Source organism: Tachypleus tridentatus, chromosome 2, assembly GCF_004210375.1.
Source record: "Tachypleus tridentatus isolate NWPU-2018 chromosome 2, ASM421037v1, whole genome shotgun sequence".
NCBI lineage: Eukaryota > Metazoa > Arthropoda > Merostomata > Xiphosura > Limulidae > Tachypleus > Tachypleus tridentatus.
In genome coordinates this window covers 82898665-82970753 of record NC_134826.1, presented here as the reverse complement: position 1 = coordinate 82970753, position 72089 = coordinate 82898665, and the positions used below count along the sequence as shown (strand labels likewise).

Below are 72089 nucleotides of genomic sequence, written 5' to 3'. Positions count from 1 at the left end.
CAAACCAATGATTATATAATAGCACAGACACACGATGTAGCTGAATGTTAACATAGAAGTAAACATAACTGCTCTGTGTTCATTCTTGCATGTGCTAAGTAGGTAGGGATAATGCAAGTGCCAACCCTACTATCATGTTTACATTGTGTCTGAAAGGTGGATATTAGCCAACCCTACATTCACTTGCGTCTTTTCAAAACTTTTTCTTTGGTTGTTCTTTTAATACAGTGTTTCAACAGACATAAGAAGGTCGTATTTATAACCAGGTTCTAAATATAGTAAGGTTTTAACTGTAATGCTTATTGTTTATTTATTATTGGCTGGTAATTCTTGTTTCACCCTGTAATTAGGGTGTAAGAAACATCAAAGTTTTGTGAGAAAGCTAACTTCAAGGGGTAATGATAACATCGTTTGCACTAGAATTACGATTTTTGTTTGGGGGGGAGAATACTACTAGCTAATAACAATACACCATTTGAAAATACGTTACCTCAATGAAACTGGCTGACATCATTTTTATAGTTTTTAATTTATCATTACTAAAAAAATAAACAGAAGGAAGAATAACAAAAAATTAAAACATATTCTATGATATTTACAAACAATGTACTTGTACTTCTAGACCTGGATCTTACTTCACAGGCCTCGCATGACCAGTTGGTTAAGGCGTTCAACTCGTAATTTGAGGGTCGCAAGTTTGAATCCCCGTCGCACCAAACATGCTCGCCCTTACAGCCGTGGGACTTATAATGTGATGAACAATCCAACTATTCGTTAGTAAAATAGTTGCTCAAGAGTTGGCGATGAGTGTTGAAGACTTCCCTCTAGTCTTACACTGCAAAATTAGGGACGGCTAGCGCAGGTAGCTTTCATGCAGCTTTACGCGAAATTTAAAACAAACCAAACCTTATTTCACAATTACTTCAACACTATCAGGGAAGAGATTCACAACAAAATCTAAAGCAGAATGAATTTCATGCTAGAAATATCAGTGTTTTGTACGAGTCAAAAAATTACTCACTATGACTCAAGAGGAAAGGTGACTTACCATGCTGCCATGAGGAAAACGACTTAATATGATGCAATAAGAAAGATCGCCTAATTCGATGTAGTAAGAAAGACGAGTCAGTGTGATGCAGATTAAAAGCTAGATCGCTATGATGCAATAATAAAAATGGCAAATGTTACAATAAGAAATATGACTCATTGTGATGCAGTTACGTGAGTAAGAACAGCAAATAAATATGATTAAATAAAAAAGGCGAGTCAATGTAATGAAATTAAAATATGGGTCAACATAATTAAATAAGAACGATGTTTCATTATGCTGTAAAAAGAAAGGCAACTTATTATGATGTAATAAGAAAGATAAATCAATATGACGCAGTCACAGTAACAAAATAAGTTACAGCACCATATTGTTCGAAACAATAGTTAGTGTAGAAAACTGGAAAAACAAATCTCACTGTTCATAACGAACGAATCTAACAGTAATTAGTAGAATCAAATCTGATAGAGTGTGTTTTTTTTCTACACTTTGAATTACTCATACGATATTAAATTTAGGCTTAGTAGAAATTGAATGAATGACAATCAACTAAATCGTGTGTTATCAGTGACTAGTGAGCGTGGCCTTGTGACTAGATTACCGGTTTGTGAACCTGGTGATCCGTGGTTTGCGTTTCTTTGTTTCAATAAACACTTTTCGTCCTTATAGGCATTAGGAGCGTTATAAGAGTGACTGCCAATTCCACGGCGAATTCTCTTGACCAGATGTCAGTTTCCTAGTCTAGACCTTAGAATGAATATCACTTACGTAAACTTTTCACAAAGTTTTGAAACAAACAAATAACCACTGGTTTACAAAATTACACTTTTAGGGTTTCTAATATACTTGTCAAAAAATATAAAATTAAACGGCGTCAATTTCTGAATAATATTTTACCGTTACTGCATAAACATTTCGAACCAACTATTGCTTTCTTATGTTAAACCTTAAATAAAGTTAAATTCTCCAGTTTTGGCTAAAACGTCATTCATCTGAAGTTTAGTTTGAAAATAAAGACGCGAATAGGCAATTTTCTGATATTTACTTCCTAAAGCCTCTTTTTAAGTTTTCTTGCTGAATAAGTGAAGACTGAGGCAAGACAAGGAAAAGAAAACTTAACAAGAATGTTTCTGTTTCATCATTGGTACGCAACAGTGTGTCAGGTATTCTATTTAGAACACCAGAACACTTCGATATTCTCGTGCCAAACGTTAAATCTTATAAAAACGCTTTGGTCATGCGTTCTGCTTTCTTTCACCATTATGCGTGCTTTAATATAAAAATACGTTCCCATTCTGTTATACCACAAACGATTCAATCTTTACTGGTACAGTTCTTAATATAAAAAATTCTTAACTATGAGAATTCGTTTTCTTTACTATAGAAGAAAACACTTAGTCCTCCATCGTTTTCTATAGTACAAAATAAATATTGTTTTTACTATCAGAATTATTTCTCTTCTACTACATTAGAAAATATTTTCCTACCAAAATTATTTTTCGTGAACTACACTAGAAAATAATTTTACTATCAGAACTATTTTTCGTATTATACATTAGAAAATATTTTTCTTACTATCAGAATTATTTTTCGTGCACTATACTACTAAATAATATCTTTCTATCATAATTATTTTTCGTGCACTACACTAGAAAGTATTTTTACTATCAGAATTAGTTTTAGTTTACTACACTAGAAAATATGTTTTACTATCAAAATTATTTTTCGTGTACTACACTACAAAACATTTTTTTACTATCAGAATTATTTCTCTTCTACCACATTAGAAAATATTTTCCTACCAAAATTACTTTTAGTGAACTACACTAGAAAATAATTTTACTATCAGAACTATTTTTCGTGTTATACATTAGAAAATATTTTTTCTTTCTATCATAATTATTTTTCGTGCACTACACTAGAAAATATTTTTACTATCAGAATTAGTTTTAGTTTACTACACTAGAAAATATTTTTACTATCAGAATTAGTTTTAGTTTACTACACTAGAAAATATGTTTTACTATCAAAATTATTTTTCGTGTACTACACTACAAAACATTTTTTTGGTATCAGAATTATTTCTCTTGTACAACATTAGAAAATATATTTTCTTACTATCAGAATTATTTTTCGTGCACTACACTACTAAATAATATCTTTCTATCATAATTATTTTTTATGCACTACACTAGAAAATATTTTACTATCAAAATTAGTTCTAGTTTACTACACTAGAAAATATGTTTTTACAATCAAAATTATATTTCGTGTACTACACTATAAAATATTTTTTTTACTATCACAATTATTTTTCGAGTATTGCACTAGGAAATATTCTTACTATCAGAATTATTTTTGGGTACTACACTATAAAATATTTTTTGCTACCAGAATTAGTTCTCTTGAACTACATTAGAAAATATTTTTCTTACTATCAGAATTATTTTCGTACATTACACTACTAAATAATTTATTTATATCAAAATTACTTTTCGTGCACTACACTAGAAAATATTTTACTATCAGAATTATATCTCTTGTACTACAATAGAAAATATTTTTCTTACTATCAGAATTATTTTTCGTGCACTACACTATTAAATTATTTCTTTATATCATAAATATTTTTCATGTACTACACTAGAAAATATTTTTTACTATCAGAATTGTTTTTCGGGTACTACACAATAAAATATTTTTCGCTATCAGAATTATTTCTCTTGTACTACATTAGAAAATATTTTTCTTACTATCAGAATTATTTTTCGTGCACTACACTATTAAATTATTTCTTTATATCATAAATATTTTTCATGTACTACACTAGAAAATATTTTTTACTATCAGAATTGTTTTTCGGGTACTACACAATAAAATATTTTTCGCTATCAGAATTATTTCTCTTGTACTACATTAGAAAATATTTTTCTTACTATCAGAATTATTTTTCGTGCACTACACTAGAAAATATTTTTACTATCATAATTACTTTTGGGCACTACACAATAAAATATTTTTATTATCAGAATTATTTTTCGTGTAATACACTAGAAAATATTTTTACTGTCACAATTATTTTTCGTGTACTACATTGGAAAATATTTTTTCTTACTATCAGAATTATTTTTTGTTCACTACACTATTAAATAATTTCTTTCTATCATAATTATTTTTCATGCACAACACAAGAAAATATTTTTACTATCAGAATTAGTTTTTGTATACTACACTACAATGTATTTTTACTATCAGAACTATTTTCGTGTATTACACTAGAAAATAGTTTTTTCTATCAGAATTATTTTAGAACACTAGAAAATATCTTTTCTATCAGAATTATTTTGCCTGTTCTACACTAGAAAATAATTATTACTATCAGAATTATTTTTCGTGTACTATAGTAGAAAATATTTTTACTATCAGAATTAATTTTCGTTTACTCTACTAGAAAATATTTTTCCTCTACCAGAATTATTTTTCGTGTACGACACTACTAAATAATTTCTTTCTCTCAAAATTATTTTTCATGTACTACACTAGACAATATTTTCTATAATCAGAATTATGTTTCATGTACTACATTAGAGAATAGAAAATATGATAATACTTTTAGAGTTATTAACCACAAACTGCGAAAATAATAAAGCTAAATTTTCCACTTTTGGTTAAAACTTCATTCATCTGAAGTTTAGTCTAAAAATAAAAACACCAATAAGGAAGTTTCTGATATTCACTTCCTAAAGCCTCTTTTCACGTTTTCTTGCTGAATAAGTAAGGACTGCAGCGAGACAAGGAAAAGAAAACTTAACAAGAATATTCCTGTTTCATCATTGAAACGCAACAATGTGTCAGTTATTTTATTTAGAACACCAGAACACTTCGATATTCTCGTGCCAAACGTTAAATCTTATAAAAACGCTTTGGTCACACGTTCTGCTTTCTTTCACCATTATGCGTGCTTTAACATAAAAATATGTTCCCCTTCTGTTATACCACAAACGATTCAATCTTTACTGGTACAGTTCTTAATATAAAAAATTCTTAACTATGAGAATTCGTTTTCTTTACTATAAAAGAAAACACTTAGTCCTCCATCGTTTTCTATAGTACAAAATAAATATTGTTTTTATTATCAGAATTATTTTTCGGGTACTACACTTTAAAATATTTTTTTGCTATCAGAATTATTCTCTTGTACCACATTAGAAAATATTTTTTCTTACTAATAGAAATATTTTTCGTGCACTACACTACTAAATAATGTCTTTCTATCAGATTTATTTTTCATGTACTACACTAAAAAATATTTTTACGATAAAAATTATTTTTCGGGTACAACACTACAAAATATTTTTACTGTCAGAATTATTCTTCGTGTACTACACTAAAAATATTTTTCTTACTATTAAAATTATTTTTCGTGTTCCACCCTAGAAAATATTTTTAGTATCATAATTATTTTTCGTGTACTATACCAGAAAATATTTCTACTATCAGAATTAGTTTTCTTGCACTACGCTACTAAGTAATTTCTTTCTATCAGAATTATTTTTCATGTACTAGACTATAAAATATTTTTACAATCAGAATTATTTTTGGGTACTACACTAGAAAATGTTTTTACTATCATAATTCTCTTTCGTGTAAGGCCCGGCATGGCCAAGCGTGTTAAGGCGTGCAACTCGTAATCTGAGGGTCGCGGGTTCGCATCCCAGTCGCGCCAAACATGCTCGCCCTCCCAGCCGTGGGGGCGTTATAATGTGGCCGTCAATCCCACTATTCGTTGGTAAAAAAGTAGCCCATGATTTGCCTGTGGGTGGTAATGACTAGTCTTACACTGCTAAAGTAGGGACGGCTAGCGAAGATAGTCCTTGTGTAGCTTCGCGTGAAATTCAAAAACGAACTGTCAGATCTATTCAATCAGCAAGTTTAATATGCTTATACGATTTAATCACATGTCTTACTTTCGCTTCTCAAGAACCTTTCGTTTTCAAAGCATTAAGAAGAAAGTCCTTTATTTTACTTTATTACCAAACTACGTGATTAGCCTTGCTCGTTTCTAGCATATAAACACATATATTCTAATTAAACTCTCTTGTTCCCAATGTATAAATAAAAATTTACTTCGATGACTCTCCAAAAAGAATCTTTTTTTTTTCCATTTCAATAAAGTTTCTTTTTCTTGCGATACATTAACCATACTTTTCAATATGCTAGACACAAAACCCTTTTCTTCCGATATGCTGGATTTCTACTCTTTAAGTCTGATTTTAGTCTGTTTCTGGAATGGATAAACTACAATCCATTTTTCCGTTAGATAATGAGAAATAAGGTTGATTGTTTGGCGTCTTATGGAGCAAAGTAACTATGCTATCTGCGCCAGGGAAATACAATTTATTTCATACTACAAGGAGGCCAGAATTCTCTACATAAATAAAAACGAGGATCAATAGCTTAGGGTATTAACAAGCGGTGGAAAGATGATGGCCTTTTTTATGTGTTTAATACGGAATACTGTGCGCTTCATTTTCTAACTATTATACATTTGCAAAACAGGTGTTTCAAATAAAATCATCTAATTTTATTTTTTTCCCAGAAGTTTAGAGTTGTTAACAAAACTTGAGGTCTTCAAGAATTACGACCGATCCTTTCTTTGGAACTCTGAAAACGTAGAACTGTTTTGTTCCTGCGCAGTTTTATTTAAAACGTTCAACCAGATCGTAAATTTTGTTATTTTGCAAGGAAAGATCAAAAATACAGTGGCTCAGAATCAATTCTTAAGGCTTATAATGTTAAAATCCTGGTTTCAATACCTTTGGTTGGCACAGCACAGATAGCTCATTGTGTAGCGTGAAAAACCTAGGAGTCTGTTTCAGCGCAAAGCTATACGTGGGTTACGTAGAGGCTGCAGAGAACCGAGCCTTAGATACAGTGGAGCGCCGTTAAGCCGCAGTATTTGGGGAGTCAACCTGCTTAACCGCGGCTTAAGTGGTCCGCGGCTTAAACCTTTGCAACTGAAAAGCCGAAGTCGCCAACAGCTCCGCCGAGGAGCCTCATCCGGGCCATTGCGTGATCATTATATCGGATTATCGAATTAAAAATAATACTTTAATTATTGATCACTTTTTTCACGGATTTACCGCGGATTAACTTTAATGTATGGAGAGATGTGATTCGGTAACAATGGCGGCCTCCATAAAGCTGACATAGAGAGCGGATAAGGTAGATTAACGGTCAATTTCTATTGTAATATATTTTATTTATTTCCCAAATTAAAGCAAATCCTTTTTAAATATCCCCTTGAAGTTATAAAGTCAGGATTAAATTCGTAAGCTGCGTTTTTACACGTTCTTAAATTAGCGGTGAGCCGCGATAATCCTCGCTCACATCGCTCACAAGACTTGCTATAACGGCTTAAGCGATTTCGAGGTTTACTGGTCCGCGTCTTAATGGCGCTTCACTGTATTAGCGTTCTAAGTCCACTGAGTGATTTCGTTTTCTTATAGCAAAGCCGCATATGGCTATCTTCTGAGTCCACCGAGGAGAATCCAACCCGTGATTTTAGCGTTGTAAATCCGTAGACCTCACTGAGTGAGAGACAAGCTTAACAGCTTCGAGTATTTTGACGTAAAAAAAAAGTATACAATGATAGAAATTATTTACAATACACAGTGTTCTGGTTGTTCGTTTCAAATCTCGCCCAAAGCCACATAAGGAAGCCGTACCTAATTTTGAAACAATAAAATAGAGGGAAGGCAGTTCGACTTATCGCCAGTTCTTGGCCTGCTCTAATCAGATAGTGGAGTTTGGCCGTCACCATTACAACGCATCTACAGTTCCAAATTTTGGAATGTGATTTTGCGACAATGGAACGCGACCTATGGACCCTCCGATTCATAGCACTTCCCGCTGGCTTTTAGGTCAAGTCCAGCTCACATATTCTCGTAAACCTATAACCTATATAAAGGCAGCTGAATCAGTAGAAATCAGTAGAGATAAGATTCAAAACTGATAGGTGAAAGGAAAAAATAACTACCTAACAGCGGGAAGACGTTTCAAACATTGTTTGCAAAGTATATTAACCTGCGTACAGAAACTGCTGTCTTCACTGAAGTTAATAGTTTGGCACTAAGCCTAATCAAACTTTCTAAGAACGATAATTTCCAGACTTTGGAACTAAGTCTTCAATCGCCAGTTTTGGTCATTCTTATGGCCATAATGACCGATTAACGACTGCTACCGCAATGAGCTTCATCTTAGTAAGTTTTCCACAGAAGCTTTATTGCACTTGGGTAAGACCACGTTTAAGCCACCCAGAAGGCCATTAAAGTTGTATCGAGAGGATCACAGATGTCAGATCTAACGAAATTCCGGTGATTTCTGTTTCTTCGGCCATTTTGTCATTAAAACACCAGTGATTTCGAGATGTGGCTCTAAGCTTGTGAATGTCTATTTCCTTGTTAATGACACCAGGATATACGTCCATTTTCAATATATTGTTGTTGTTTTTGGTAAGATTAATTTTCATAACTATAGCTTTTACTTCATGGATGAGGGCGTAGTTTCAGTTTGCCCTGGATGTTGAGGTCCGGCATGACCAGGTGGTTAAGGCACTCGACTCGTAATCTGAGGGTCACGGGTTTCAGTCCTTCTCGCACCAAACATGCTTCACACTTTCAGCCCTGGGGGCGTTATAATGTGACAGTCAATCCCACTATTCGTTGGTATAAGAGTAGCCCAAGAGTTGGTAGTGGGCAGTGATGACTAGCTGCTTTCCCTTTATTCTTACACTGCTAAATTAGGGACGGCTAGCGCAGATATCCCTCGAGTAGCTTTGCGCGAAATTCAAAACAAGCCAAAAGAAAAAAACCACAGGCGGATCTTCAGTAATTAAAATACGTTACATTGTAGTAGTCTAAAACAAAAAACGTACTAACAACATTTATAAAGTTAACTTGTTATAACCCTCGTGCTTTGAGAAGAGGAACTGATATATGCGACTTACGACTGGAAGAGCATAATAGACAGCTCCACATTTATTTCTTCAAAAAGAGGCCGAAGGATGCCTGAAGTGGTCACTTATTTTAACCATTTCCACCATTATACAGTAGTGTGTTGTCTGTCTGTAGGCTCTGAAATGACGACGTATAAGGGACACTTAGCGTTGCAACCTGTACTGCCATGAGGTCAGTACAACGTGCAAATGCCATGGATCGCGAGAAACATTATGCATTATGTAGTCTACAACACAGCCTGGAAAATAAATTTGAAAAACGAGAAATAAACAATATTTGATACTTTCAGTTTTGGCTTTATTTACATCTGAAATAGAACACTTAACCCTGCGGAAGTGTTTGATACTTTCAGTTTTGGCTTTATTTACATCTGAAATAGAACACTTAACCCTGCGGAAGTACATTTAGCTATAGTTGTGTTTTTTTTAATTTTGAGAAACAATATCACATTCTCAACTGTATCTCACATTGAGAATGTTTACATGTTTTAGAGATTTAATGACCCTCCCCTCTAGTGGTTACCCCGCTGGTACAGCGGTTAGTCTACGGACTTACAATCAGAAGTTCGATTCCCCTCAGTAGACTCAGTAGATAGTCATTACCATCCACCGCCAACTCTAAGGATACTCTTTTACCAACAAATAGTGAGATTGACTGTAACATTATAACGACCTCACGGCTGAAAGAGCGAACATGTTTCTTAATATAGGGAGTTGAACCCAAAACCTTCGGATTGCGAGTTAAGCGCTCCCTAACCACCTGACCATGCCGGGTACAACTAGCAGTTGAGAAAGTCTAAGAAAAAGAAGTACAAATATTAACACGTGCTTTTAATTCATATTTTAATGATAACCAGACTTTAAAAGAGAAACGTTATTGTCAAGATATTTTTAAACATTTGTCGAAAACATCGGGGAGTTTTAAGGCGTCAATAGTTTGTAATCATTCAGTATAAGCACCATCGAAAACAAAGTAATTTTTAAAGAACTATTCATTCTAAACAAAATTTACTATTTGTCTTTTAATAGTGACAACAGTTAATTATTTTCTGGTCTTCTTCCACACCAAGGCCCCTCAGTGGCTCAGCGGTATGTCTGCGGACTTACAAGGCTAAAAACCGGGTTTCGCTACCCGTAGTGAACAGATCATACATAGCCCATTGTGTAGCTTTGTGCATATTTCAAAACGCCACCAAAAGATTTTAAACTACCCATACAAGTTTTTTTTTAATAGTGGGATTAACCGTCACATTATAACGCCGAAAGCGAGAGCATGTTTGGCGTGACAGGGATTCGAACACGTGATCCCCAGATTACGAGTCAAACACCTTAACCAACTGGCCATGCCGGACCGCAAAAAAAAAAAAGCGTCCACCCTAATTTCTAATATTTTAGTTTTAACTTGACATTCACACGTCATCAGTCGCACACTTTGTTACCAGACTTCAAGAAACAATTTTTATTAAATAAAAATCCATCCACCTTTCTAAATGAGACTTTGGTTGTGACAATAGCAACAACAAAAACCACGCTTTTAATAAAGTCTTTTTAATCAATTTATCATTTTATATTATTAAAAACAAGGACGCGAAGAGAATGTTCTAAGTATAACAGCGTCCTTAGTTCCGGTTGCTCATTATAGTTTGGTAAAGTAAATCTACCTGGATTTGTGTCTCATTATAGTTTGGTAAAGTAAACCTACCTGGATTTGTGTCTCATTATAGTTTGGTAAAGTAAACCTACCTGGATTTGTGTCTCATTATAGTTTGGTAAAGTAAACCTACCTGGATTTGTGTCTCATTATAGTTTGGTAAAGTAAACCTACCTGGATTTGTAGCTCATTATAGTTTGGTAAAGTAAACCTACCTGGATTTGTAGCTCATTATAGTTTGGTAAAGTAAATCTACCTGGATTTGTAGCTCATTATAGTTTGGTAAAGTAAATCTACCTGGATTTGTAGCTCATTATAGTTTGGTAAAGTAAACCTACCTGGATTTGTAGCTCATTATAGTTTGGTAAAGTAAATCTACCTGGATTTGTGGAGGTAACATTTTCTACTTTAAATTTTTGCAAAGATGATACTACTCTAATAAAACTAATAAAGGGAAATTCCCACATCAGCACATTTCTTGTCAATCAGATATTTTGGAGGAATGTTAAAAGAGATGGGATCCAGGGATGGCCTTGGGAACTGTCCTACTTTTACTGAAAGTAATTTGGCTGGTTTTGATACATTTTTACTTCATTGAAACTAAAGTAAGTATTTATTAAAAGGCGAACGTAATTTAAAAGTAATTTATTTATTGTTTTTAATTAAGCACAAAGTTACTCAGTGGGGAATATAATATCGAAAAACCTATTTCTAGTGTTTAAAGTCCACAGACATAGCGCTGGGACTCTGGGGTCGAGATTAAAAATAATGATAATAAAAATACGTAACTTTTTTGTGTGTGCAATTTTAAAAATTAGTGACCAAACTTTTGTGATAAGCGTTGAGTAAGAGATAAATTGATAAATTATGTTTACTGTTTTTATTGTTTGAGAAACGAGATAGCGCTGTTTAATTGTTGTTGTTATTTCCGTATTTCACAGTGAAACTGTATCGCCTTTTGATTAAAAATTGAAATTTTATTTCAATATCTTTTACTGGTTTTATTATGTAAAATCTTGCTTCGTAACTGAGGGAACGAGGAATGAAAATCTGACATATTGTAGAAACAAAATGTAATTGCTATATATATATATCAAACTTACACAATAAATGTGTCATCTGTTTCTTAAGTTATTAGAATATTTAAATTAAACAATGGATATGAAAAGTAACATGAGCTAATATATGAAAATATTTCCTGTGAAAAGTTAATAAAGGTGTGTGAGTGTCTTCTTATAGCAAAGCCACATTAACACTCCTACGAAAAGTGGGGCCTAATAGGCCCCAGAGCAACTTGGAAGGTTATTAATATTAGGCTAATAAATTTGTATTTAAATGAAATTCCCATTTCATTTGATGAAATGAATCATCATAAGATGTGTCGAAAAAATAAAAATCGAAAAGCTAGAATTTTATATTAAACTAAGGAGAGTTATTGAGAATGTAGATATGAAATGAATTCCACGTTTTCATTGAAAACGATTAGAAGTGATGAAATTGGCACAAGTACGAAGAACATTCCGGTTTTTCACATATCTTAGAGTTTTTTTCTGATTGAGAACTTGTGTTCAAGTCTCACCTAGACAACCCGAAATAGATCATGAAACTAGAACACTTGTGAAGAGTCCTGGAAAGTGTTATATTTCAAGAGTAAATAAAGCCGAAACTAAGAGTAACAATTACTTTCATTTTTTGCTCTTCAAGTTCATATATCATGAGGTATTGGAGCCTAGAGAGAGCATAATTGTTCTCGTGACTCATGGCCTGCGCACGCTTTACTGACGTCACGACGTCACAACAGTATGAATTATAATGTTAAACGTCTCTTGTGTGACTTCAATTTAATGTCTACTGACTGACTGACAGACAATACACTACTGTATAATGGTGTGAGTGGGTAAATCAGATAATACCTTCAGACGGCTTTCGACCCCCCTTTCGGGCAAATTAATACGACTACTTTTAATTACTTCAAGTGTTTAGATTAAGAATTCATGTTTCCATTTCTTCTCGACAAATCAGTGTATATCTGTGTTTTTCAGCTAACAAATTAGAAGTTTCTATATAACACTGTGCAAAATTACTTATATCTGTACATTATTCATTATCGTATTAAAATTCGCATAACGCATTCATAACTATTATGCAAAAAACAAGCTTATCTTACATTCTTTTTATGTATTACGCTCAACACCCGTCGTGTTTTCTTTCGGTGATTTGCGAAAGAAATAACGTAACCATCTCTAAACTCCCTTGACTGCGAGAGTACCAAACGGGCTTCTCAGGTATAACAATTTAAAAGGGTAAGCTAGTCTCGACGAACTACGTTGCGTTGCTGGAGTTGTACCTCTGTCTCGTCAGTGGTCGCTACGGGTTATGACGTTGTCTAGTAAATTAAAGCCGTTTCCTACAAGTAAGTCGAGTCCTGAGACACATTGCCAGACTCAGAGTTGGGTAAGGTATTGTTTATCGCGCGGAAAGCGGACAATGAAAGTATGATGAACATTATTTTCTAGATTACCTCGACATCATTATCATCCTGAAGATGAGGAAAAATTCAAATTATCGTCAAGATAAACAGGTTGAGCTATCGATCAGTTTGTTTGTTTTAAACAGTCGTCACTAAAATGAAACGAATTTTACAGAGAGCAACAAAAAGGCATAACATTAGGTGTAGTGAAACGAACAAAATATAATTCTTTATAATATGCAACTCAGTTGTGGTCGTTTGTAAAGGGTGTTATAAAATACTGAGTACAAATTTAAAACAAGAAAAAAACTGTTTTTGTTTGAACTACAATTGTAAGTTTTCGGCAAAAGAACACTCGGCCTGACATCTGGCGTCAGAGGAATTTGGTGAACATTTCCAAAAGAACTCGAACGAGAGCGTTAACAATATTATGTCTATGTTCGCAAGAAAAGGAACCATGGTTCACCGTAAGGGTAACAGGAGAGCATCCCAGCCTGCCTTGCGTCGGTCCAGTGTGGTCAGTGTTCCTCCATCGCGCCGAAGATCCGTGGCTCTAAGCAGTAATGTTGAACAAAGATCGTATACCCGCAGTCCAGTTAACAGAACTCTAGAATATAGCTCACGTGCTAATTTGACGGCAACAAGCCGGGCCAGCTTCAGTGCGAGGCCCACGCGAGGACCTGGTGTTGCCGTGGCCGCAAAAATATCTTCCCCTTCACGCAAGTCCTCAGCTTCCGGACCTAGACGATCTTTAGATGGAAGAGACGAGAGAAAATTAGAGGGAACTGTGGTGGTAAGTTCTAGAATGTTAGAATGTCACCAAACCTCTAGATCTATTGATCATGTAATATATACGTGATAAAATGTGTTTTGTTTTGTTTTTGTATCAAGATGGGAGCGTGGTGGTGAGTTGTTATGGTGGTCTACGGACATACAGATATAACTTAAGTATTCACGTAGTACAACGACTTTGTAACAAAACCTCATTCACTGAAGTTCACCTAAATAGAGGTCTTTCTATTTAGTTCTGTTTAACAGAGTGTCGAACAACATACCTGTTTCATGTATCATGAATGTTGTATAGAAACTAAAAACAGAGCTACAGGTTAATTTATCCTCATAATCTTATAGCTGTTTCATAGAATAATGTAGTAATGTTGCAGCTTCTTCACAGATGATAAATAGGATAATGTAAAGATATAGTGGCTTCATTATAGCTGTTACATACGATAATATAGAGATATAATGGCTTTCTTAAAGATATTACATATGATAATGTAAGGATATTGTGCTGCTCTTATAGAATAACGCAATGAACTCGTGGTTCCTAACCGTTCCACAGAATAAGGCAATCGTTTTTCGTAGGATAAGGTAGTAATGTTGTGGTTCCTGATTGTTCCATAGGATATTGTAATAACGTTGTGGTCTGTAACTGTTCTGTAGGGTAAAGCAATAATGCTATGGTTTGTAACGTTTCCATAGGATAATGTAGTAACGTTGTGGTTTGTAGCTGTTCCATAGAATAATGTAGTAATGTTATGGTTTGTAACTTTACCATAGGATAAGGTAGCAATGTTGTAGTTTGTAACTGTTCCTTAGGATAAGGTAGTAACGTTGTGGTTTTTAACTGTTCCATAGGGTAAAGTATTAACGTTGTGGTTTCTAACTGTTCCATCGGATAATGTATTAATGTTGTGGTTTGGAACTGTTCTATAGGATAATGTATTAATGTTGTGGTTTGTAACTGTTCCATGGAATAATGTAGTAATACTTTGGTTCATTTTCATTGTATAATCCACTTCCTCATTTCAATATTTGACCTCTTTTTGGTTTCTGCCAAATCATTGGTAATGTCCGCGCGTCGCCTAGTGGTCAAGCTACATATCGAAAGCTTCGATGTTCACGCCGTGATTCCGATATACACGTGCCACACTTTCGCCTGCGAAATCAGAGTGACAATCAATCCCATTAGTCATTTCAAAATATTTATGGCGGTGAGTGCTGCTGATTGAGCTCTTGGCCTCTGATCAGTCTTCCAAATTAGGGACGGCTGCACTTCTATCTTAAGATGTTAAGTCCAGGGAATATCAGACAAACCATTCTAAACTTTTGAAATTCACATACCCCTCTTATTCAAATTCTTATCTTATATTTACCAAGTATTTTAGGTTAATGCCTCCTTCTGACGTGTTCATAAAACACTATCACGTTTTGTTCGGTTGCAGAATTATACACTGTTTCTCGACATTTGATATTCGAATCCTTCCGGAAATTTTCCCAAGGATTTAGAGTACGATAGACTTCCTCTTTCGCCATTACTTTTTTTATTAATTATAAAAGCTGGATTAAGAAAGATTATAACTGATTTTAATGTGTGTATTCTATTAACCCTTAAGCTAGACACGTTAAAGCACTTATACGTGTATTTGTTAACATTATTGATTGCTCGAACTACTTTAATGGACGGATACACTCTACACGTTTCATCGTATTACGGAGCACGATTTGCTCTTCGACCAACGTTAATAAAACAAAAGAAACCTTAAAATAATTTCCGGCGATACCTATGTGCGTTTACTACTGTCATCTCTTCCTGCAGCTAATTACTAATTTAGTAATTTCAACGTTTGTTTATTTGGTAGCACGTGCAAGGATTACCTATTCTAATCGATTTTCAATCTCTGCTTCGCGTCGCTAACTCAGACTCAATGTGCCATCACCACATCAGAGTCTTTTTCACACACACACAACCCCCTCCAGTGGCACAGCGGCATGTTTGCGAACTTAGAACGCTAGAAACCGATTTTTTGACAGCATGGTCAGAGGAGCTTTGTACCTATTTTCAAACACACAAACGAATCGTTACTTTTCTACATGTAATAATACCTAACGAAATCTAGTAATTCGATTTTAGTTTTTTCGTTGGTTTCGAAAGAAAAAATCTACATTTCCATTTGATCCGATCTTATCAAGTTCTAGCTTCAAGGCTAACTTTGACTTGTAATTCGACTGTTTTGTTTTCTCTCCATTAGTTTATTTTTAAAACTTCAGACGGAGCCACTTTTACTACATTACGTTTCTGTCAACGTCAAAACAAAGCTCTTTAATTTACTGCGCAGTCTCACAAATACATTCCAACTGTAGGTAAGCGAAAAATTTATTTTTGAGCATGAATTACACTATACTAGTGGCTAGCTAGCGACTCATATTTGTATCCTTTCGTTAAAAGTGCAAATCAAATATTGTAGGTTTTGTTTTGAATTTCACGCAAAGCTATACGAGGGCTATCTGCGCTAACCGTTCCTAATATAGCAGTGTAAGGCTAAAGGGAAGGCAGATATTCGTCACCACCCACCACCAACTCTTGAGCTGCTTTTTTACCAACGAATAGTGAGATTGACCGTAACATATAACGCCCCCACGGCTGAGAGGGCTACCACGTTTGGTTTGAAGGAGATTCGAACACTGTAGGAGTGATTTCAATTTCCATATTGAAAGTAGTTCGTGAAAGACTCTCGATTAGATTTATTTTATTCCATCATATCCTGCGTATTTGTATCGAAAATATCAGTATTAAATTGTACTAAAGCATTGCTGATTAGCTGTAATTTTTATCTTTTACATATTTCTACAAGTGCGTACTTGTGCAGAAGTAAAACTAGAGAGTAGAACCATTTATCTCACCGTTTACACATTCTACAACCGTGCATGTGTTCGGAAATAAAGTTAGGAAGTAGAACCGTTTTTATCGCAGTTTACACGTTCCACAAGAGTGCATGTGCTCAGAAGTAAAATAAGGAAGTGGAACCATTTTCGCAGTTTACATTATACAAACTTCCATGGATTTGGAAGTAAAGTTAAGAAATGAAGACATTTTTTCACAGTTTACACATTATATAAAAGCTACGTATTCGATAACTAAAGTTAGGAAATAGAGCCATTTTCACAGTTTTCATTATAGAAATATATGTTTTCGGAAGTAAAATTAGGAAATGAATCTTGCATGCTTTAATGTTTATCAAATAAGATCCATTTTGTAATTGTTCCAAATGACGAATATTAAACAACTTTATACGTTGTATGGTAAGATTTCTCCTAGACTTTTGAAGCCTTCCTTTGAAGAGAACAAACTAAAGCAAGTTGCTTTTGTTTCATGGAGATTGTGACGTCTTAGATTCTTAACTCTATGACTTGTTACCAGTACATTGAAAACGTTGTTTCTAAATCTTTATGAATTTTGTAGTTGTACATTTTTAATTTTCAGAATGTCTAAAACTTAATTGGCTTCCTATATATATTTGGTAAATACAAGTTCGGTCAAATTGAGATGGTCTTCCGAAAGTTTTATTTTTGTAAAAGTGACTGCTTCTTCAGCTGCTTAAAGTGTGCGAAAATTGAAAGGATATTTTGGGGAAGAAACTTGAGTACACGTCATCTGAGTCATTTTTTTCAGACAAGAGATCGTTCTTTATTAGGTTTTATACCGTGGACTGGGACATGTGGATGACTTTTACCAACGGCTTATCACTAATATAGTATGGCTTGTTGCAGGTCTCTTTTTAGATGGTCCTGGTACCCTAAGCTGATCCATTGTTTTTCAACACCATTAAGTATGAGTGATATTCCAGTCTTGAAAGTTCTAAATTCCCCTGTGAATATCTCTTTAAAGAGAGTATATAAATATTTTCGTCTAATTGGGTGTTTAGATGCCTTTGCCTAAAGTATTACCTTCATGATGATGTCACACTACCTAAGGAATGCCTAAAAATTACAATTCTGATACACCAGTTCCACGGTGACTTGGTACTGGCTTTGATTTGTAAGTGTCTTGTATACTAATGGGAACCACATTCTGCTTTTCTAAAAAGAATATTATAAAATAACACCATATCTTAACTATGTACAGTCCATTCCTTTGTTAATTATTTGTATTTAACATAATCTATATTATTTTGAAACTTCTGACCAAACTTATACCCTGATTGATCAAGTTATAGAATTATTCACCCATTAAAACAATAATATTTTCTAGTTAAACATTTGTCAGTGTATAACATCATTCATAAACGTAAAGAAATTCTATCACTTTTTAACTTTTATTTTTTATTCCATTTCTATTCTGCGTTCAAAAATAGTTAAATTCATTTTGATATTTTTTATATGAAGTATGCTGAATCCAAATGCTCGAAAACGTAGTAGCTAGAGAGTCCAGATTGTAAATCGAGGATTCATGGCTCACGGCTCGTTGCCACACAAACGTGATCTATATGCTTTGGGAGCGCTCAAAACCCTCTAAACTATAAGTGTATTTTTGTTTGCTTGTTTGAAATTAGGCACAACGCTACACAATGGGCTATCTGTGCTCTGCCCACTACGAATATTGAAACTCGGTTTCTAGAAAAGAGTAATCATCGTGTTAGTGGTGGATCTTATCTTTCTTCCCTTAGTATATCGATCCAAACTTCAGATAATCCTTACTTTTGTAGTTTTGCGTAAAATTATGAAAGAAACAAAAGATATAAGATAAGCTTAATTTATAATACTTTTATAAGATACTTGAATGTTATACTGAAAACGAAAAAAGTATCTTAAGCGAGATTTATAGCCATGTTGTTACATCATTTTACATACTATAAGGTTCTGCGCTTGCGTTAAAAAATCGTGTTATGGGTAATTTCCTACAATAAACGTATTTAAAGTTAATTTGTTTTGTTTGTTTTTTAATTTCGCGCAAAGCTACACGAGGGCTATCTGCGTTACCGTCCTTAATATAGCAGTGTAACACTAGAGGGAAGGCACCTTGTCATCAACACTCACCGCCAACTCTTCGACTACACTTTTAACCAACCAATGGTGGGATTGACCGTCACATCTAACACGCCCCCACGGCTGAAAAGATGAAAAGTTTATCTAATTTATCTGAAACAAAAAACACAGTTCTGTCTACATCTAAATGTATTGTATCATGTATAATCCTAGATTTTTTAAAATTATTCTAAACCAGAAACCCTTCTGTGACACAGCAGCTGTAACATTAAAACTCGGTTCAAACACCCATGGTGAACACAACATAGGTCCCATTGTATAGCTTTCAGCTTAATAGCAAACAGACAAACGAACAAACTAGGAACGTCGCCTGTTTTGACAGGAAAAGTAAAAAAGTATTCACAAAGCCAGCAACATCAGTGTATTATTACGCCCAGCTCTTTTACGAACTGGCTGTAATGATAACGAATTAAGTCCTAGCCACAAATGTATCAGTAATACACGCGAATTTCTATCATTTCGTGAAAGTAACAAAGGCATTAATGTGTTGTAAAAAGAGGAACTCGTCATATATCAAGTTTGATATGTTTGATCAACTATAAAGTTGGTGTAAAAATAATTAAAACAGACATAAAATAAATCATACAATAGGCGTTTGACGTTTTGAAATACCTGACCTATTTTTATTTTATATCTCTTGTTGTAAGACGGGAGTGTTTCCGTCATGCCACCTGGACTGGAATTCCTCAATATATTTTAAAAGCAGAAAATACTAATACTGTTGGGCCCGGCATGGCCAGGTGGGTTAAGACGTTCGACTCGTAATCTGAGGGTCGCGGGTTTGAATTTCCATCACACCAAACATGCTTCACACTTTCAGAAAGAGGGAGCATGTTTGGTGCGACGAGGATTCGAATCCGCGACCCTCAGATTAGGAGTCGAACGCCTTAACTCACCTGTCCATGCCGGGCCCTTCGCCAGGAAATCATATATGTCTAAATTGGCTCTCTTTCAGCTGTGTGGGCTTATAATTGTAACGATCAATCTCACTATTCGTTGGTAAAAGAGTAGCTCAAGAGTTGGCGTTGGGTGGTGATGACTAGCTGCCTTCCCTTTAGTCTTACACTGCTAAATTAGGGACGGCTAGCGCATATAGCCCTCGGGTAGCTTTGTGTGATATTCAAAACAAACAACTAATACTGTTGAAATGAAAGTCCATTTCCATCGTGTCTCTCTTCTAAGGTTAAAGTGCTTCCACTACGCTTCCTTGACTTTTACCTTGTTCGTTTTTTTCCACACAATCAGTGTCTTTTATACTAATGAGAACCACAATATCTTGACCCCCCCCAAAAAAAAAACACAAAAAGCCGAAATATTGCTTTCCACTAGATAGAACACTTGTATAACGTCAGCTTTGTACAGTTTATTTCATTTTTCTGTCCTTTTTATTTAACATTATCTATATTATAATAAAACTTTTGACCAAACACGTGCCCCAACAGAACAAATTAGAGACTTTTTCGTTTATTAAAACTATAGTTTTTCTGGTAAAACATTTTTCAATTGCATTAGATAATACGCTGAAATTTAGCTTTACAGCACATAAAGATATTTAACGTAACTTCCACTAGTTTCCTCATGAAAAAAAAAAAGTCGTAAGTTGACTGTCACGTTGCATCAGTTTGTAGCAAAGTTATCTATCGATCAAGGACTTAACAATGTTGCAGTTGTTATTAAAATTCAATTGCACGTGAAGGATTTTGATATTTTGAAGCAGGAGTGTTCATGGTTTGAAAAACGTTGCGAAACGCAGGTCATTACTTGACAATGGAATACACAACTTATAAGTCGTTTCGTCCAATATGAAATTGTTGAAGTAACACCATGAATAAAAACTTTCAGAATGTACATTTATTTTCCCCACCAACACATCAATTTTAGTAAATAATGTAGAAAAGTTTTTGTTTTGATTCGCCATTGTTAGTGACGAGTGAAGTACTAAACATAAAAAAAATTCTTGAAATCCACCACTGAATAAAGACCACTTTATTTCCTTCATGTTTTTAAACAGCAAGATGAACTGTGAATTCGGAGAAACTACTTTGTTTCAAAGCCTGGCATAGTCAAGTGAAATAAGGCGTTCGACTTATAATCTCACGGTCGCGAGTTCGAATCCCTGTCGCACCAAACATGCTCGCCCTTTCAGGCGTGAGAGCGTTGTCATGTGACGGTAAATCCCACTATTCGTTGATAAAAGAGTAGCCCAATGGTTGACGGTGAGTGATGATGACTAGCTGCCTTCCCTCTAGTCTTTGCCAAATTAGAGAGGGCTAGCTCAGATAGCCCTCGTGTAACTTTGCGCGAAATTGAAGAAAAAAAAATTGTTTCAACAGAAATGGCGAATTAAAAAAATAGATTAGGGGTGTGGACATGTTTCTTCTTATAACAAACCCACATTAAGCTACCTGCTGAGTCCACCGAGGTAAACCGAACCCCTTATTTTAGCGTTTTAAATCCGTAAACTTGCCACTGCATTCGCGGAAGACGAATAGATTAGGCCTCGCTGAAGTTTAAATTTTAATATGGAAATGAAATTCACAAAGAAAAATGCAGTTGGTTGGCTGAAAAAATAAACAACAAACAATGTGACGGTATACCACATGTTATCCAAAGATTCAAAGTATATCACGTTGTTAGTGGTGAATGGATGATTATACATAAGACCAAACAATTTCTTACGTTCCCAACTACCTGCGTTAAATTTTAACATTATGTTATATGTACGAGGCCACGAAATTCTGTTTCTGCCAAAACACCCACCCACAAAAAATTTATTTTAACAGTATTCATTGCGTAGAATCATGTAAAACAGTGATGACGAGAAACCCACTTGAAGTAAAAAAAGTAGGCCTGGCATAGCCAGATGGTTTAGACACTCGACTCGTAATCCCAGGGTCTCTGATTCGATTCCCCGTCACACCAAACATGTTCGCCCTTTCAGCTGTGGGGGCGTTATAATATGACGGTCAATCCTACTATTCTTTGGTAAAAGAGTAGTCCAAAAGTTAGTGGTGGGTTGTAATGACTAGCTGCCTTCCCTCTAGTCTTACACTGATAAATTACGGACGGCTAACACAGATAGCCCTGGTGTAGCTTTGTGCAAAATTCAAAACAAATAAAGAGTAAAAATTTATCCTTAAATATATTCTGTTAAACCGAAGATCACCTAAGAACATAAAAACGTTGTTCTGTACTTTATTTTAATTAAAGTTTTAATACCCATACCAGTCGTCTTGAGAAAACAAATGATGTATTAGAACTGGCACAGAAAAGGCTATTATAAATACTCGAAATCTTGTATCTTCTTAGTTATTTTCTTTGATTTAAAGCCTTTTAAAAGTTGCAAGAAGTGTTTTGAAAAGAACTTACAGTTATGCTAAGTTTTAATATGGGTCCGAAGAAACAAAATAATTTCCAAAATATTTGTTGTAGTTTTTCTAAACCCGCAAGTTGTTCCATGTCATGTTTCCAGACAAACAGTATTGTAGAAACGTAGTTAGAACACCCAAAGGAATAGGGTTAACTTCTTTTCTGGCTGGTTTGTTTCTTTGCTTTCGTGAAAAACAATAGTTTGAAACTTATCGTAACTTCTCTATATCACCATGTATGTTGACATTTTTGATACTGTCTTTAGAGAATCGAGACAAGTCTCGTAGTTTTGAGAATAATTTATCAGTAAACCCAAAGTGTTGTTTTTACGGAATACCTTTAATCCTAGCCTTTCTGTTCAAAACAATCAGGGCAAACTTGGACGTGAGTTTTATCACGTAATTCTTTCAAGTCTGTATTCTAATAAATATATATATATTACATCTAATGTAACGTACCTACAAAGTCGTACGTTTTGTAGTATATATAAAGAAATAACAAAAAAATTATGAAATTTCCACCTACTGGCATTTTAAACATATTTTTGCATAACTGTATTTAAAAGTAGAACGTATTTAGAAAATATAAAACTGTTCCAAAACTATTACTAATTGTACTACTTGTCTTACTGTTAAAGACAGACCTTATGATGACAAGCATTTAAAATGCATTTGCTTACTACAGCGTAGAAAAAAAAAACAACAACATTGTTCACATTGAAACATGTTTAGTCTCTGAAAACTTCGACTGATGTTTATACGTTATTCCCTAACACTGTAATTACTTTAGAGAAGCGGCATGTCTGAGGAATGCTAGAAATCGAGTTTCGGTACTCGTGGTGAGCAGAACACAGACATCTCAGTGTAGCTTTGTGCTTAGCAATAATATATATGTATAAGAATAGAAATATTAAATAAATCCCAGTTAAGTAAGTAGATAACCTTAAGGTTTTCTAAATATTGATATTCCTTCTCCAGAGTTATAAAGTTTGTAATTTAATCCTGAAAAAATAATTTTAAAATTTTGAAAATTCTCGGGTTGTAGGATTTCTTTAACTGATTCAACCACAAAACGAATCAAGATTTACGTGAGGTTTGATTTGTTTTGAATTTCGCGCAAAGCTACACGAGGGCTATCTGCGCTAGCCGTCCCTAATTTAATGGTGTAAGACTACTTTTGTTAAGTGCGATCAAGTGTAAATCCAAAGCGATTTTGCGATTTTAACCTATACCAAAGATGAACGCACTAACCATCTTACGTATTGTATCAGCACTGACCACTTTCAGATATACGAAGTAGGAATAAGACATCACTTTTACGTTGTAAAGAAACGCTTCAGTAACATCCAATTTGGATAAGAATATTACTCAGATAATACAGTAAACTCTCAGGGTGATAAACTGAATTCTTTTGTTTTGGCTCAACTTGAAGACAAGTGTTGTTGATCAAGTTTAATTTCCAGATCAGGAAAATAAGTATTTACAGTTACGACAGAAAGTGTTGTGAGTAGTTTTTTTTTTTGCTCGTAACTTAAAAAGTATCACGAATAGGATAATGAAAGTAGGGTATATTATAAATATTATACCATCACACAACTACATAAATTTTCATGTAAATTAAACGACAAATAAACTGTTTACAAACAAATAACCAAACATAGGAGGGGCAGAAAGTCTTCGTGCGTCTACTTTAATGGTCAGTTGTGTAGCAAGTGAATTACTTGGCGCAATCTCTCCTCATAGCCCTCCATAATCGTTTGACAGTACTCGACTGGTATTTTCTTCCATTCTTCTTTACAGTAGGCCTCCAACTCTTGTAAGTTGGATGACGCTGATGAACCTTGGTCTTCAACTCATGCCAAACGTTTTCAACTGGGTTGAGATCGGACGACTGCGATGGCCACTCCAGAACGCTTATATGGTTCCTCTGCAACCAGGATTGCACATATTTCAATGTGTGCTTAGGGTCATTGTCGTGCTGGAAGATCCAGCGACGCTCAAGCCACAATTTCTGAGCATCATTCTTGATACAAGTGCCTAATATATCAACGTACTCTTCTATTTTCATGATCCCGTTGACGCGGTGAAGGCTGCCTACACCAGAAGAGCTGAAGGAACCCCATAGCATGATCGAGCCACCTCCATGTTTAACTGTAGGGACGGTGTTCTTTGGAAGATTTCGTTACCCCTTCTAACGGAAAATATAGCGAGCATCACTGTGGCCGAAAAGCTCGATTTTAGTACGTCTGATCAAAGAATACTCTTCCAATAGAAAAAGAGTTAAAATACATGCTTTCTTCCATACCTTAATCGTGGTTCTAAATGAACAGGCTTTAAATATGGAGTTCTACGAGGACGGCATGTTTTGAACCAAGAAGAGCGTAACATGTTCGTAACTGTAGAGGTGCTTACTTCAACCCCTGTTTCCCTTACAAGTTTTTGTATGTCATTACGTGTTAAACGAGGGTTCCTACTAACTTCTCTGAGAACCTTCCTCTTGATTCTCTCTGGAATTTTGTGGGGCGTCCGGAACGAGGGAGGTTAGCAGTTGATCCTGTAAGTTTAAACTTGGCAATTATGCTTTGAACAGTAGATTTCGGCACATTAAGTTGTGTAGCAATACCGGAAAGAGACACACAAGACTTGTATTTTACAATAATTCAGTTTTTTAAATCACTGGACAGTTGTTTCCTGTTCGCCATGACGACCAAGCAGATAATGACGGAGACGGCGCTAAATTGCTGAAGTACATTTTTTGCTGGATAAATTCCAATAATTATGAACCCAGTGTCTAATTCTGGAATGGTATAATGTAGTTTATTCGCCAAACTAAACAACACTCTTACGGGAATATCATTTTTTTCACACATTCTGAACTGTTCAAACACTTTCTGCTCCTCTTATTTTTGGTTATTTGTTTATAAACAGTTTATTTGTTGTTTAATTTACATAAAAATTTATGTAGATGTGTGTTAGTATAATATTTATAATATACCATACTTCTATTAGCCTAATCGTGATACCTTTTAAGTTATGAGCAAAAAACCACTCGGGAGGCAGGGGTAAGGACACTTTCTGTCGTAACTGTAAATATAAAGATTTATGTAGTTAACGGTATTCATCCAGGAAAACAATGATGGTGGACTATATTTCATTACTTATCCAGGAAGACAATGATGGTGAACTAACATCTATTACTCATCCAGGAAGACAATGATGGTGAACTAGCTTCCATTACTCATCCAGGAAGGCAATTATGGTGGACTAGCTTTCATTACTCATCCAGGAAGGCAATTATGGTGGACTATCTTCCGTTACTTATCGCACCTTCTTTGACACACTCATCGTTTTTCAAAGTCCTGAAGGTGTAAAGGCCAATGTTTTCTTTTAGTCCTTCAGTTAATATTTTGGTTCTGGTCTGCTAATATAAACCAGCCCTGGATTCAAAATATTGTGGTTCTAATTAAGTGTTATTGTTTGATATCATGTAACAAATACGGGTTGACAATATTGCTGATTTACAATGTTAAAATCAGGGGTTCGATTCCCCTCGGTAGACTCAGCAGATAGCCCAATGTGGCTTTGCTCTAAGAAAAACACACACACACAATATTACTAAGCCGAAGTGGTATGTATTTACAAAGTGGGTTAACAATTTTAAGAATCTTAGTGGTTATCATGTATCGAACGTGGGTTAAAATATCGGATGGCTTTGTTAGCAACGTGTAACAATCCCAGCTGAATAATTTCGGGAATGATAAATAGTATCAGGTAATAAATCTGGCTAACTATGTTAGAAATATTAGTATTACGTAACAAATGTGAATAAACATTTCCAAAACGCGTTGTTGGTATCGCCTAATGAATTTGAGTTTACAATATCAGGATTATTTAACTAGTATTGTGTTACAATATGGCATTCTAAGATGAATTGACACAAGTATCAGATCATTTTTTAAAAACAGCGGAGCCAACCAGGAAGTGTGTGGAGTAGACCATGTGCGAAAACTTTACTGAGTTGTAATATTGTGTGAATGACTTTACTCGCAGATTTCCTGGTAAATCCCAATCAGTAAAGTGTGTTTGAATTCAACAGATAAACTCGGTTTCTTTGTGCAGTTGACGTCACGCACGTAGTGACTTTTGTTTTTTCACAGTATTTGCTGGCTGTAACATATAGATATCATCCATTTCACCAGCAAAGGATATTACAGTTGGTGACCTTTTTAAGAAGAATGTGTGATGGTACTGCAAGATTTTCTTGGTCAGAATAGACATTAACAAGGCAAATCTAACGATTTTATGCCACGTGTCTTTGCTAAAACTGCATAGAAATAAGAGAAAAGAAAGTTGTTGCATGTTTTTTGTCTTCTCTTTCAATGAAAACAGGCAGAAAACATGTCATATGCATCTATGTCACAATAGATATCAGAAGTCTTAGCTAATATTATATATCAACCCATTAGAATTCCAATACGGGGGTTGGAGATAATTAAAGAGATCTGTTCTGAAACAAAATTAGTTTAATAAACTGACTTATGAGATGATGCTTAAAGAAATATATTTACTCTACCGTCAAAGACAAGCTTAAAACCAAAACCTACTGCTTTAGAAATAGACAATAAGGTATATAAGACGTGTTAGTAGTTTCTATTATGAGGCACTTGTCACACGTCTTCTTCTGATGGCTATAATTAATTAGACTCTCCCCCTTTTGCACCCCTATTTCCTGTAGGTTGTCAACTTAAACACACGCTGTACATTTTTAGCACACCTTTGTTTAGCAATTATTGTTAAAACTTTGTCCTGTTTCAGTTTCATGTGGGGGTTCTATCATATATCTAGTATAATATTCGATTAAAAGAAATCACGACAATTAAAAATTGCCTAATAGAAAAACTTTTTCTGGGTAAGGTCGAAAGCCATTGTGTGTACATCATTATATATTTTCCTTTTAGCGGTGATGAAAAGTTACATCGAAACAAATGAAAGATCGATACAGAACTGCAGGCTAAGAACAACAATCTATCAACGTAAGGTTATTTTACAACAAATTGGACAAGCATTAGATTTCTTATCATTGTTGAGAAAAAGTTGCACGTGAAACATACATTAATGTAAGTTTTGTTTTTTTTGTACATGTCTCGTCACATCATCACGATAATGTTTTCACAAATATTGATAATGTAGTTTGTTTGTTTTTGAATTTCACGTGAAGCTACTCGAGAGCTATCTGCGCTAGCCGTCCCTAATTTAGAGTATAAGACTAGAGGGAAGGCAGCTAGTCATCACCACCCATCGCCAACTCTTGGATTACTCTTTTACCAACGAATAGTGGGATTAATTGTAACAGTATAACGCCCCACTTCTGAAAGGACGAACATGTTTGATGCGACGGGGATTCGAACACGCGACCCTCGGATTGCGAGTCGAGGGCCTTAACCAACTGGTTTTATAAGATACACCTGGGTCTTATAAGATACATTTTGCTTCATACGTTAATACAACTACATAAGTCACCTGGAGGAAAATAAGGTCACTTTCTAAAATAAAAACATTACATTCTCTCGTTTTCTAATAAATTGTCATTAAAAAAAATTGTCACTATTGAAGTAACAGAATTTTTACGTAAGCCTATTTCGGAGATTTTATAATAAGCACCATTACAAAATCCTTCTCATCGTTATCTGGTTTGTTTTAAAATGTGTGTGGGTGATCTGCTAAGTCCACTAAGGGGAATCGAACCTCTGATTTTAGCCTTGTAAATCCGTAGACTTACCGCTTTAGTAGCGGAGGACTTGTTTTGAATGTCGCGCAAAGCTACGCAAGTGCTACCTACTCTATTCGTTCCTAATTTAGCAATGTAAGAGTAGAGGAAGGGTAGCTAGTCATCATTACCCACCGCCAACTCTTGGACTACTCTTTTACCAACGAATAGTGGGATCGGTTGTAACATTATAACGCCCTCCCGGCTGAAAGGACGAGCATGTTTGGTGTAATGGAGGTTTTAAATAAAAACTGTTACATTACTTGTGCTCCACTTAAGCACATGATTAAGAAGAAAATTAGGAAAATTATCAAACAGCTGTTTATATTCACAAGTTCTGTTTAAAATGGTTAGAAGAGGAAGTGGAGTAACAGAGCTCTTCAACTTTAGAGATGAACAACGTCCATTGAATATCTCGCTTTTGTGATGTTAGTTCACATGTGCATCCAGAATATATTATATCAACCGTTAGAAGGATCTGCAATCGAGTAAAAGAATGTGTAACGCTAGGCTTTACAACTCCGGTAACATTAACTAACCACCGTCTAAATTAACGCGATGTTGGGCCTTTGTCTAGTTTCTTCCACGACGTTGCTCATTCCAGAAAAAAACAACAAAAAAACTCCACGTTAGAATGATACTATGACCCCTTAACGTTAAGATATTAACGAGAGGAATATATCTTTAATGGGGAAATTATCCAAATTATTACATTTCCACATGTTGACCAAGGGAAAATGAAGTAAAATGAATTTCATTGCATAAGAATATACGAATCAGAATAGCTTATGTATATGTATCCAAACAGTTTCAGTCTCACTTATTAACTCTTTCCTTCTAAAGATTTTTTTTATAAACTTAAGCTATTTCTTGTTTATTTTACAAATAGTAAGTTTCAAGAACAGGCAGTTATAAAAATCGCGTGACAGCTGCAGTCAGTGTAAAAGTCAGGAGTTTTTCATCTGTGGTACAAAAGTCTTCAAATAACTTATTTGCCCTCCCCTCCCCCCTCCCCGCTAGTACAGCGGTATGTATACGGATTTACAACGCTAAAATCAGAGGTTAGATTCCTCTCGGTGGGCTCAGCAGATAGCTCAATGTGGCTTTGTTATAAAAATACAAATCCGGAAAATCTGCAAATATCTTATTTGTTTGTTTGTAATTACGTACAAAACTATTCAATGTTATTCGAAACCGCTTTCTAGCGTTCTAAGTCTACTACCTACAGACGTATTGCTGTGCGCTGTGCCACTGAGAACTGTTGTAGTCAATGTTCATTCTAAAGCTAAACTGATGAATTTTGACTGGATTATAAATCGGTAATTTTATTCGTTTCTTTTTCAGTATTTGTGAATATAGTTATCACTGAAAAAATTACCAAATGACTCCTACTTATAACACATACGCACAGTCTTTGTATTAGTAAATAAACCCAATCCAAGTTATTATGAGAGAAAAAAAATTGTAACCGGATAAAAGGCAACTGGTAGGATCGGTGTGACTTTCTGGTAATCTTTGGACACTCAAAGATAACAAAATATGGTTGAATAAAGCTCTAAAAATAATTAATTATTTTATTTGGTGATTTCCTACTGCAAACACTAAATGAATCGATATTTCAACACTTATCCTAACCTACCGACCCATAATGGTCCTGCTTCGAATACTCTGATGAAATATTAAATATTAGAACTTTTTAGAGTTCCTTTTTACTGTATACATAATACAAGTATTATTTATTATTTATTACAATTTATTAGATTTGTTGCTAAACAACTAAGTGATCTTTGTTTAGCGATACGCTGGTAGACGGCATTTTTGTCTCAGTAAGAAACATTTTGATCATTTTCATTATTTTTCTATATAACGTCTTCAAGCTACAATCTTGTATTTGTTGTTCGAAATGAAGGCCCGGCATGGTCAGGAGGTTAGGGCGTTCGACTCGTAATCTGAGGCTCGCGGATTTGAATCCCCATCACACCGAACATGCTCACCCTTTCAGCCGTGGGGGCATTATAATGTTACGATCAATTCCACTCTTCGTTGGTAAAAGAGTAGCCCAAGAGTTGGCGTTGGGTGATGATTATTAGCTTTACACTGCTAGATTAGGGACGGCTAGTACAGATAGCCCTCAGGTAGCTTTGAGCAAAATTCACAAAACAAACAAACATTGCTAGAAATAAAAAAATAAATCATTAGCTTGCCTACATGAACAACAGTCACTTCTTGTAGTCAGGTTGTCTTGTGTGCTTGATTTTCTAAGCCTTACAAACGAATCGTAAACTAATTAAGTTCCATTTTCCAAACTCACGATAACTTTTCTCGAATACTTCGGATTTCATTCAACTTTAACTTTCCAAAACAAAAATGAGCAGTTTCCTTATCCACAATAATACAGTATTTAGTTTTCCACTTATCACTTAGGTGATCATAAAAACAAAATCCAATTTTCAATAAAAGGCTATTTTTAGAAAGAACAAAGATGGGGAGAATGAATAAGTTCGAATAAAGAGTCCATATTTTAATTTTTTTTTTTTCCTGTACATGCCTTTGGCGCGAATGTAGACAACAGAGCTCAGCAAAAGCCTATAATCACGCAGAAACAGTCTAATTAGCTACCATGTAAACATCAAAATGTTGGCAGTGAAGAAAAGCATCGAACTACACGTGAAAGTAAGCAGTAGTGGGTTCAATTTATCTTGGATTAATTAGAAAATTGTGATTAATGGTCATCGCAGCTTTTGGTAATGTTATACTATAGTACCATGTTAAGTGAAAGAAATCGGTCCTGTCAAGCATGCCGGAAAGACGAGATGGTCTTAGATAATGTGCAAAAAAAAAGCGTTGTGTGTGACACTGACACACAGTGTGAACTATACAAAACTCTAACTTTATAACAAGTATTTCGTTGTTAGAATTTCACAGCGAGTAAAAAGGGCATTGTGTTACGATAAGTAATTTATTTTGAGAATTCCACTGTGTGCAAAGGGGGTCGTTGTGTTATACTGACGGATGGTTTATGATATGTCACACTCACCTTACAATAACTAATAAATTATTTGGATCCTATGGTGTGTAAAGATAGCATAGCATTACGCCGACATCGAGTGTATGCCGTGTAACGCAATGAAGTTTTATAACTCATTCTTATTGGTGCGTAATAAAGGTGGTATGGTGTTATGCTGAATTGAATATTAGTCTGTTTGTTTTGTGAATTTCGAGCAAACGAGGGCTATCTGCGCTAACCCTCCCAAATGTATCACTGTAAGACTAAAGGGAAGGCAACTAGTCATCACTAACCCCTGTCAACTCTTGGGCTATTCTAGTACCAACGAATAGTGGGATTAATCGTGACTTTATAACGCCCCAACTGCTGAAAGGGCGAGCATGTTTGGTGTGACAGGAATTCAAACCCGCGACGCTCAGATTACGAATCGATTGCCCCCTAACCACCTGGCTATGCCGGGGCCAACAAAGAATGGGAATATAAGGGAAAAAAAACAGCATTTTCCAATCTCAAAGAATTTCTCAGGAGAGATGTCAAATTAGAACTGAATAATGGACGAATAAAATATTACATATGATCAGTTCTACTCTACGGGTCCCCCGCTGGTAGAGCGGTAACTCCACGGACTTACAACGCTAAATTCAGGGGTTCGATTCCCCTCAGTGGACACAGCAGATGGCCAGATGTGGCTCTGCTATAAGAAAAACACACAAACATTCCACTCTACGGTGTGAAAGAACAGACGATCAGAATGTTACTTATTGTCAGGTATACTCTGTGATTCGTATACTGTATGTCGAAACAAAGTCGGAAGCTTTTAAATATATACAAATGATGAGATCGGTTACACTGATAGAGAAGAACTAATAAGTACACTTTAGAACATGTAGCGACAAAATACTGGATATATATATAGGAAACAGAGTATGTGCTACCTTGGGTGCATAATTAGACCAGAAGAAAGGTTCGGAGTGATTCTAATTAGTACAGTCGAAGAGAAAAAAAAACGAGAGGCAGATAGAGTCGCTTGGCTCAATGACGTTGGAAAATGGAATGAAAATGTGAAAGTTGAGTCAGAAAAATTGATGGAGCCACCCAGGAATTGAGAAATATGGAGCACTATAGTCGGCAACTCTGAATGTACAGGACATCATTACTGATTGATTCTAGCAAGAATTTCACTCATAAACCGACTTCCGACATGATAATGTTATACCAACTTAGGATCATTTATTATGTTTTGTACGCGGTTATAAATGGCCCTGGTATGGCCAGATGTTTGAGGCACTCGACTCGTAATCTGAGAGTCACGGGTTCGAATCCTGGTCACACCAAACATGTTCGCCCTTTCAGCCGTGCGGGCGTTATTATGTGATGGTCAATCCCACTATTCGTCGATAAAAGAGTAGTCCAAGAGTTGGCGGTGAGTGGTGATGACTAACAGCCTTTCCTCTAGTCTTACACTGCTAAACTAAGAACGGCTAGCGCAGATAGCCCTCGAGTAGCTTTGCGTAAAATTCAAAATAAAACAAAGCAAACCAGTTATAAATAAAAAAAATTCCTACTTTACCACCATACACTCTAACAGCCGCTAACATTTTCATAAATTCCTGAACCATTTTTGATATATCTTATCAATATTCTTAACACTACAATCTTGAGGGATTTGTTCAACAAGTGTGTGTGTGTGTTTTCTTATAGAATACCCTCTTCGGGCTATCTGCTGAGTCCATCGAATCCCTCATTTAACGTTGTAAATCCGTAGACTTACCGCTGTACCAGCGGGAGACTTTTCAACAAGAAGCCACCATAAATGTTTTTCAATTCCACTGTGTTCGCCGTATCCATTACAAACGATACGTTTCACTCAACAAAGAGCTCATTGAACCGACTGCGATACAACAAACACGAAAGAGGGAGAAAACATGGCAGGTATTTCGGTTTAAATCTAACTGGACCCTAGCATGGGCTCTGAATCAGAATCAACTGATGGCGTTCAGACATTTACTTTCTCTTCACCCCACTCGTGATTGGATATTTGGTTAAGCTACATGAAAAAAAAAAAAAAAAAAACACGTGCATATTTATGTATGTAAATACCCACGCACGTTACTGACACATGTATTAACAAACAAACTGTGGTTATGGCAAGCAAGCAGCAGCGGAAAAACCAACTACAGGCACTAACCAGTAAGTATTACAAAGCTCAACGACCAATATGGGAGTAAGGGTTCTTCAGAGCAGCGTGGGATCTATAGATTCTATGCCAAAAATTTGGTGTAGGTGAAACGGAAATACCTCGAAAAAACCCACACACACGGTAATATTTATTTAGGTTAAATTATTCTCTTGTTCCCCCAAAGGGGGAAGAAAATAACTAGGGTTGGTCAGAAACTTTTGTTTCTCTTCACTCCACACGCGACTAATGGTTATAAAGCACGTGACTTTTAGGTTTAATTGGTTCTTCAAGATTGGCGATGATATTAATTTCCTTAGTTAAAGTCGGGAGCAGCTCTTTCCTCGCCCCGGAGGGGTGGGGGAAGAGCTGAAGGGAAACTTCGATTGTTTGAGTCTGGACCGACGTGAGCGGGAAGATGCAGGCTGTGTTTGTCCCTTTATGTTTAGTTACAGCAAGAAATAGATAATATTTAAGATACATAAATGAGAAGTACAGTGATGTTGAAGCTCAAATTATTAAGATTACATTTAAATTTACTAGAAATGGTCCTTTTCAGGACAGTTACAAAGTGACAACACTCTCGAAGTGTAGTTAAAACAAAAACAAAAAAGAGGTAAACTCCCTCTAAATTTACCAAAAACAAAAAATTCCGTATAGTACTCTTCATTATATCCGACACTGATTTTAATAGGTAGGAGGTAATAGTAGTAGTAAGACTATTTGTATAAGCTATTTGTTACACCAACAACTGCTATGGTATGTACGCCTTTTAGAAGCTGTTAAATATGGTAGTAATTTATTTTATTTGCCATAAGGCATTAATATTATAACTACTATATATTTAACAGTATATTCTTTATTCAGTCCATTAGGTTTCTTCAAGAAAGAAAAGAATATTTTATAATAGTATTAAAATCACAGTATGTCTGCCACGTCCATTGTTGACGACGTTTCGCTCAACACAGTTCTCAAAAGACCGGCTGAAATACAACAAACGCAGTATTAGTCGTAACACTACTTGTTACAACAGTAACTGTTGTAATGTGAATGCCTTTTATAAACTGGCGAGGAATGTTTATAATTAACTATACTTGTCGTAAGACTGTGTTAAACGAAGCATTTAGTGAATATTCCTAAGATGAAAAAGAAATTATTTTTCGGAGAGCTGTAACAAAAATGATAAAGGCCAATATTTTTAATTCGTTTTCTTATCAAAAACGAAAATAGAATGTAACTTTACTTTAAGTGCTGGTTGGTGTGTTTGTTTGTTTGTTTTTTGAATCCTTGCAAAGCTACATGAGGGCTCTCTGCGCTAGACGTCCCTAATTTAGCAACGTAATACTAGAGGAAAGGCAGCTAGTCATCATCACCTACAGCCAATTCTTGGGCTACTTTTTTACCTACGAATAGTGGGATTGACAGTCACATTATAACACCCTTACGGCTGAAAGAGCGAACATATTTAGTGTGACTGGAATTCAAACCCACGACCCTCGGATTGCGATTCAAGTGCCTTAACCACTTGGTCATGTCGGGCCGTTAAGTGCTAGTTCCGATTTATTTCCTCCCCCGAGGTTCTTTTACTGAAATCTTCGAGAAGTGTGCAGATGACGATTTGTCAGTCTACTGACCAGTTCAGTAAATCGTTACTTGTCTAACAATAAATCTTGTCATACAAGGCTTGTTTATTACTGGTTGAAATGTCTGCTAGCATATCCTCTACGTCATTTCTGCTTGGACCTTACTGGTCGGTTTAATGTCGCCTGGATACTCTCATTCAAGATAGTTTTAAGAAAAACCCAAAACAACAGCATTCATCAATAATTCTCGGAAACTTTTTCCTCGTTTTTGGAAGTTTTTTTGTTCTGTGCAGCGAATATTGATGGCAAGCATTTATCACTTATACAACCACCAACTTTGTTGATAAATGTACTGTGCACACGTCATGAAATTCAACGCGAGGAATTATATTAGGCGTAGGACTGGAAGTGATTTTTTAAAATATAATTTATTATTCCACAAACAACTCGCCATATAAACCAACACGTTATCAGTAAGTTAGAATTAGTTTATAATCACCGTCTTTAGCACTAATTACTTAGCAACGGAATCGTAAAATTGTATTAACGTAAATTAAAATAATCACATAAATTGAATATATTAGATCTAAAACTTTGGGAATGGAAATAATACGTCATCATAATTAGGACTTAGTATGTGATGAAAAGTTAACATAAGTGTGTAATGCTCTGCATTCTATTTTAATCTCCAAAGAGTATCTCTGTTACTATTAGTGCTTTGAGTACAATAAAGAGATTAATTGAAAAAAATGTGATTTTATATACTGTAAAAAAATAAAACTTACACTTTCTCTCAATTTTTACCTCTCTTTTGTTTTGTTTTTTTGTAGAACTATGAGCCATTAATTCTCTATTTAAAACATAAACCCGGTCCGGCATGACTAGGTGGTTAAGACACTCGCCTCGCAATCCGAGGATCGTGGGTTCGAACTCCCGTCACACCAAACATGTTCGCCCTTTCATAAGTGGAGCGTTATACTGTTACAGTTAATCCTACTATTCGTTGGTAAAAGAGTAGCCCAAGAGTTGACGGTGGGAGATAATGACTAGCTGCCTTCCCTCTAGTCTTACAGAAATTAAACTGGTTTCAACCGTTAAGAAAAATAAGTTAATCTCAACAACCTCAAACTTATTTATTTCTATTAGCCGATAATTTAGTAAAAAAACAACAACATATTAGTTATTTGTACACCATAAAATGGGAAAGTAGCAAAGTATTTACTATTATTGATGATATAGAACTATTGAAAATTGAAAACTTTTAAAATGGTAACGCATTACTCTTTTCTATTAAGTGTATTCGAACACCTCTTGAATATGTTATATGGTTCACCTAATATGTCATTAATGTGAATTAGCAATATTGCAGAGTAGGCAAGATGCGGAAAAGTAAATGAATTTCAGGAAAAGTATCCGATGTGGGAACTAATCATGGCCTACTGTGCATAAGGCCTCATGACTGTGTTTCAAACGCGAGAGTGTTAAACATGGCAGAAAATTATGTTGGACCATAACGATGCTTACTTGTTAGAACTGTAAAACATCGGATTGTAGTCGACTTTTTGAACAAGTTCACAACGACATTGTAGCATTCAGTGAGGATATGTGAAAAGGCTTCGCTGTGAGGCCTTTTGCAAAGTGTTTTTGACGAATGTGGTTTTCGTTAAAGGAAGACTTTAGCACAGGTGGGTGAACACTTAGACTGTATTGCGCCATCTGTGAGATACTGGGTTGGGGGGTTATACTGTAGACTGCATTTGGTGCACCTTAATACCTATGGCTTTCAAAAAATAGCAAACGATCGCTTCTTGACTACATGGGATTTTTCTTTTTTTGGTCATAAGGCAAATACAGTGTTTCAAAAGGATACTGCTTTCTACCATAATTAATATGATTAAAAACAAAATCATCAATGCCTCGAAATGAACAACACAGAACCCAATTTTAATCCAATGGGGCATTTGTGGTACCTTTGAGGAACTGGTTCAAAATGTTAAACCACACGACTTCTGTCGTCACTCAAGGGGTTCTGTACTGTATTTAGACCGAAACTCAATGTAGCGCAGAGTGTGAGATAAAAATGACTCAAGGAAAATCATTACTCAGAGGGAGAGCGAGAATCAGTCGCCTAGTCACTGAATTATTCTGGTAACGGTTTGGTTTGTTTTGAATTTCGCACAAAGCTACACGAGGGCTATCTGCGCTATCCATCCCTAATTTAGCAGTGTAAGACTAGAGGGAAAGCAGATAGTCATCACCACCCACTGCAAACTCTTGGGCTACTCTTTTACCAACGAATAGTTGGATTGATTGTAATATTATAACGCTCCCACAGCTGAAAGGACGAACACATTTGGTGTGACGAGGATTCAAACCCGTGACCTTCAAATTGCGAGTCGAGCGCCTTAACTATCTAGCCATCCCTTTGGTAATGGAAGAAATAAAACTAGTTTAAGTACGGCTAAAAGACATGTAATTATGAATACTAATATGCATTGTACTAAGAGCTAATTACTCTGCATTAACTATTTCTGTGACACACAAAGTTTAGGATGCTCATAGTTGATACAAAAACAATTACATTACATACAAATGGCACACAAATAGTTGAGCTGTTTATAATTGTTTGTAGCTCATACACAAATATACTGTTTATAATTGCTTATAGGCGATACACAAATGTACTATCTATAATTATTTGCAGGTATTACACAAACATACTGTTTATAAGTGCTTGTGTGTGATAGATACAGAATTATATTATTTATACTAGAGCGCTAGAACCACCTGGCCATGCCAAACCTATGGAAATTGTATTCTTCAAATTGTTGAATTAATATATCCTATCGCATGTTACTTAAGTTTTCAAACATGTAAACGTCTTGCTACTGATTAACGTAGATATACAAAAATTATTATTTTCAATCGTATGTGAGATTAGGCCTGAATAAAAAAAAATGTGTACCATGTGAAAAAGTGATGCCAAAAACCTATCGTGTTACGTCACTGCATCTGTCGATTTGTTTATTTATTTGTCCAAATACCTTTTTTAGAAATTTAGAGAAAAAATTCACTTTAAACTAAAACTTTGTTTTAAGATTGTAACTTTCTTCTGGTGTTTTATGTTGTTTGACCCGGTATGCACATGTGGTCAGTGAGCTTGCCTTGGAATCTGATAGTTGCGGGTTCGAATCCCCATCCTACTACATATGCTTGTCCTTTCAGTCATGGGAGATGTAAATGCTTTTATGGTCCAACCCACATTGCGTTGAAAAAGGAGTAGCCCAAGAGTTAGAGGTGGGTGATCATAACGAGCTGCCTTCCCTTCACTTTGTCACTGCTAAATTAGGAATGGCTAGTACAGATGTGTGTGTGTTTTTCTTATAGCAAAGCCACATCGGGCTATCTGCTGAGCCCACCGAGGTTCGATTCTCCTGATTTTAGCGTTGCAAATCCGTAGACTTACCGCTGTACTGGCGGGGGGTGAAACACTAGTGCAAATAACCTTCGTATAGCTTTGCGTAAAAACAAATAGGTTCGTTTGCTTTTTTTCTCGCAAAGGAAGACTGTTGGTTAACATCCTATGTCACTGAGATTCAGAAGACATGATGAAAAAAGCAGAAGGAATGAATGTAATCTATGTTATACAGATAGCAACGTCATTTATTGTTGTAACAAAAATACATGTCATGCCGCTGGATACATATATAACTGGCAATAATGTTGCTATTTAATGGTAGAAGGCAAAACTCACGTTTCCAAGCACATTTAAGATGTATTTACTACCTTTGTCTGTCATCGTCGATGGTGCTTTAATAAAGTGTAGTTCAACCACTGCGCTTGTTCTCATATGCACAATTTGAACAGTTCAGTAAGACTGGAAAATGTCTGGTTTCAGCGCCATCTACCTGCTCTGTGTACCAACACTTCTTAAGCCTTGCGCAACTGAAAATGATGAAATTGTAAGGATATAAAAAATCTAACAAATAATTAGACATATTTTCTTGAGCTTGGAACTCCAGCTACAGGTAGCCAAAAAAAAAATTAAAATCGTTCTCCATATCTATGTGTAATCAAAACATTTCATACTTCTGAAGATGCAAGCTAGTATCTCACAAACAAATAAGTTAATGTTAGTTTTCAGACAAAACAGTGTTTAACCACCCAACGTTTCGGTTATACACTTTTGTCAAATATCCTCTTAGTCCCATTTACCATTTCATTATATTTTCTACTGACTTTTTGTTTAATTAATGGAACGGATTAGAACGCCGGAAGTTGATAACCAATGAAATCTATAGACAAACATTCTAGACAAAAATCTTAATTAGTCGTGACTTTGTTTTACACTTTCTTCACCAGGGCTCGGCACAGCCAGGGAGGTAAGGCACTCGACTCGTAATCCGAGAGTCGCGGGTCCGAATCCCGTCACTTGCCCTTTCAGCCGTGGGGGCGTTATAGAGTCACGGACAATTCCACTATTCGTTGGTAAAAGAGTAGCCTACGAGTTGGAGGTGGATGGTGATTGCTAGTTGCCTTCTCTCTAGTCTTACACTGCTAAATTAGGGATGGCTAGCACAGATAGCTCTCGTGTAGCTTTGCGCGAAATTCAAAAAACAAACAATCCTTCACCAGAATAATAATACATTGTTATTTTGGTGTGTATGCAAATTTGTTTGTTTATTTTTTATTTCTTTTTTGTGCGGTTAACGTTTTTTGTAAACAGGATGTAAATTGTCGTAGATTTAGGTAATCCTTGCTTGGAACTAAAGTTACGCCACCCCCAACCCCCTGCCAGTAGCACAGCGGTATGTCTGCGGAGTTACAACGCTATTAACCAGGATATGATACCCGTGGTGGGTAGAGCACAGATGGTCTTTTGTTTAGTTTGTGCTTAACTACAAACAAACAGACAAAGACCGCAGTTTCATACAACAGTGGACATTCTAGACTGCTTATATTATTTATCCTCTCCGCACCTGTTGGCGGTGAGTCTTTCCTGTGTGGTTTGTTTAAGTTAATAAGAACTAGAAGTGACAATAATCACTGACATAAGTAATTAAAAATTTTGATTGAGCACACAAGAACTTTGATATTAAATCAAACCTTTCACTCTACAGTGTTTGAAAAAGTTCGGTATCTTTCGTGTTTTAGTCTACTCAGATTGTGCTAATGACACACTGATTCTAACTGCTAATAAAGGAAGACCTTGACTTTTACCTGATGTAATAAAACGTTTGTTTCTTATTTCACATAAATGTCTTAATTTTTACTCGACTGTCTTTGCTTACTTCATTACCTTACAACAAAACAACAACAATCTTTCGATTTTCTCATTATCAAGGTACTTATTTCTTACCTGTAGATTCTCCAGTTATTGAGGTCCTTATTTCTTAACCGTGGGTTATCCAATTATTGAGGTACTTATTACTTAACCTGTGGGTTATCCAATTATTGAGGTACTTATTACTTAACCTGTGGGTTTTCCAGTTATTGAGGTACTTATTTCTTACCTGTAGATTCTCCAGTTATTGAGGTCCTTATTTCTTAACCGTGGGTTATCCAATTATTGAAGTACTTATTACTTAACCTGTGGGTTTTCCAGTTATTGAGGTATTTATTTCTTAAACTATGGGTTCTCCGATTATTATTACTTATTTCTTAACCTACGAACTCCAGTTTAAAAGCGAATACCAGGTTACCTTGAATAATACAAAAACAAATCAACCTTTTATCTGTCACAAACAACTGTCCAAAACGATATTTCGTTAAAGAGATAAAGTTTTATAATTGAGCAAAACATTTTGTTACTTTAAAAATTATCACAACGTAACTAAAGTTTTACTTCTATTAACTGAATAAAATGTTAAAAGTTCTTTTTTGTGAATACTTACTGGTTATTATTTTATTACACCTTACAACGTTTACAAAATATCAGTAAGAAAGTGTTCTTGCTCTAACTTCTAATAAGATACAATTTGAAGTTAGTATTGACTTTATGAGAACACAAATAAATAGCAACGTAACATGTTTGTTTCCTTTTTAATTTTCGCGCAAATCGACACGAAGGCTATATGCGCTCGCTGTCTCTAATTTAGCAGGGAAACACTACAGGAAAAGCAGCTAGACATCACCACCCACTGCAAACTCTTGGGCTACAATTTTATCGAAGAATAGTGAGATTGACCCTGATATTATAAACGCCCCCACGGCTGAAAGAGTGAGCATGTTTGATGTGATGGAGATTCGAACCCGCGACCCTCAGATCACGAGTCAAGCGTCCCTAAGGACCTAGCCATGCCGGGCCTAACTAAATATGAATTGATAGAAATGGTTTATTTGAAATCAATTATATTACATAGTGTTATTTATTAATAACACTTAAAAATACAAAGTTAATGAGTGTTATTCGTGTAATGACGAAAATAATCTTCATGTAACTTAACCAAAAATCATTACACAGTGCACTGCGTTAATAAAATTCTTAGAGGTCGTGAAATGGAAAAAAAAAAAATAGTGAAATAATGGAGCGTGTACGCAGGTCTGAATTCTGAAACAATGATATTAGAACATCGTTAGAAACCAAATGAATTTAGAAATAACCTAATTTACAAAAACGTATTTCTTTTTCTATCTTCACTGAAGGATTTAGTAGAGAATTAGGCTTTCCTCCTTCTCAAATACCTTTTTATTTCCATTATCAGGACTCACTGGAAAAAGATAAAAGAAATGTCCTATTTAATACAGTACGAAAAAAAGAACAAACTTATGTTACGATGTCAAACGCTGAAATCAAGAGAAACAGTGAAGCTTATAAGCTTAGTATTTCTGAAAGGGTGGCAATCCATTCATCATTTATGTAACTTGCCCAGGAACTCGTTAACTCAATATAAATCTGCTGATTTTTACATGTTGTTTATCAGGTTATAGCAGTAATTCTAGTACTTTATGTATTCCCAAGAACTAGAACTGACGCAACATATGGATAAAAGACACGAAAAGGTCGCAATATTGGATTATATGTCATTGGTCTCATATATATAGCAGATTACATGTGTTTGTTCCACATATCATGACTTTATGTACTTTTCCCATAGGCTTGTTTGTTTGCAGATAAACACAAAGCTACACAATGGGCTATCTGTGCACTGCCCACCAAAGATACCGAAAACCGGTTTCTAAAGTTGTAAGTCCGAAGACTGCTGAGGGGTGTTCCCATACAGCTGATTATATTAATTTTTGGACATCAGACATACATATATCTTTTTTTGCATTCAGTATATTTTTATAAACAATGTGTGTTATACAAAACGTATGAAATGCTTTTTCTATCACTATTTTAAGGCGAAGCTACTTAAGGGGATTCAATTTCACCTTATGGATCAGATCTTCGATTTTAGAGTTGCAAGTCTGTAAATTCGTTAGGTTGGGCTAGGCCATGAATGCTACCTAAACGCCCTTTAGGCAGTTCCTTAGATTGCCAAGTTTGGTTGTTAAAAGCCGTGACGTTAGACTTATAGTACTGTATAACAATAGCACTTTGGGACTCTTAATAGGCTATTTGACGTCCAGACTACTTTTAGGATAATACGAAAGGCCTCTTCAGTGTTGACTTCTGGAAAATATATAGAGACTCGAAGTGTTGTTTTTACAAACATGTAGTTAGAAATCAACTATAACCAAACTAAAAAGAATGAGAGAAAACAGTAGTCAATCGTTATTTCTATCGTAAATATTAAGCCTCATATTTTTGCATCGCTTACAACGACAAATTTTTTTGGTATACAAGCTGTGAATTCGCTACTAAATAACTCCTATTTTAAAACATTTTGTTTTATGTACAAAATAAGCCACACTTTTGTGTTTGTTTTTAACCACAAAACAACATAATGGACTCTCTGTGCTCTGCCCACCACGGGTATCAAAATCCGGATTCTAACATTGTAAGGCCGCAGAATACAGCTGTGCCACTGGGGGCACCACTGTAGGACATTCTAAAATATTTTTGTTTGTTTTTAAATTTCGCGCAAAGCCACACGAGGGTTATCTGCAATAGCCGTCCCTAATTTAGCAGTGTAAGACTAGAGGGTAGGCAGTTTGTCATCCCCACCCACCGCCAGCTCTTGGGCTACTCTTTTACCAACGAATAGTGGGAATGACTGTCACATCATAACGACCCTACGGCTGAAAGTGCGAGAATGTTTGGTGTGGTGGGAATTCGAACCCGTAACTAAATTATGACTTTCTTTGAAAATAACTATTTTTCATCTGAATGTCAAATAACTGCAATATAGTAAATTTACTCGCGCCACCTAGTGTTAGCTAGTGAAAACTTAGCACGACCTCAGATTTTTTTTTTAAGATCGTGCATTTACTCCACTCTACAGCCATAAATAATGTTTTAGTGAAACGAAAGGATCATAATTCGTCAGTTAAGGGTGTAATTTATCGCAACGCAGAAAAATCGGAAAAAATAAGTCCTGTAAAACTTCTTATGTTGCAAATAGTTTAACTATATGCTGACATGCAAACACAATTTAATGAATGGAAAACCCCACATTATTATGTAGAATAGAGATTAATAGTAATTTCTAAGTAAGTTTGTTTTAGAACAAATCCACATTTGACTAACTGCTGTGACCACCGCGGAGAATCGAACCATGGATTTTAGTGTTGTAAGTCTGTACTTTCATCGCTATTCTACGGGGGGTAACTTTAATTAAAGTATGAAACTGCTAAAAGTGAGATGGAAAAACATAATAGTTGTCGACGTTTTAACAGAGTTAATCTCTCATCAAGTTTCACTCTGACGAAACGTCGAAAACTGTGTATTTTTTAAAATTTTATATCCCATTTTTAACTATTTTAGGCTTTGGTATCTCGAAAATTTCAAAAAGTAATTGCGCTTTCGTTATAAGGACTACGTTCCAGGTCCCAGCTCTTCTTGTAACTGCGTCCTCTGTTTTCGTGAAGACTCTCATAGCCATGACCAGATGAAAAACGGTGAGGTACGTCATAGACCTCATGCCTTAAAAACGTTTCGTTATGCGTCAGTGTTGGCTTTCAACACCATTAATCTTCCCTTAAACCTGCCTTTGTTTGTAGATGTCGGTGTTCAAGACCAAATTTATTTACAAACTTTCCACAGGCATCCAAGTGTACGTGGGCATCAGTTTCCAAGATCAGATTTTGACAGACTCTCTATTGTATGTGAGTATCAGCTGAAGACACTATAGGCCTTGACAGACTTTCTATTGTATGTGAGTATCAGCTGAAGACACTATAGGTCTTGACAGACTTTCTGTTATGCAGTAATGGATATCGACTTTAAAGACCACTATGAAGCAGAAAAATAAAATGACAGAACAGCATAGTTGAATAATATTAGGAAAAGTTATGGTTATATTTTCGAATAGAATTCCTCTGCTTTCAGTTTATTCACTATTTTCATCATGAAGACGGCCATTCTTTTCAAGATATGACTAAAAGCTAGTAAGCCTTTGTCAGCTATCAATTTTTTGTTTATCATATTGGCAACGGTATCAGTAAATATTCCCAATTTCATTACAAAATGACTTTTTTGGGGAGTGGAAGAGTCAGAGTGTTCTCTTTAGTAACTATAACCTACTCTTTGCAGATGAGCACGATACTCTGCCTGCTGTGTCCACCGTCGGGAATCAAATTCCGGATTTTACTGTTTTTACACTCGGGGACCATACAAGTATTACGAATCCTAAATGTGTTTATAATTGAGCAAAAAACTACATAATGTGCTATCTGCGTTCTGTCCACTACGGGTATCAAAATTCAATTTCGAGCGTTATAAGTCTGCAGACATGCTGCTGTGCCACTGGAAAGAAAAAAAATCCTAATGTGGATAAACATTCTGATGAAAAAAAAAAAGACAAGAATTATAAACAAAGAATTATTGGTTTGTTAACTTGAGAAGTGATCTCCCGAGGGGTAAGCGGTAACTCTACGGACTCCAAGTAGTAAAATTTGGGATTTGATTCTCCTAGGTAGATAGCACTCGTATAGCCCATTGGGAAGGGGGTTAATCTAAAACAAACAACACGATATATACAACAAATATTGATCGAATTTGAAAAATCAATCGAAAAAAACGTTTGTTCTATTTTGGTTTGGTTTCTTCAAAAGAAGTGAATACCTCCGAAACTTTTATTTTTAAAATATGCTGTCTATAATTTGTTAATCTTCACAAACCGCCTTAGTAGCTATGGCTTCGCATTTATGAATTCCAGAAATAATATTGTAAGTTCTTGTACAATTTGTTTGTGTGTGTGAGAGAGAGAGAAAGGAGATCAGTATGTTTGTGAGCTTCTGTCAACATAAACCCTTTGCTTGATATTTATTACTTATGAATGAAATCTAAATGATGCAGGTCTTAATTTGGTTCTATACTGTGAAGTGCTAGAACATAATAAGCTGGCGTTTAAAAAAAAAGACTTAAATTAGACAGAATTTATATCTTTAATTTTAAAAGCAAAATAGAACAAAATGCTAACTGACACTTCGCATATCAGAAAATCAACCGGCATGGTCAGGTGGTTAAAGCACTCGACTAGTAATGTGAGAGTCGTGGGTTCGAATATCCGTCACATCAAACATGATCGGTTTTCAACGGTGGGAGCGTTATAATGTCACGGTCAATTCCACTATTTGTTGATAAAATAGTAGCCCAAGTCTTTGGGTTGAATGATCTTACACTGTTAAATTAGGGATGTCTGGCACAGATGGCCTTCGAGTAGCTTTGCGCGAAATTCAAAACAAACCAACCGTCTTTTTACAATTAAATTGTCAACTATAACTGCCGTTAACTGCCGTTAAAAAGAAAATATCAAAGAGCAAAAATGTTTATCATACTTTTAAAAAATTTGTTTGTTTGTTTTGGAATTTCGCACAAAGCTACTCGAGGGCTATCTGTGCTAGCCGTCCCTAATTTAGCAGTGTAAGACTAGATGGAAGGCAGCTAGTCATCACCACCCACCGCCAACTCTTGGGCTACTCTTTTACCAACGAATAGTGGGATTGACCGTCACATTATACACCCCCACGGCTGGGAGGGCGAGCATGTTTAGCGCAACGCGGGCGCGAACCCGCGACCCTCGAATTACGAGTCGCACGCCTTACGCGCTCGGCCATGCCAGGCCAACAAATAAAAAAAAACTTGATGAAAATGTTGACGTCCAGTAATTTACATATGGTTAAATTTATTTTCAATTATTATTTAAGAAGTAGCTTAAAACATGCAGTCGCTTTTTGTTTCTGCATTTAGGGCAAAGATACTGAAGTTATTTACCATTGTCCCTGATTTTGTACTACTGACGTCAAAGAATTATAATAACCAGCCTAATACCCATCACACGTTTGTACTTAATGGCCTTTGCTCCGAGTGAAGTTATTGCATTTGGTTTATATCTTAAGAATAGTTACCATAGTGAAGTTAACGTTGTTGATATCTGAAAAGGGTTGCTGTAAAGACGTTCAAATATTTAGTTGGTATTTAATAAATGTTTGGTTTGGTTTGAATTTCGCGCAAAGCTACACGGCGGCTATCTGCGCTTGCCGTCCCTAATTTTGCAACGTAAAACAAGAAGGAGGGCAGCTAGTCATAACCACCTACCGCAACTCTTGGGCTATTCTTTTACTAACGAATAGTGGAATTGACCGTCACATCATAACGCTTTCACTGTGGTAATATTTATAATTAAGTTAGTTAAGATAATTAAGGCACTGGACTCGTAATCGGAGGGTTGTGGGTTCGAATTTCTCTCATACCACACTCTCATGCTCGCCCTGTTAGCCGTGAAGCTAAATGTATTTTAGTCAAATACATTGACTTCACCATAGCATTTATTTGGTGTCCAACAAGTGTTGTCATAGTGAAATTAATATAGTACGTTGTTATGAATTGCCCATGACAAAGTCTTTGTGAAATGTTAATAAAATGTTCCAGATGTTATTTTATGCAACATATAGATTTATTCGTAAAACTTTAATATGGTACACATTAAAAACTATAAAAATGCAGTTTCGCGCCTCTGTAGCAAGATTCCGTTTTTATTTCTCATAAGTGCATTTTACTTATTCTCCTAGGCCCGGGATGGCCAGGTGGGTTAAGGTGTTCAACTCGTAATCTGAGGGTCACGGGTTCGAATCTCGTCACACCAAACATGCTCGCTCTTTCAGCCGTGGGGGCGTTATAAAGTTACGGTCAATCCCACTATTCGTTGGTAAATAAAGTAGCTTAAGAGTTGGCGGTGGGTGGTGATGACTAGCTGCCTTGCCTTTAGTCTAACACTACTAAATTAGGGACGACTAGCGCAGATAGCCCTCGTGTAGCTTTGCGCGAAATTCAAAAAACAAACAAACAAACAAACAAGCTTATTCTCCCCCCTTCTCTCCCCACAGATACCAGTTGATGACACGAGACAATTGTATCAAAAATCGGAGAATCCAGGCTTCCTTAAGTACACATCGTGTGGATCTATTATTTACCAGTTGCGAGAGGCCAACGAAGAAGCTACTGGGCTAGTGGATTTCACTTGCAGAGCTTTAAACGTCATTGGTTCTTCTGGTAAGGCCTACATTTGGTTATTATTTACATTAAAAAAAAAACACGTTCGTTTTTCTTTCTAACTTTTAGCTAACGTTTTCTTTGATTTTAGCTAATAAATTAATATTTATACTATTATCGGAAGAACGTCCTATAACACGTTTTCCCTGTAATTCGTATTTTTTGCAAATATAAGCTTTTATTTCAGTAACAGTCGTTGTTATAAGACAAAGATGTATTTATGAGAACGTGCCTTTTTATCACAGAATAAAAAGTTAATGCTTTTTTCTCGATGATTTCTGCATAACTTTACTTCATTAATGAAAATGGCGGACAGCGTACAGCATCCAGGTACACGAAATTTACGCAGGTAACTTTTTTTTATATAACTTACATATTTTTAATTAAAGCTTTTTTACAGATCGAAAAGGAGGTATTTATTGCATTTTCGGGGAAATGTCTGTAAATTACCAACTACATTTTCAGGACTAGTTAATTGAAAGGATAAAATGATTTTAACTCTGATTAAAACACTATGAAACAATATCTAATCGTTAATCCAACAATGTATCTTTATCAATAACAGGTAAAGAGAACGTACTACCATGTAAGTTAGATAGATGTAATGAAGTCGCTAATACTCTAGTATTTCAAGACCTTTAACACCCTATGAATTTAAAATGATTAAAACTCTAGTGAAAATTGGTTAGTTAACACATTATTTGCGCACTGATATTACAAAATGGTTAATACACTAGTATTGTAATGTTTTGAACACACTAACACTGTAAGGTGGTTAACACGTTAATGTTATCAAATAATTAGAACACTGTTATCATCAAATGGTTAATATACATTAGTACTGTAAGATAATTAACACATTATTATTATTATTATTATAACTAATAATGTAAAAACTTTAACACACTGGCACTGTAAAATGATTAACCCACAATTATTTTGTGATAGTTAACACACTAAGATAATAAAGTGGTTGATACATTAATACTGTAAAGTATTTTAAGGCAGTTAACACAAACATTATAAATTAGTTATACGCTGATATTGTAAACACTTTAACATACTGGGTTGTGAAATGATAAACACACTACTGCCATAAAGAAATCAACACTAATATTTCACAGTGTTTAATACAGTATCGAAACCCAGGTTCCAGCAGTGTGGGTCCGCAGACACCGCTGTGCCACTGGGAGGCTCACCGTTACTTACAATGAACATCGTAGCCATATACAATGATAGTCTTAGAATATACAATATTGTTGGAACTGGTATGAAGTTTTATTATGTTTTAACAAGACTAAAGAAAACTCAACAAAACCATATCTTAGTTAAAAAGTCCTCCCTTCCCGCGACTCAGTGGTAAGAGGCTTATAACAGTAAAAACTGGGCTTCGATACCCGTGGTTGTCTCCACACAGACAGATGTAGCTCTATGTTTAACAGCATTTTTTCTTAACTAAAACACTTACATTGTAAGGCTAGGTTGTAATTAAAACCAATAATTATCATTAATATTGTTAAAGAAAAAACTGATTTATAAGATAAATGTGGAGTACATAACATCTCTTACGTTTGTGGCTTGAATAAAATCGGACTTACAGGCAGTGATTTAACCCTGGTGGAAAAGTGGCGTACTCCTAGCATAATACCGAGTGAGAAATGAGCTAAGCATAAAATAATATTTATTGAAAATTTTAAACATAATAATAGTTGTTTGAGGTGAGTGTTTCGAGATATACCCCATAGAGAACAATGCAAATTATACGTGCCCTCTTGCTTGGATAAAATTGAAATATCATGTTTCTTCTGTTCTCCTGAAGATGGTGCTGTTGTTGTTGTTTTCCACAGAAATATTTAGAGTTTTTAACTGCATATTTTACTTTTAAATTATATGATAAAGCATGAATACTTATTGTCTTTATAAAACTCTCCTTCATACATTACACACATCGTAGTGGTTCTTATATTATATCCATAGAAAGTTATGTTAATGTGAAAAGATAAGAGTCGATTCTTATAATTTCTAATTTATATTCCTTCATTACTGATACAGGTGTGGATCTACTTATTTCTATTTCACCTTAATTATTATTTTAACCCACGTTGCTGACGTCGATCTAGCACTGATAACGATAGCTAAATTACTGATGTGGTCTGGGTTTTAAAACACGTTTTACTGAACTATTCGTGTTCTAAGTTATGACCTTACTGGATACGTAGCTCTTAATAACATAGGAGTCGCACACAAAAATTAAACGAAAATATTGCGATTAATTCCTGTACATACTACTGGGGCCCTCTATACATTAAAAACGGGTAGTCTGACCCTTTTATTTCAGTTGTTTGTTTTTTAATACTGTGTATTGTAATAAGTAAATATATATATATATAGGCTTAAATATTAAATTATTCTATATGATGTAATATTTGGACCCCAACGTTACTGAGCGATAAACAAAAATTTCTTTAGTTTCAGGATAATTTTTTATTGTTGTTAAAGAACAAACTACACAACGGGCTATTTATGTTCTGCCAACCACGGGTATCGAAACTTGAATTTTAGCATCATAAGCCTGCATACTTACTGCTGAGCCTCTTTGAGAGGGAAGCTTGTTTTCAGCTTAAGAATTTTTTATGAGTCAAACCACCTGGAGACTTTGTTGTGTATGTAATCATGATGAGTTCTCCAGTGTATCAGCTGTAAGTTTATTAACTTACCAGATCAAAATACAAAGTTTGAACCCCCGCTGTAGACAAAGCGTAAACTGTTCGTTGTGTAGCTATGTGCTAAAATAAAGAAACATAATAATGGTAAATATTCACATTGATAAATTTTATTATCATAACGGTTTTTAGCTTTTTTTAAATGTCACTGCATTTAAGAAAACTCTAGACAACATTAAACAACCGAAAGAAGTTGCCCGCTAAAGGAAACATATCATAGCAGACAAGAAGTTGCCCGCTGAAGAAAATATATCAGTAGCAAACAAGAAGTTGCCCGCTGAAGGAAACATATCAGTAGCAGATGTCAACGTTTAATGTTTAATTCATTTATTCTAAGCGCAAAATTGTACAATATCCTGTCTGTCCTGTACATCACAAGGATGTAACTCCAAATGTTAGCGTTATACACCCTCAAGATTACCGTTCAGCCACCAGGAGCGTTAATATTCGAGAATATAATGCCTCTTTTTTTATAAGCTTTATAATTCAGCACCTAAAAGTAATGTATAAATAAAGACATTTTGTGAGGAAAAAACAATGTTTTTTGGATGCTTTTAAGTCCATAAGTTTCTTCTAGGTTTTCCCCGAAAGGGAACCAAAGAGGCCATCTGTATGAGTCACCTCTTTTAACCAGTTTCACCACTGAACAGTAGTGTGTTGTTTGTCAGTCAATAAAATGACGTCACATGAGGTACGCTTAACGTTGCAATTTATACCTCTAAAACAGATATTCTTTTATTTTATGTATTATGTTGAGAGTTTTGCATTTCAAAAACCAAGTATTCCATAAAGGAGAACTGGATCAAGTCTGATTGTTGACATCTTGTAATGTGGATTGAATATCCATGTTTCCCGTTCTGTTATCACAAAATCATGCTCCGTCCATTGTGGACGTGGATGCGTTATTTGTAAGAGTGACGGTCAGATCGTCATATCTGAATAATGGAAGGTGGTAGACCATTTGCCAACCCTAGGGCCACTCTTTACAAAAGAATGGTAGGAATGACCATCGTATTATTGTACTTCCACAGCTGAAAGATTGAACAGGTTTAGTGAAGAAGTCAGTTCCCTAACCCACATAATATGAATCGAGTGCTCTAACCATCGGGTCACGTCAGGCTTATTTATAAGGGAAGTTTGTTTGTTTGTAATTAAGCACAAGCTACACACTAGGCTATCTGTGCTCTGTCACCACGAGTATCGAAACCCGGTTTCTAGCATTGTAAGTCTGCAGAAGTACCACTGTGGCACTGGCGAGGGGCTTATAAAGAAGGACAAGTCAATAAACCAAAATGATACATAGACATTTAACTGAACATAAAATGGGGGAACCAAATCATAAATACAACTTTACCAACATTAAACTAAATATAACACAGTTAAATTTCTGAATAAAATACAATGTAACTAAAACTAAAATTAAAACATAATGCAGACTAAAGGAACTAAAAGGTACAAAACTCGTATTCTAGTACTCATAGTAGCTTGTTTATTTTAGAGCAAAATCACATTGGGCTATCTACTGTGTCCACTGCAGGAAGTCATACTCTGGATTTTAGCATTGTATATGTGTAAACTTACCGCTGTCTCATCGATGGACATTATTACAGTAAAAAACGTAAATTAAAATAATTAAAGCATGGTTACAACTTTGAACACTGAATAAAACATTAAAAATCAAATTCAGAATACAGTTCAAGATAATTCAAGTGGAAGTTTGTGTCCAGAAGAGATTCAGTTACTTTTAGCTAAATTTACCTCCAGCCAAAAAGATTGTTGGCATAGTTGATTGCAGTCCTGATGTTGACTTTACTATGTATTCCACACTTGCATTTACAGGTAGAAATAACTCTAATCATCATGTGGAACTTAATCCTAGCCGCCATATGGATTTTTAACCCTAGCTGCCATTTGGAACTCAACTAACCACCATATAGATACAGATTCATAGTATCCCCTTAAGGGTATGATATGATAATAGCTATGTTAAAAACTCTTTAACAATATCAAACAAATTCTTACATCAAGAATAACTGAACATGAGAATCATCAAAGAAATGCGTTGTCCTATTGGAAGTAGCTGTCTTCATAAGGCTACACAAGAATCATCATCGGATGTATTTGATGAGAAATTAAACTGTCATGGCGACTGCCGAACCAGTTAGGTATTTACCCACTATCATGTCTCTTTAGTACTCTGAAATAATTTTGCTCTTCCCTATATCTGATAGATAAAATACAAATATGCTTCTAAAGTCACTTATAATTCTCATACATTACGTGATCAAACTACTTTGCATCAACAACCCAGGTCATCCTACTTTGCATTCACAGTTCAAGTCATCCCCTAGATTCAAAGGGTACATAATATCTCTATTAAAATTACCAGACTCAGTATTGTATGAGTGTTCATCCCAGTCGGTTTTCTTGGAGTTCACAAACGTACAAAAACAAGTCATCAGACTGGTAATGATATAGTGAAGTGCAAATTTTCATCACATCAAGCACTCAACACTATTTAAACTAGTCATTTGATTCATCTGCGCTATTTTCAGAGGACCCATGCTCCAAATCGTATTACCTGTTGTATTTAGCTAACAAATCAGTAATGAACTACAATAAACTGTTGTTCATTTCAAAATAAGTAATCAATGACAACCGTCTTACTTTTATCAAATATATCAGGTTTTGACTCAGAAATATTCTCTACAAAATAGGACCTGCAACTCTATCAGAACTTTCCTGTTGTAGCTGGTTTTAACTCTGGATAACACACGTAATAACTTTCTCTTACCTGCTAAATTGCTGATAATGTATCATTATGAACAACACTCCCTGGTGATTTTCATCCCTCACATTATGGTCCATCTAAATTATTTCCTACTTTAGAACTCTGGTGATAACTAGCTGCATCATAGATCAACTACCACATTTCATGAAGATGATACAGTAACTAGTCATACAAATGCAGCATAAAACACGGGTATCTGGCATTTCATCTCGCTTCATGTCTGTTAGCACTCAAGATATAGCTGTGTCATTCAGTTACCCTTCTAAACACACTGAATCAATTACACATTTCAGCATGCTCAGACATTGATTTACTCTGTTCGTTATACTACAAGATACATAAAAGTTACATGTTATCATAATTATCTTCCTCAAGTCCACAAAGATCTTTCACAATCCTTTTTCATTCTTCACAATGAATAACAGGATGAAAAAAAGTCGTTACACGTTTTATTATCACATCCTTCAACATCAGAAGCATTTCTGGTGCAAAAAGAAACTTTTATAATGGTTGCTTTATCAAGTATGTATGACTTATATTTGGGTAATGAAGTAATATTTATTGTTGCCCTAACCAGATATCCATCACATCTTACAAATATATATGCCGTTCCTTAAGCTCCTATCTCTATGTTGAGTTCAGATAGGTGTCAATCCTCAATCAGCAATCTCTGATAATAGAAAACAATGTGTATCATTCTGCCTCTTTACCATTTTGATAATCACTTCATCTAGAAGTTATAAATCAGTACCAAGATAACATTAGCATAACTCTTTGAGCAGATGCGTGTATTTCTTAGAGCAAAGCCACATCGAGCCCTCTGCTGAGTCCACCGATGGGAATAGAACCAGTAGTTTTAGCGTTGTAAATCTGTACATTTACCACTGTACCAGCGGGGACGAGGAGATGCAGTTTGACTTGTAGACAGAAAATCTTGTGTTGGACTTTCAGTACAGTGGATATTCAAAATTCATCTGTAACACACTACTTGTGCATTAAGATGTACAACAGCCACATTTTGGACATGGGCGTATATATTACACTGATCTATCTGTAGATTGCATATCTGCAGAATTAAATTTCATCTGTTTTGCAAGGAAAATCAGTTGAAAGCTTTATACGAATTCGCAGCTTTAACGTTTAGAAAACAGATCATCACTCTATGCTTTTTAAAGAAATGATCAAACCTTTACCTTTGTTGTAAAATTTTATTTCTGATTATTATGCCTGCCTGCATTCTTTTAAAACGCTCATACAAAGACTTTATTCTATAAAACTACAAATATTATTTTTGTTTCGATTCAAAAAACAAAACACTCCTTTTCACTAAGTTTACCATAACATGCATACAATAAAAATAACTTTTTGACCTTGACAAAACTACAAGCAAACCAACTTTTTTAAGATTATTAATCAGTAGGTTTCATTCAAAATACATAATAAGTTTTACTCATTTTACATTCACTTATATGTTTGTTTTTGCATTTATTTTTAATGATTTTCTTATTCCTAACCGAGCAGTTAATTAAATGTATATAGCCTAATAATATACAAAAAGACTTGACACAGTGGCTTATCGGGAAATGGAGGTTTTATATGGTCGAGTGCAAAATTTTTAACTAAGCCTACCTCTTTTAATACCACAAAGACATTTGTTTTATTTTCAAATTTATTTTATAATTCAAATGAAATATTAAACAATAAATCAAGCTTTAAAAAAGCCAGGACTAAAATTGAAACATCATTTCTTTAAAGAGAGTTTTATTCTGGCGACATATCACCAACCTATAATTTTGTCTCTTTATTCTGACCTCTACGCAAGTTGCCACTGAACTTAAAGCGTTATTACTTTTACAATTACAACAAGAGGAAAAGTAGCTTTGACGACGTTTGTTTGTTTTTTAATTTTACGCAGAGCTACACGAGTGGTATCTGCGGTAGTCGTCCCTAATTTATCAATGTAAGACTAGAGGGAAGACAGCTAGTCATCACCGCCAACTCTTGTGCTACTCTTTTATCAACACATAGTGGGATTAACAGTCACATTATAACGCCCCCACGGCTGAAAGGGCGAGCATGTTTGGTGCGACGGGGATTCGAACTTTCTAGATGGAATTAGAATATAACTTTACAAAGTCACTGTTTTCAAATGTAACAATAGATACAGAATAAAATGGATCGAGAGCGCTACTCTCAAATGACCTCTTCAAAAATAAATCCTTAGTCATAAAACTAGAATTTAAACATTGTGAATTATTCAATGGAAAACTGGAATAAATGAGGCTTACTTGTAACAGATTAAATGGAGCTGATACAGCTAAATAAAAACTAAAATTTAAACATGTAACAAAGAAGAAAGATCTGTTGTTTTTTACAGAAAACATCATGCCAAGTTATCTTATGAAAATGGTTGTTTGTTTGTTTGGTTTGTTTTTTTAATTTCGCGCAAAACTACACGAGGGTTATCTACGCTAGCCGTCCCTAATTTAGCAATATAAGACTAGAGGGAAAGCACCTAGTCATCATCCCCCACCAACAACTCTTGGGCCAGTCATGGCTGAAAGGGCGAGCATGTTTGGTGTGACGCGGATGCGAAAATGAAGTGGTTGGTGTCTATATTATCAGTTTACTCCTGGATCTTAGAGTACATAAGTTACTTCTAACAAAATAAAGCAAGATTGTGCTAATATCATACCTACATATCAAATCGATATCTCAGTACTGCATTCACAGTCTTGTATTGCTTACATTAATGACAGTTCCAATTATATACTCTCAGTAGGAGGGAGAGGCTGACACCCACAGTACTTGAAAGACATAATTGCTAGTAGCAGTTTTGCCTCCCGAAGTTTAATTTTGCTATCTAATATAAAATCCAGTAACAAAAATGTCTTTCTTATTATTTTAAATACAGTAAACGTTAAAAGACTTCAGATGTGATATTTGATCAAAAAATTATTTTTCAAAAATTAAACATTGGAAAAGGAACGTAGACTGACGTTAATCTCGAAATATTGATTCACAAATACTTTACTAAATTAACCTTTAACTGACAATGTATTACTCGTATCATTTCCGCTCAAAAGCAATTATAAAATGAAAGTAGGATCATAAATGCTTACGGTATGACATACTGATCATCTGAATGTGTATACAGTGATATGTCATTTCATCTCAGACGGAAAACGAGCACACACAAAAAAAAGTCAAAGTTACGCCTCAGGAATGAATCAAAATTGAGTTTTTCAGTCATTTTAAATGAAAAAAATGGATTTTAATTTTGACGTAGCTTCACTGATTGGCCATGATGAGCTTGAAGTTCATATACATCAGAATTACAAAAAACATGTGGCATTTCTGATTCGAAATAACACTGAATGTGAAACATATGACTTTATGGAAATGGAGATCAAACCTGCATTAGCTTAAAGTTCGTCACTTTTTGGAATTTGCATGTCGAAAAGATAATGACACTATTTAATTAGTTTGGTATGCAAACATTTTTTTGTAAAATATAAGATTTCAACTTTTGCAGCTGAAACTGAGAATGTGAAATTAGAGTCAGTCTTGAAACATTTCGAAAACTGTCACCACCACATAAAAAAGAAGAAAAATTTTAGAGTAGCATTAAGTTACAGCTATGCTGACGATATTGTTAAAAAAATGTAAAAGGGTGTAGCACGAAAAACGACTGTGCATTTAAAAATAGCATATTGCATGAAACTTTTTAAGATCCCTTTACTAATTACTCATGAGTACCGGGTTCACAAAATTAGAATAGTTTACTGGTTGGTGACACTTATCAGAATAATAAATATTGACGAATTTTCATTCGCTAGATAACAGATGTATACCATGATGCTATAATAGATATTGGAATGGCCTTACACTTGCATCTTTCATCGTATTTGCTGCAGTGGTATGAATAGAAGAGACACACGGAATGAAACTGTATGTTCGTATCTTGAATGAAGAATATCCTAAACTAGTAATTCGAAAACCGTTGTACTTACAAAGGGCCAAAGCTGAGACTGTGACGCAATTAGACAACGCATTTGAGGAACACTCGTCACTCCCAACTTTTCGTGATGGCGAGAAACCCAGGCTATTAAGAGGTTTTTAACCTGAAGATGTCTTAAGAATGTCGAAACGTTGTTCTGTATTTTATTTTAATTCTAGTTTTAATATCCATACCAGCTATCTTGAGAATACACCCCCAACGTTTCGTGAGAGCTGTGAGGAACTACTGAGATATTAAGCCAGAATCTCCGAGTGTTTGTTCTTTTTGAAATGGAAACGACGTCTGATTTAAAGCTAACTTACAAGCATGAAATAATAGAATGTTCAAGGTGTTCTAAGTGTAGCAAGTGTAGATGCAATCTCGATGGCACACCAGGTACTCAAACAGTTAGCCATATAGGAGGTCAGAGAAGCTTTGGTAGAAGAGATGTTCTCAAATGCTCTAAAGAAGTGCATCTGCTTATAGGAATAATAAATTTATCGATGTAACCAATGACTTGCCATAAAATATGGATAAGAGCAGTAGAAGGAGAGAGATTCATGACCATGTAAGAAGCAGTGAATACGATGACTTTTTCTGAGTGAAGTGCAAAAATATTACAAGGATAAGAAAAGAAAGCAATACAAAATTAATGGAGAAATTTCATGATCATATTGTGCAGGTGGTCCATTTTGGTAAGATGGAAAATAACTACTGAGGTCAGAGAAAGTAGCATGGCAAAATGGCGTATGAATGACGTCCTACATTGCCATGTACTTCACTCTTCGCTTCTGGATTTGATAGGATTATTCAACACTTACCAGAATAGACACATTTTCTGCCATTGACTAAGAGACAGCGTTTTAAATTGTTTCCTCGTTCCATTAAATTATCAATCTCACATCCATTACATGTCGTCATTTTAATGTTGAATATGGGTTCTATTTTATTTTTACCAGAATAGCCCCACTCCTTACACTGATGTTGTAACGATTTCTATTTTGGATTAGTCATTAAAATGAATAATGCAAAGTTTAGTGTATTTAATGAACGTATTTTATTTCTTTAACCACAAGCTCTACAAGTTAACTTTACTAACTACAACTGAACAATAAACGTAAGTTCACAGCAGATGTTAACAAAGCAGTTTCAAAAATCTGGAATAACTGGCTATCTGGATCACAGTAACAGATAAATTGACTAGCAGAGTAGCTAAGTCTATAATCAGTATCATGCACTCTAGCCTAACTCGTGTTTTAATAAACTCAAATCGTTTTGCATAAACTTTTTAAAAGATTCTCATAATTAAAATTCCATTCCCCTGTGAGTCGGCACTAAATTTACAGATTTATAGTGCTAACATCTAGTAGATGATTCCTCGAAGTGACAAAACAAATAGCTTATTGTGTAGTTTCACTTTTAAAAACTTAGATAACTAGCTTTATGCATGTCTATCAAACTACTTCACATATCCCTCTGGATAAATATCAGTATAAATGTTTGTTCCAAAAAACATAACCTACAACGTATTTTATTTAATAGGGTTTCCTGAAACATTGCCAAATAATTCTCTGAATACGTAGAAATGTTGTCCATATTATTTATGTCTTAAAAATATTCACCAGATAAGATGATTATTTGTCGTTTTTTTATTAAGCCACAGCAACAAAACTTAGTTGTTTTATGGACTTAAAACTCGTATGCTTGTTAGAGAAACAAATTATCACGACAGTTTGGTTTTGTTTGTTTAGAATTTCGCGCAAAGCTACACGAGGGCTATTTGCACAAGTCGTCCCTAAGTTAGCAGTGTAAAACTAGAGGGAAGTCATCACCACCCACCGCCAACTCTTGGGCTATTCTTTCACCAACGGATAGTGGGATTGACCGTCACATTATAACGCCCCCATGGCTTGGAGGGCGAGCATGTTTGGTGCGACGGCGATTCGAACCCGCGGCCCTCAGATTACGATTCGAGTGCCTTAACCACCTGGCCATTCTGGGCCATTGCAACAGCTAGCAAGCTTAAAGCTAAGAACTTATGTGTGTTTGTAAAGGGAATAAGCTGGTGATTCTTTGAGTTGATTCATTACTATCAGGCCTTCAGTCTCACAGTCAGGAAAGATCTGCCTCACGTAGCTGAAATTTGTAATAATATTCCATCATTCTTTGTTTCTTTTGTATTAAAGCACAAAGCTGCACAAAGGGCTATCTGTACTCTGCCCACCTCGAGTATCGAAACCTGGTTTGTAGAACAATAAGTCCACAGACATACTGCTGTACCACTGGGCGCCCATCATTCTTTAGTTGATATTAAATATATATCATTGATGTCATTGGTCTGTGGGTTACTGGCAAAGAGTATTATAACCATTGTAAGCTAAATATGAACCAATCTTTTTTTTTCATTAGAAATAATTTTGTTAACAAATAACCTTTGGTATGTATTTGGTGTTTTCCTTCTTTAGTCTCTGGTATTTACTTGGTGTTTTCGACCTGTAATCTCTTGTATTTATTTGGTGTTTTCAACCTCTAATTTCTTGTATTTATTTTCAACCTGAACGACACATTATGCAACAAATGGACTATACAGCCTGTCAGAAACCTGTAAAGTTGAAGCAAAATCACTCTTAATTTAAAACTGCGAATAGAATTCGGGTCAACCAGTCTGTAAGAACCTGTCAGGTTTCACATGCGGGTGGACAGGATTATTTACAATAGATGTCTGTGACTTGTTGGCGATAAATCTCAACAATGAAAAACGGCACATAGTTCACTTGTTTTAAAATAATATAATAAAACAAGTCAAAAGTAAAATATTCGTTACACATTACACAGTGAATCACCGCAGTTGTATCCTAAGCTCTAAGTAATCGTCTCGTTTAGTCAAAGTCCACACAAGGGGGCTCAGTTGCTTTAAAACAGAATTGACAAGATGATTTATTTTTCTCTACTCCATTATTATAATGCAATCGGTGATAAGTTCACTTAGGTTATGCTGTTGATTACACCAGTTCTGTTCAAAGCTTTAATTTATTGTCTCTTTTTTATCAGTTCACACAGGTTTGTTCAATTACTTTAGAACCCAGTTGACAAGACAAATTATTCTTTTCTATTCTGTTGTTACAATACAATCTGCGATAATTCCAGTTTTAAAAAAGAAACACTATACACTCTTTTGGCTAAATTCACAAAAAAACGTAATATACCCTTGTCTAACTAATAAACTAACTGACTATCATTATTCAGCTAGCCTGAACTACATTTTGTCCATGAACTGATAGAGGCCTAGAACGTCCTACACACTGCGCGATAATATAATGCAATAACACTCAATTGAAACAATGAGAAAAACTTAGAAATTACCAGTAACATAGTGCAATAAAACAACAAGCCCCAGTTCACAACAACTGAACTACATAATGTACAACTCATACACAGTTACCTAAATAAACAAACCTACGATAAAGTGTCACTTCTAAAAGTAATTTAATTTAACACTCGCGCTATATTGAAACGGAAACAGTTGTGCATATCTAACACAACTCCACATATTACTCATGAGGCCACTTCCTGCCCTGTAGACTAACTGATCATTGAACATACTTTTTTCCAGCAAACTCTTTAGATAGCTACTATGCACTTTAAATTTTTTATATATTTATATATGGACGTTGAGTACATTACGTTAAAACGAATTTGGAACTTCACCACGTCGTTATAGACCCTGCAGCGGCATCTAGTCATTCTCTGTCTAATAACCGTACATATTTTTGAAATCGCTGCAAAGAAGTTTCCAGGGCAAGATGCTCCATTGTAATGGCTGCCGTGTTAGAAGCCCACACAGACCTTACCTTGAGGTAACTTCACTAATACATCTTTATATGGAACAGTATGAATATCGTTTCATTATCCACGGCAACTTAACTGATATGTGGTGAAAGAAACTTGAGTGCACGTGACTTCTGTCGTTCTTCTTTATTTATGTTATCTACTGTTGCCTAGGATACGTGAACAGTATTGATATCTGTGTTCTTTGGATTCTCACCAATCTGAAGATGCTGAGTTTTGTTCACCAGTAGGGGTGTGCAATCTCTTCCGGTTTCTCTCTTGGATGATTTCACGTTTCTTCATTTTTTTTTTTTTTTTGTTTTGTTTTCTAATGTTATTAAGTGCAAGGGGCACCCCCTTCTGAAACTTCTAAATCCCCGAGTTGGGATGAATGCTTGGTATATAAAAAACTTTTGTATGCCATTCACAAGAGCAATCAGTTTTTCAGTAAGGCCAACATATATATATATATATCAAAATGTAGTTTTGATACATTCCCTCTCACTACGAATTTATATCGTCGTGTTTGTCACAAGACTTGATTAGTTGCATATTAAAATCGTTTTAATGTGACGTACTGAACACAGCAAGGATCACAAAATTATCAACTTATTTCAATACGTAGAATACCTTAAAAACTTATGTCAATACGTAGAATACCTTAACTACTTATGTCAATACGTATAATACCTTAACTACTTATGGCAATACGTAGAATACTTTAACTACAAATAAACAAACGTAGAAAGTAAAGTACGTGATTTGATACATTGTATAAAATAGTCTTACATGTTCTAAAGACAGATTAATGGCACCTACATTCAGTATAAACATTTTCTTTTGTGTTGAGAGTAATTTTTTTTATAAATTTATCGCGTAATAAGAAGAATCACTTTTCTAAAAACAAAGTCGTTCTGGCTAAGAACACATATCCTTATTTTTCAGGAGAAGTTATCTAAACGGTCTTTCAAAACCCATAAAATAAACTGTACTCGATCAGACAGTTACAAACAAGTGAAATTTCCAAATCCCACTTTCAAATTACTGCCAACTAATGAATTTACTCTCGTTTGAGTTTTGTTTACTTTTGTTGTTTTTTAATTTCGCTCAAAGCTACACGAGGGCTATCTGCGCTATCCGTCCCTAATTTAGCAGTGTAAGACTAGAGGGAAAGCACCTAGTCATCACCACCCACCGCCAACTCTTGGGCTATTCTTTTACCAATTAATAGTGGGATTGACCGTCACATTATAACGCTCCCACGGCTGAAAGAGAGCCAATTTAGACATATATGACTTCCTGGCGAAGGGCCCGGCATGGACAGGTGAGTTAAGGCGTTCGACTCCTGATCTGAGGGTCGCGGGTTCGAATCCTCGTCGCACCAAACATGCTCCCTCTTTCAGCCGAGGAGGTGTTATAATGTTACGGTCAATTTCACTATCCGTTGATAAAGAGTAGCCCAAGAGTTGGCGGTGAGTGGTGATGACTAGCTGTCTTCCTTTTAGTCTTACACTGCTAAATTAGGAACGGCTAGCGCAGATAGCCCTTGTGTAGCTTTGCGCACAATCCAAAAACCAAAAACAAACAAACATCTTGGCGAACGTTTTACGGCCAGTTATTATTGTTCTTGTTTCGTATTAATAAACACTCAAAATGCTTTAAAAAGATATATCATAGTGGTAACGATATTTTTAATTGTGTTACAGTTACTGGTTTATCTCAATCACCACTAAAAATGTGGATACAGAGTGGTCCTGCGTTGTTTATAACACTTTTTTACTCACAACTACAAATATGTAAAATTTTAATGTTCGTATATCAGAATTACTGTATTTTAAAATATTGTCTTATATATATGTATATATTCATTTTTTATTTAGCTCCTTCAATAGTATTTCTGGGATGTTTCTCAATTCTTCCAGTACTAATGATGATAATAGGTAAGATTATTAGTGTAACATATTTTCGTCGATATGTTGGACATATACCACTATCTGATTTAAATATTTCTATGGAAAAACTTGTACAAGCCACTGAGAAGCGAAATTCAGATAGTTCAAAACTCAAAGGATTGAATTTTTTAAGTCCATCGAAAAAATTAAACATTGCGTTTCTATCTTCCATATCAGTTATTATAAAGTAAACTAAAGACTGCTTTGAAAACAAAACCCGAAAAATGTCTTTAAAATTATTGTAATTTATTGCTTTAACTTTTAAGGCCTTTATTTATGTCCTCAGACAAAAGTCTATTTAAAAGTTCATAGTTTTACTAGTCAGAAAAGAGACCTTACCACACTTTCGTTAAAATTAGTTAAGGTTTTTTATATAAATCTTATATCGTTAAAGATAATTTTTTCAAATATGAAAAAGAAGACAAGTGACTTTGGTGAAAACCTAATGAAGATCAGTAAAAATAAAAGTGTAAATGACTGACAAACATAATGAATTATCTTTGGAGATTAGTAACAAAAATAGGCAGTGAAGATAGTGAGCTATCTTTAGAGATAGGTGATGAAAATAGTGAGCTATCTTTAGAGATAGGTGATGAAGATAGTTAGGTATATTTAGAGATAGGTGATGAAGAGAGTGAACCGTCTTTCGAGATGAGCCTAAAAGATGGTTGGGTATCTTTGGAGATAGAGATAGTGAGCTATCTTTGAAAATGAGCGACAAAGATATTGGCCTATCTTTGGAAACCAGTGACAAAGATAGTGGGACATCTTTGGAGGCTGGTTAAAAAAAAATACTGGGTTAAGGAAGTTGTCTAAGTGATTAAAAGTGCTAGCACAGGAAACTATTACAATGACAAGACTGAACCTAAACGTTTATTGTTCTAGCAGAGAAGGAAATAACTAAAGGTTCAGAATTTTCTTTTTTTCTTTGCATCCCTGCGTGATTTTTAAAGTCAAACGGAACTTCGATAAAAAAAAAATAAAGGTTTCAAGCGTACAATACACGCTTTTGTGGATTTTTATAATTGTTTTTATTTAAAGGGAGGAATGAATACTTGAAAACGTTATCTAATTACTTAACAAGAAGCGATAAGATATACAATAAAACAGTTCTGATGTTTTGGTGGTTTACACAACGACAAAAAATTAAAATAATAGAAACTTCGGGACGATGTATCTAAAACTATAGAACATACGCCTAGTCACCGTTTTATTTCTCAAACGTCTTGTATCCTTGTCATCAATAAGTTTTTTCTGTCATATTTTCTTTCACGATAATAAAATATTGTATGAGCTCTCACCTTCAAATCATTGATATACATATATATATATGTAGAATTAATACAAATTCTATAATTCGATTGCTTTTGAAAAGTTCCCAATTTGTTCCTCTAGAAGAAAGGTCAACATTTCGAAAGTTATCGGGTTATGGGGTTTTTAATTATTTCTATCAAGACGTTTTGAACGTACATGTGTGTCTAGCATCATGAATATATATATTTACATACAAGACTGTAATTTTGGTTCTCTGGACAAACATACCCGTTAATAACTATTACTTGTAACTTTTAAAATCACATAGTGATACGTGTATTTTTTGGACATGCAAGTTATCGAAACACTTTCGAGAGTAAAGATCTTACAAGTGGCACTATTTTTACATCTGATAATACAATACAATAAAGCTGATAGAGAATCAGTGTATGAGAAGCTGGATAAAACCACTGTAGAAATAACTTTGGATACTTTAACAAGTATTATAATAATAGTATTTTCTTCTAGGAATTCAATATCTTCATGACTGCCCGAAGCAGCCCAATATTCCTGTGTATCTTCTGGTAGGCGGCGCTTTTGGCTTGATCAAAATCATCTCAGTAGGTTGGCGACAGACACGAGAACGAAAATATGAACAGACGACAGAAGCAGTGACACGTGCGGACGTGGACGAAGTTTTGATCACAACGTCATCTAAACTCACAGATTTGGCTCTCAGCGTTTTTCTGTTAGTTTGGTTTGTATTTGGAAACTACTGGGTACTGGAGATTTACAAGCCTCGTTTCGAACCCCTGCTTCACGACCCTAACAACTGGTGTGCGAAGCCTGTTTATTTATTTTCCCTTATTCATTTGTCTATATGCTATGGAGTAATGATTGTCGCTATCGTCTTTCTTGGTGCCCTTATTCTCAGTATTCGCACCTGTGGTGTATGTCAACAGAAAATGTGACATGGTTTTGTTGTTGTTGTTTTTTTTAAGCAAGATATTCACGTTAACTTTCAATCTCTATATTTATGTTCCATCAAGTGTGTGGTTAAAGTTCTTAATTAAGTCCATGGAAAAGAAACAGTAATTAGGCCAAATCCATAATTACTTATGTGAATACAAGAGTGAATAATTTTCGAGTTTTTGTTTTATCATTTATTTGCTGCTCTAAACCCATCCCCTCTCTGTATTGTTACTGCCATTTTAACTGTGTATGAAAAACAACCAATAAAATGGTCGCATTTAGTTTTCATCACCTAACAACGGATTACTTTCATTTTGTAGAACATTTTTGTTATTAGAATTCAGATTTTCGTTGGTCATCTTCCATCAGGAAAAAATATCTTTATTGAACCACAACGTCTACTATTCCAATTAAAATAGTAAGCTTAAAAAACAGACTATGATCATTATAATGTCGAGGTTTTTGAGAAAAAAAATTAACTACGTTAGTAACCTAAATTTAAACACCAATAAATTAAACCTTTTAGATGTAAATATTTGTAAAATTTTTACACTTTAAAGATACACTGTATTAAATATCGGGAGAGCTTTAAAATCTATTAATTATGTAATATTTAGTTTTTAAGTTTTGTGTAGCATGGAACCAATGCTGAATAAATAATATTCATGTTTGCTAACTGTGACCAGGCCCTGCATAGCCAGATGGATAAGGCATTCGACTCGTAATCCGAAGTTCGCGAGTTCGAATCCCCGTCACACCAAACATGCTCGCCCTTTCAGCCGTGGGGGCGTTATAATGTGACGGTCAATCCCACTCTTCGTTGATAAAAGAGTAGCCCAAGAGTTAGGTTAGGGGTGATGGTTAGTTGTGGTTCGAATTCAATTGCTGAATATGCTCGCCCTTTCAACCGTGAGCGACTTATAACGTAACGGTCAAACCAGCTCTTCGTTGATAAAAGTGTAGCCCAAGAGTTGGCAGTGGGTGGTGACGGCTAGCTACCTCCCCTCTAGTCTTTCACTACCAATTACGGATAATTAGCGCAGATAGCCTTCGTGTGACTTTGCGCGAAATTCAAACAAACCGTCCTTATTTTTTAACTATGTGTTCGTTTGTTTGTAATTACGCATAAAGCTATACAATGAGATATCCGAGCTCTCCAACCACGAGTATCAAAACCCTATTTTTGAAGTAAGAGACTAGTGGAAAACCATCAGTCGAAGCACCCACCACCCACTGATGGACTACTCTTTTATCAACGAAAAGTTGGTTTGACCGTCACATTATAAGTCGCTCACAGTTGAAAGGGAGAGTATATTCAGCAATTGAATTCGAACCCGCGACTCGCAGATTGCGTATCTGCATCCTAACTACCAGGCGTTTTAGTTGAATGTTGATCATGAAAATCTGAGTATTCGCTTAGCAATTAAGTGACGTTAGTCAAAGTATGTCAACGAAACGTTGTTGCTGAAACGGTTTTATCAAAACACAAACATATGATAGTTCAGGGATTTCCAACCAGGGGTCCACGGATGTAAATACTGGAGATTGTTATATTTCGGAATTTTGCGCAAAGCTACACGAGGGCCATGTGATTGGCCAAATTATTAGATGGGCTATTTTGGAGTCGTCTATAAATATTACTCTCAACCCTTTAGTGCAAACACTAGCAGCTTTGTTGATAACACCAATGAAATGGAAAGAAACTATGATGGACATCGCAGCTCAATCAGAAGCTAGGTCTTTAAAAACTTAGCTAAGATAATACAGATTTATAACTGTAGTAATTTATATCATTATTAATGTAGTCAATGACACTAGCTAAGCTTCTTTCAATATTGAGAAAATGGTTTTAAAGGGCAAAGATTAACACTAACAAAATGACATAAGAATTATCAGGCCCGACATGGCTAAGTGGTTATAACGCTCGACTCGTAACCTGAAGACCGCAGGTTTGAAATTACAGTCATACCAAACATGCCCGTCATTTCAGCCGTGGCGGCGTTATAAGTGACGGTCAATTCCACTATTTGTTGGTAAAAAAGTAGACCAAAAGTTGGCGGTGGGTAGTGATGACTAGCTGCTTTCTCTCTGGTCTTACACTGCAAAATTAGGGACGGCTAGCGCAGATACCTCTAGTGTAGCTTTGCGCGAAATTCAAAAACAAATAAACAAGAATTACACTATGTAACACAAATTTTGTTCCTGGATAGTATGTGTTATTTATTAATTTCTTATGTTGTAAAAGTACAGAAAATGGCCATTATTCCCTTCAAACTTTGCTTTTGTGACCCGGATAATGAAATTTAGAAAATAACCTATTTTCTATGTAAAAATGGTCAAATTTGCACAAATTTTCATTTACATAAGGTCTGAATAAAACAACACATGAATCAAGATTTACATGTATTTATATTAAAGTTATACAAAAATGAACAAAAATGTTTAGAAGTAAGTAATTGTTCGAGATTTGCGACTGTAATGTAAATCACTTTCACGTATCAGTCCCCAAATAAAATCTTCCATCATGTTTTCGTTAAACGCTCCCAGGTCACAAAAGCAAAGTTTGAAGAGAAAAATAGGTCTTTTCCAGTTACTTTAGGCATAAACAATTGGAAAATATAACTTTCTGCCAAAACAATAAAAAGTAAAAATTTTGTTACATAGAGTTATCATTTCTTCTAGAGTTAGTGGAGACCAACGTTAAACGAAAGAAACACGTTATTTGTTTGGTAACTTTTTGGACAAGTCAATCACTTATACATGACAGTAGTAGACACCGATTTTGTTTACGTGGAACATGGAAAGATAGAGTTGTGTTGCTATACGTTTAGGTACCAAGATTTGAATTCCTGCACGAATTTGAAATGTAGAACGCAACGAAGTAATAAGATAGTGCTATAATATTATCCAGTGCCATGGATCTAGCTAAGTCAAGTGTTGACGGAATTTATCTACCGTTTGAATTTCAAAATCTAATTACAGCTCTCCAACTGACATTTGACACGTTTGGAAAACTGCACTTTATTTAGAAAGATGATTTAGAAGCATTAGGCCTTCATGTGTGCTCTGTAGTATTTAGAAAGATGATTTAGAAGCATTAGGCCTTCATGTATGCTCTATAGTTATGGTTCCAGTTACAATTCTAGTGCTATCGAATTTGCTGAAAGAGTTTCTCAAAGTTTATATTGAGTAAAACCTACTAGGGATCGTCTATATATAAGAATTAGCCACGATTACATCCAAAGAGATGTTGCAAGAACGTTGAATTTCTAGAGAAAGAGTCATTAAGAAGTTGTCACAATTCAAAGAACATGCGACTGTGAAAATATTTCTAAGATCTTAAGACAAACATATATTTTTTGTGCCAAATACTTGTATTGAAACGGATTTAAAACTACATATCTTCCAGAGGTTCCAGAATCTTGACGTGACCATCTTGAAATCTATTTCCATTAAAAAGTTACTGCTCAGTGAAACAGCGTGTTCTGTGTGTTCTTTTCTAACCTCAAAAATTACGCTTAACCAGTTAACTAGTTGGTCACTTTGATTATGCTTATAAACAGAGAGTTAATTAATTAAGTTTTGTTTAACTTAACTGTATCCCTTCTTCCGCCCCCCGCTAGTACAGCGGTAAGTCTACGGATTTACAACGCTAAATTCAAGAGTTCTATTCTTTTCGGTGGGCTCGGCAGATAGCCTGATGTGGCTTTGCTGTAAGAAAAAAAACACACACACATCTTCTTCCATTACGTCCCAGTCTTTCTATTTAACACACTGTTGTTTTGTTTATTAAAGTGGTCTACCAAGTGCTCGAGGAAATTACTGTCTGGCTTCTGTCCAGTGATGCTGATTTTCTGTTACCCTGATTTTCTCGAGTTGCTAGCAATGTCGGTTTGTTGAGCAGTTTATTCTAGATGTCAGGGTGAAATATTTTAATGAAGTTAGGCTTACTTTGACATGGTGAAAGTTAGCAGCCTGCTAGGCTGTGTTGAAGATAGAATACTGCAATGTTTGTCTTCATGCACTGCTTAGAACTAATTTAAATTTACTGGTATAATCTTAAGCCTTGGTCTTTGTCGAATTGATGCTTAGTATATGACTGTAATCGAAAACCTTAAGGACTAATTAATGGATCTTCAAGTTACTATTGATTGTTAGGACTTGGTCTTTCAGGCAAGTCCAGAAAGCACGTGAAATATTGTCTTTGTCAAGTGAATAAACAATGTTTGTTAGGGCTTAGCCTTTTAAGCAAGTCTAGAAAACCTGTGAAACCTTTGTCAAGTGAATAAACAATAAACATTTCTTAAAGCTTTGCCAGTGTTTTAAAAGGGTGTATGATAATTTGTTCTCTTCTCATTTTTACCCTACTATTCGTGGATTCCATTTCTTCTGAATATTATCGGACGTGTGCAGAGATCTTTGCTTCAGCACGTTTTATAATTTCAGCTTACGAAAGCTTTCCGACTTACAACTTAGTTTAATTCTCCAAGGGACCTACTATTTTTTCTCGAATAATCCCCTACTGCTTATTCTGAAAAGATATTGGCAGAAAGTTTGGGAATGTGTCATTATCTTTATATGACGTAAGCTTGTGTACTTGCCTTTATGTTGTTTGGAAGACGTCGAGAACATTCGAGTTCATACTTTTCAAACTGCTCCCACAGCACGTGGCAAACTGGTGGAACGTTTGTCCACTTCAATAGTAAACATGATACAGACTTATTTACTGTATTATATAGGTTTGTATTCTTTGCTTCTGATTCATTGTTTCTATCGAGTAAAATACCATGGCTCGTGTTGATGTGCGAAACAATATTCACAGAAATTCTTATATCTTAAGGATAATACTTCTTGTTTTAAATTTATTTCAAAATTAATTTTGTTCTATTACAGTGGTCTCCAAGATGTTCACCACCAAGGATCCCTATTATCATTATAATTTTCGACCCGGGCTCCATTCTGTGTATTATTTAATTAAAGGAAATAGCTCAAGTGTCCCCAGTGAAGGCCCAGTATGGCCAGGTAGTTAAGACACTCGACTCGTAATGTGGGGGTCGCGAGTTCGAATCTCGTCACATCAAACATGCTCGCCCTTTCAGCCGTAGCAGCATTATATATAACGGTTAATCCCACTATTCGTTTGTAAAAGAGTATCCCAAAAGTTGACTGTGAGTGGTGATAACTTACACTGCTGAATTAGGGACGGCTAGCGCAAATAGCCCTCGTGTAGTTTTGCACGAAATTCAAAACAAAACAAAACCGAACTCGTGTAACTTTGGGCGAAATTCAAAAACAAACAAAGCATCTATTATGTAATGGCACAAAGAAATATTTATTATTCGAAGAATGCCATATAGGTCTTGAAGAATAGCAAATCTTTGTAGTATGACATTGTACACGATTTAAAGACCTAAAGTCACGAGGAATGAAAAATTTCCTTTTATTTAGTTGCAACACTTTAAATTCCACAAATTGTGCTGACCTTTCATACTTGCACCATTCTTATACCCTTGACCTCGGCAGTCTTCTAATGGTGACCATTGTTTCGTAAGTCCTTCGAGAATCTATTGCCTGATTCGCTTACAATTGGAATTTTCATTTCTTCCATTTCTTCTGGTATTTAAATAATAAGTAAACTTCCTTTTTGCGAGTTTCTACCTTTGCATAGCCATTCTATCTAACGGTTAAACACACAATGTATTGTAGAGATAAACTAAATTCTGACCAAACTAAACTAAGGAAATAAGTTATATAACAGCTTTACAGATACAAAACAAAAAACAACAACATAATCAATTTATTTGACTGTAGACAAACAAAATTCCCGACAACTCTGTTCAATTAAGAGACATGTGTAAAAGATAAAATCATATATCTTTCTGAGTATTAAGAGATCTCTGCCAGAAGGCGTTTTGGATAAGTCTTTAACCTCATATAATCATCTACTATATACTTAAAAAATATGGTAAAGTTCTTCAAGATGCATTTGTTACCCACGTCACCTGGCCATCAAATTACCAAAAGATTACCAAATTACCAAAGACGATCAATATTTCAAACTCTCTGCAGAACCAGTGTTGCTTGAATACACTCAAGCACGAATCTAGGAAATTCTCTCGTGTCACTTTAGGTGGAAATGTTCAAAAATATAAAAATCAGCACGTGTTACCTAAAGGCGGCAAATGTGTTCAATACAAAATAAAAATTATGTTCTCGTAAACGAAAAACGTTCATATTTCTAAACTGAACGAAACATAACTAGTATATTTCAGATAGCACAAGTTCCCCACACCCCAGTCGGGCATGGCCAGGTGGTTAAGGCACTCGACTCGTAATCCGAAAGTCGCTGGTTCGAATCCCCGTCACATCAAACATGCTCCGCCCTTTCAGCCGTGGGAGCGTGATAATGTTACGTTCAATCCCACTATTCGTTAGTAAAAGAGTAGCCCAATAGTTGGCAGTGGGTGGTGATGACTAGCTGCCTTCCCTTTAGTCTTACATTGCTAAATTATGGCCGGATAGCACAGATAGCCCTCGTGTAGCTTTGCACGAAATTCAAAACATACAAATAATCCCCATATCTAAAATCATTAATAGTTTAAATGATCAGAAAAAATAGTAAAAACTCAAAAATATATAGCTTAAAATAAAAGTTTATGTCTGTTTGTTTGCAGTTAAGCACAAAGTAATACAATGGGCTATCTGTGCTCTGCTTACTACGGGTATCAAAACCCGCATTCTAACGTTGAAAGTCTGCAGGCATACCGCTGTGCCACTGAGAGGTACAACTTTATAAAAGGAAAATTACGAAACTTGCAAAAAAATTATATTCGTATCAAACCAGTGAGAGTTAGTGTGTTTTTTTCTAATCACTTGCAAAGGTTTTCAAAACATTATTCACAACATGATGGTGGAAAGGTTTCCCTGTTCTTTATTTACAAGTACTTTACAAGTTAATAGAAATTCCGGGAGGCGGCGAACTACTGAAAATATTTCTGATTGAACTCCTGGCGTTGCACTCTAGAAGTACTCACTCTTCACAATGTGTGTGTGTGTGT

The 72089-nt window shown here is 35.2% G+C and overlaps 1 protein-coding gene across 2 annotated transcripts; it reads left to right on the top strand.

The window, feature by feature from the left end:
* The first annotated feature begins 13120 nt into the window (after positions 1–13120).
* LOC143236065 (transmembrane protein 272-like) lies at positions 13121–65327 on the top strand. Of its 2 annotated transcripts, XM_076474327.1 has the most exons (4): positions 13121–13979; positions 47346–47511; positions 62734–62793; positions 64588–65327. In XM_076474327.1, exons 1-4 carry the CDS (start codon positions 13617–13619, stop codon positions 65028–65030), a joined length of 1032 nt encoding a protein of 343 aa, XP_076330442.1. In that variant the 5' UTR covers positions 13121–13616; the 3' UTR covers positions 65031–65327. The 2 variants fall into 2 exon arrangements, with proteins under 2 accessions (XP_076330442.1, XP_076330451.1); XM_076474336.1 differs by lacking the exon at positions 62734–62793.
* Positions 65328–72089: the final 6762 nt, after the last annotated feature.

Bases quoted from the DNA above. Each gene is read 5' to 3' on its own strand.
- LOC143236065 (XM_076474327.1), top strand. From the start codon at position 13,617: ATGTCTATGTTCGCAAGAAAAGGAACCATGGTTCACCGTAAGGGTAAC. The intron at 13,980-47,345 runs GTAAGTTCTAGA...CTCTCCCCACAG, and splicing joins AATTAGAGGGAACTGTGGTG to ATACCAGTTGATGACACGAG. The intron at 62,794-64,587 runs GTAAGATTATTA...ATTTTCTTCTAG, and splicing joins AGTACTAATGATGATAATAG to GAATTCAATATCTTCATGAC.